The following is a 72,089-nucleotide window of genomic DNA, read 5'->3' as shown; positions in this document are numbered from 1 at the left end:
GGTAGCCCGACTGAAGAAAGAAAAGGAGAAAAGGCCAAAAGCGCAAGGGCAACCTTAAAAGTCCAAGGCAAAGGCAAAAGGGGAAAGGCGCATTTTAAAATAAAAAGGCACACCCTGAAATCTTGTAAAAGAGCACCGGGCTCTCACCCGTGCAATTTGTAAATGTAGACGGGCGGTGGAGAGGAAGCTAGGAAGATAGAAGGACAATGGGAAAAAGGGCCTAGGCTATGGCCGGCCATGTAAAAAGGGGAAAAGGGGATGACCGCCCAAAAGGGATTTAGGGTTTTGTATATAAAGTTGAAAAGTGAATGAGAAGCTCATTTCTTGTGTGTGGCCAAAAGTAGCTCTCCTCTTCTTCTTGTTCTTGCTTGCTTGAGCTTGTGCTTGAGAGAGGGAGTGTGAGAGTGTGAGGGAGTGAGTGTGTGAGGGTGAGGGACCGAGGAGGAGAAGCTCTCCATCTTCTCCTCTCTTCTTCTCTTCTCTTCTCGTCTCTTGTCTTGCTCGTGGCAATGGAGCTTGGAGAGTGGAGCTTGAGGATGGAGCTTGCTTGAAGCTTGCACTTGGATCGTGGAGCTACCGGAGTGCGCGGGAGAGGAGGTAACTCGAACGGCATCAAGGTAAGCTTACTACACCCGTAAGGTATGCATTGCGCGTCGGCTATGTGAGAGGTAGCCATTAGTGCTCGGCTTGGAACGCTTGAATCAATAAGCGGTCCGTGGGTCTTGGCGGTTGAGTGAAGGCTCCCACATTTTGTCACTCAACCGCCAAGACCCACGGACCGCTTATTGATTCAAGCGTTCCAAGCCGAGCACTAATGGCTACCTCTCACATAGCCGACGCGCAATGCATACCTTACGGGTGTAGTGAGCTTACCTTGATGCCGTTCGAGTTACCTCCTCTCCCGTACACTCCGGTAGCTCCACGATCCAAGTGCAAGCTTCAAGCAAGCTCCACACTCCAAGCTCCATTGCCACGAGCAAGACAAGAGAAGAGAAGAGAAGAGAAGAAGAAGAGAGGAGACGATGGAGAGCTTCTCCTCCTTGGTCCCTCACCCTCACACACTCACTCCCTCACACTCTCACACTCCCTCTCTCAAGCACAAGCTCAAGCAAGCAAGAACAAGAACAAGAAGAAGAAGAGGAGAGCTACTTTTGGCCACACACAAGAAATGAGCTTCTCATTCACTTTTCAACTTTATATACAAAACCCTAAATCCCTTTTGGGCGGTCATCCCCTTTTTACATGGCCAGCCATAGCCTAGGCCCTTTTTCCCATTGTCCTTCTATCTTCCTAGCTTCCTCTCCACCGCCCGTCTACATTTACAAATTGCACAGGTGAGAGCCCGACGCTCTTTTACAAGATTTCAGGGTGCGCCTTTTTATTTTAAAATGCGACTTTCCCCTTTTACCTTTGCCTTGGACTTTTAAGGTTGCCCTTGCGCTTTTGGCCTTTTCTCCTTTTCTTTCTTCAGTCAGGCTACCTTTTTTCCGCCTTTGCCCTGCGTCTTTTCCACTTCCTTTTGCTTTCTTCGTGTTGGGGTTAACAGTACATAAGAATGTTAGATAGATAGATAGATACATACATACATACATACATACATACATACATGTATGCTATCTTAGTGTTGCAAAAGTTGATTGACCACTTATAAATTGTAACTTGATATATCTCAAATTAGTGTGTCTTAAGCATACATACTAGAATCCTAAGATATTAGCAATAGATGTAGGTGTGAACTTAGTGTACATATGTATTTATGTTCCTCATTATATCATTGGATCTAAAAGGGCTCCCAAGCATGATTCAATAGTATCAATCACCCTCTCGTATGGTATTATTTCCATTATTATTTATGTAATATACTCTCTCTTTCTCTCTCTCTCATGTAGCTCAACATATGAAGCTCATTGGGTACCATTGCAAAAGTGCATAGGAAAACAATTTGATGTCGGCTCAAAAAGAATATCATGAGAATACATCAAACACAAAGTGTACATGCATGCCATATCTGATCATAAAATCCTAGCTTGCAAAATCCTAGCTTTAATGGTAATGTTTTTTATGTTTACCTAGCTTGCAAAATCCTTATAACTTCAAATCAAGGAAATGAGAGCCTTGAAGAACATGATACATCAAATAAAATTGGCATCTTATAGTAGTGACATGCTCAATCTTATTCAGCAACTCTCTCTTTTTCTTTGCTTGAAATATATAGAATGCAAATTCAAAGCATGACATTCTTTGCTCTTTTGATATAAATCTTTGAGGATAATATAGGATATGTGTTTAGAATGTAAATTTGTATCCATTTTAGGCATTATGCACTTAAAATTCTTAACCTCAAGCTTATGCCTTGCTTTTAAGCCTTCAATGAGTAGAGAAACTAAAAAATAGTAAGATAATGCATTAAGCTTTTGGTTCTCAAGCAGAATTCTTGGAAAGAAAGGAAAATAACATCTCTTTTTCTATGTGAGACTCTTCAAAACATTAGATTAAAATTTGTATGATTTGCATCTCATACATTCGATATGCGTGTCTATATGTGTGTGCATGTGCGAATGTGCATATATGCATATATGCATATATGGGTATATGCATATATCCAAATACTTGTGTGCACATATGTTTCTACAAGCATGTGATTGTATGTCAATAAATGTTGGCATGTTCTAACCATGCAAGGAGTGTGTTGTATGTAATTGGATAGAGCCAAATTGTGCGTAAGAGTTCGATGATCACATGCCCTTCTATCCTAATGATAAAACCCTAAAATCAACACATCCTTCTATCATCTTTACTACTTATTAACGATGGGTGAGCGTGGCGCTTGGTAGAGCTCCTCCCACACTAGGCATCCATGATGCCACACAACATGGAGTGTTTCTTTGCACGCAATTGTTATTTAAAAAATATTGCATGCATCCCCTCCATAAATGCCCTTTTCACAAAGAAAAAATTTTAATGCTATTTTTAAAGGAAAATTTTTTCTCTTTTTAGTACACAATTTTTTAAATAATTTTTTGCATGTTTATATATATATATATATATATATATATATATATATATATATATATATATATATATATATATATATACATACATACATACATATTATATTTATATATTTAAATATATATTCATTAAACTTATGATTATATATATATCATTTATTTATTTATTTATATTTACATTGTATAAACATTTTATACAATATCTATAAATATATATGTTTATAAATAAATATATTACCATTCTTCTTAGCAACCTCACAAGTGAGTATGCATAAAAGCACAACAATACATACATGTACTCCATATGCACCCTCCAACAAACAAATCAAGATAGGGTGTTTAATCTTGGACCTTTCCCATATACATATATATGTGTGTACACACACACACACACACATTCCACGTGGACATAGCAAAGAAATCCAAAAATATTTATTAATAACTTGGTTTGTGATGAATTCGTATGTGTATGTATGTGTGTTGTAGGTGGAGGAAGAAAAAATGCCATGAGTTATTTATTAAGCATGCTGCAACAAATAAATCATTTAAAGCTTAAATTAATGATATTAGAATGCCAACAAGTTCAATTTGAAAATGTGGTTGTGACTAAACAAAGATGTACTTAGAAGGGTAGTAAGGGGCTTGGTACAAGTGAGAAATAAGAGTAACCTAAACAAGTGCCCTAAAGTGTCTTCCACAACCTTATAGCATTGAAAATAACCATTTGTACTATGTATGAGTAAAGAGATTGTATTGTTCTAAAACCGAGTCTTATAGAACTAATACTTTATTATATAATGCATACAAAGGGTGACCAAAATGTTGTGCTTAGTTGCATACATGACAGATGAGGTGTCAAAACTAAAAGAAGGGACACTATGGAATCAACTAAACTTTGAATTAAGCCATGAGACAGATCAAGTTGCACCTACATTTTCACTATCTATTATGCAAAAGTTTGGGGTGGATTGCACATGGCATTAGCCGACATCCCCACCAAGATATTAGGGATTCCCAAATCCCTTTATTGAGGTAATAGATGCCGCTTACCCAATCCCCTATACTAACATGTGTTAGGATCATTCTCACCCTCACATGTTTGGGTTTGTAATGTAGGAATTATTTATCAATTAACAAATGTTGGCAAGGAAATCAAGCCCATTAATAGGCTAACAACACGTAAAACCTCTCTCTCTCTCTCTCTCTCTCTCTCTCTCTCTCTCTCTCTCCGTGTTTAGTTCTTAGGGGACCTAACTTAGTGAAGAATTAAAAAATAGATGGAATCAAAAATTTTAGATTTCTCATATAGTATTTCAAGGGGGGAACTAGAAGCATAGTAAGATTAGAATGTTTGATATATTAAGAAAGCTTTTGTGTTTTAACAAATCTTCAATAAGTAGTTTGTCTCATGGTTTTGGAGTCTCTCATGGTTTGTTTTGAAGGGACTCGGGCCATGAATCATATTGCTAAGTAAGACATGCATCAAGACGTGGAATGTGTAAACCAATAGTAGCACCAACCTTAAGCTAGTAAGGATGAAAACCTACATTCAAACCCCCCTCCCTCCCCCAAAAAAAGCATTTCCCTCTCTCTCCCTCTCATGTATACCAAACCATAAAATGTATGCATTGCTATTTCTTTAATCCTAACTTCAATGTCATTGTGGTCTCTCAATAAAAGCTATTAATCCATATGTATATAATTGACATTTTTGCTCTTCGTATTGTAGATCCCTCTATACCTATTCTTGTAAATATTGTGACACAATATGACTATAGATTCAATAAACTTGATACGTAATGTTTTCCCTAAATTTCTCAAAGCCTACATAGTATGTTTACACCTTTCCATTCAAAAGGTAAGAGATGACATGTTCCAAGGTACGAGATGACATGTTCTAAGTATTGTAAATAGTCATGGTCAAAAGTAATGCCAATATACATCATGTATTCGTGATAACAATGCACATACTTAATATGATTTGAAATAAGAGAATGGGATAATCAAAGCTCCATGGGAACACAATGGCATTTAAAGGACATGCATTTGGTGTACTCCAGCTCACTTGAGAATGTCAAAGAAGGAAAGAATCAACTCACTAAAGAGTGTGAAGGAGAGGCAAAGCCAGAGTGTGAAGGAGAGGCAAAGCCATGCATGTTGGCTCTTCCAATGTCATTTCCTCCACTAATGTGTTGGAAATAGGGCTTGATATAAAAACATGTTGGTAATAGGGCCTCATATGAAACACCACCCCATCACCCCATTGAGAGAGAGAGCCCATTCCAGCATATGGTGGTTCTTGGCCAAATCATTGTGGCCTTCCCTGGCTTAACTCGACTGTCCTTACTCTTCTATGTGAAGCTCTCTCATCATAAATGATGGCTTGTCCTCTCCCTCTTATCATTTACATCCTCCCTTAACTCTCTCTTTCAAGTCACATGTATTCCTCTAAGAATGCATGGACCCATCCATGGAACATTCCTTGAAATATTCCTAAATCAATCCAAAACCTTGAGTAACCCATACATTAAGACATTCCTTATATGAGAGAGGGAGAGAGAGAGGAGAGAACTACTTAGCATATCCTAGTCTTTGAGGGAGAAGAACTGAGCATAGCCGAGAGAGAGAGAGAGAGATAGGCAAGCCTATTAGGCAGTAGCCTCGAGTGCTCCTTAAGCATGCCTTCTCCTTCCATGGAGCCATGGATGCCCCCTCTAGTCTCCGCGTCGATCCCCCATGATTCGAGAAGGAGGACAACATCCTTGTCCAGCTTGAAGGCTACCTGTGTCCGATCTTGATAGCAGCTAGAGCGTGAGAGAGATAATGTCGATAGCTCGCACGCTTTGCTTTAGTCATTGTTGCCTTCGAGGAAGTCGGGGAAGTAAAGCGTGTGAGCTGAAGAGGGCATTTTTAATGGAGAGGAGCATCTGTGTGTGCGGGCTTGGACTAATATGGTGGCACAGAGAGTGTGCACGCTTTGTTAGTCTGTTTAGATGAGGGCAACCTTCTGATAGCAACATCAAGCTCCTTGACAAATTACATCATCCTCCAACAGATAATCGAGCAGATCTCTGAGTAGAGGAAGAATTATCCAAACGATGACATGTAGCTACCTTGATCCAGGCTGTGCAGTGCTGGAGCTGCATATCGTTAGGTGCCACTGCTGCTACATATTCCTTGCTTCCATCGACCATGGCGACGTCTTGTAGACATAAGGCAGCATCTGCACATAGGGACAATAGGACACGGGTCGTACAATAGGGTATTGTGTCTCTCATTGGGTTATGGAAGCTTTTCCTTTGATAGCTTGGCTTACTCATCCATATAATGGCTTGCTTGTCCGTGAGCTTCAACAGCCCATAGTCACCGAGCTTTACCTCAAAGCCTGCATCGAGGAGCATCTTCTGAATCTTGCCGAGTCGCCGACCTCCCCCTACACGGACATGAGCCCTTCAAGTCCACAATCCACTTAGAGAGAGAGAGAGAGAGAGAGAGAGAGAGAGACTCTGACTGATTGACTGACTCGGGAGTTTGGAGGGACTATTGAATCCTCGAGCCCCACCTAATAAGGCTGGTTACACACCGCCACTGCTTCCCCAATCTGCGCTTAGTTGATGGGCATAGGAAAAGTTGACTTGGGCGACCATTTGTCCCCGCTACTTACTTACACACTAGGCAATGGACACTTTTCATGGTCAATAAGTATCGGTTTATCTTTCGTCCACAATCGTTTACACACAGACCACTACTTATGTACTGGACACTTCTCGAATCACATGTGAATGAAGGGATGCTATGGATGTTGATCGTTATTGACATAATAATTATTATTTAAATACATGATTAAACACAATCATTGATGTTAGATTTTTTTAACAACTAATGAAATTTTAAAAAATGATTGATAAGACTAAAGCTATTACAAAAGTTTAAAAAAGTAACTAATAGAACTAAAAGTGTTACAAAACTTTTAAAAAAAAATAGCTAATAACACTAACACAAATTAGTAATGAAAAAGAGAGCAGGGGAGTTGAACCCCTTCACCATGCTATTGAGGCATGGCTCTACCTAGCTCTCTGTGTGGAAAGGTGGAAAGAGGGAAAAAAATTTAGCACACCACCCCCCTTTCCACCTGCACTGCAGATGCTACAGAAGTTTACTCACCATTGTCTTCGTCATCGATTTCCTCCGCAGAGTCAGAATCACCAAAGACTGTTCTCACATTTGCATTCTCCCTCTCTTGAAACATGGCTCGAGCAATGCTGTCTCTTCGAGATGCCCCCCAAAATGGCTTGCCTCCAGTGTTGGATTCGTTGCTTGAGCTCTTTGTATTGCTTGCGTGGTACTACATGTGTTAGCTAGTATAGCAACCTCTATTAATCCATTCCTCAAACTATTTTGCTAGTCCATGTCTCGACGAAGTGCACTACTTTCTCTCTCAAGTTCCGTTGTCGCTTCACGTATCCATTGTTAGAAGGCAGGCATAGGAACCCACTATAAGCAAGGGAGTATAAGGGTAGATGAGTGTGAATAGCCCTAGGGGCAGGGGAAACCCTAACCCTAGCTTGGCAAAGGCTATATAAACAGCCTATGGGTCACTATCAAGTGTGGGAGAGTGTCCCCAAGTTGTACTCTAAGCAACTTAGTAAGCAAGATTTTGTTCTTGTACTTTGAGCTCTCTTCTCCCTCTTGTGCACATATTCTAATGCTGCAACTCTGGTTTTCAACATGGTATCAGAGCCATCTTTGATCTCCTCAGCTTCCCTCAGCCTTAGCTATTACTAAGTGCACATGAGCCTTTACCTCCTTCATCTTATCCTTCTTTCCTCCATAGCTGCTTGCAACCTACCTCCATTGGAGGACTTGGGGAGGACAAAAGAGGCCATATCAGCCTATGTTTTCTTCTGGAGATCTCTTCCCTACATCAGGGCGCAGCTCCTCATCAGGTCTACCCCCGATATTGTCCATGTGTGAGGCCGGCATTGCATGATTCCTAGAAACAGGCGCAGTTTCTGACAGCGCGAAATTCGTACTGTTGTACACACAGCAGGCGACGCGATCCCAGCAGCTATCTTGGGGCTTTGATAGCCCCCCTAGTGGGCTATCCTCATCTACAAGGGTTCCTGGAAATTCCTCCCACAGAGAAAGATCTCTGCCAAACCCTAACTGTGTATTTTGAGACAACCATAGCCAACAAGCTCTAAGCTTGACATTTGGTCATTTTTTCACTCTGAGCTTCATTATTAACAGTGATTCTAATCACTGAAGCATAGTCTCTGAAGCCTATTCCAGATTCTAAAGCTCTTGGGCATGCTCAATAGACATCACTAAGCATTGGGAAGCCGACTTCCAACCGGGTTCCATTCAAGCACTTCACTAAGCTTGACAATAGTGTTTTCTAAACACTAATCATGAATCATCTAATCATTTGCTTGCTGGGTTTTCACTAAAATCCAGTGAGTTTTTTATTCCTCTTCGTATATTGTTGTAAGGTTATGTATACAATTAACACATACCATCATACACTAGAAGTGTATTGCATACCGTGAGTGACTTTGTTTCAAGTACACTAGTCAATGAAATCAAAAGCATGAGTGTCATTGTACTCTCCTCGGAATCATCAGCAACAAGCATTGAGATCATAGACCTACCTTGTCCAACACAAGCTTCATCTACTAAGCCATACCACAAGGAGGAGTCTAAATTTTAGTCTAGGTCTACTTCATTAAAACCTAAAAAGACTATTAAACCTTGGAAGAAGTTTGCACATAAGAAAGGACCATCGCAGTCATACTTTGAAATATTACATTTATATGATTTTCAACCTTTCTCTTCATTACAACTTTGATTTCAAATTGTCTAATTTGCTTCCACATTCAGTGGAAAGTTTGTAAGGGACTAATGGTAAGACCTTCCCAATGACCACAACATATGCTGATGTCTCTCCTCAAATTTGAAAGTTTGATGGCAAAGATTTCCACCCATGGCAGGTACTTATAAAATACAAAATGATGGAGAGAGGGTATTGGCCTCTCATTCAAGGCAGTAGAGCTGTAAACTCTGCAAATCTGGTTGATATAGAGGATGACTGATGTGCTCAAGCAATCATAATGTTACACTTAGATGAATCCCTGATTCATCATGTTGATCAATTAAACACTGCTAAAGAAAAATGGGATGAGCTTGAAAAGCTCTATGGAGCCACTGGCAAAAATACTAAAATCTTCCTTAAAATTGAATTCTTTAGCTTGGAATATCGATCAGGAGAAGATTTGGGAAAATTCATCTCTCATATGAAGGGACTTATGGCATAGCTTGCCTTTGTACAAGCTCCAATACATGAAGAAGATGCTATTGCTATTTTTCTAAAAGCTGTAAAACAGGTGTTTCCTACTCTTGTAGCCACTCTCACCAACATTCTAGATCCTACTTTGGCAAGTATCATTCAATCTTGTTTGGATGAAGAAAAGAGGAACCACAAAGAAAGCAGCAACAGTCAGGCAACTTCAAATTCCCGTGATCAAGTATTGGTTCATACAGCTCTCACTAGATGTTCTTTCTGTAAGAAAAAATTACATCTTGTAAACAACTGCTGGAAGAAGTATCCCGAGAAGATGAAATGTAACAAGTGCAAAAAGACATGGCATACCACTAGTAAATGCCCCAACGCTCCTGATATACCCAAAGAATTGGTGGCCAACTATGCCTCCAATCCATCTGAAGATTGACTGTTTTGACTATTTAAATCATCTACCTAAAACAACTTTGTAAGACTGATTTATAAAGGCATCCCAAGAAGGGGGGAGCCTCTTACATGCTTTGTAATCCAATGCCACCCTGGCATTGAGGGGGGGTGTTAGAAGGCAGGCATAGGAACCCACTATAAGCAAGGGAGTATAAGGGCAGATGAGTATGAATAGCCCTAGGGGCAGGGGAAACCCTAACCCTAGCTTGGCAAAGGCTATATAAACAGCCTATGGGTCACTATCAAGTGTGGGAGAGTGTACCCAAGTTGTACTCTAAGCAACTTAGTAAGCAAGATTTTGTTCTTGTACTTTGAGGTCTCTTCTCCCTCTTGTGCACACATTCCAATGCTGCAACTCTGATTTTCAACATCCATGCATCATCAAAACTATCTCCATGCACAATGCAAATATTATGTAGAACAAGGCATGCTGCCACCATCTTCGAGACATTCTATAAAAACATGTCACATCTCTTCAACAATATACGAAATCATGCTTTAAGGATGCCAAATGCCCTTTCAACTGGCATACAAGTACTTGATTGTATGTAATTCCAATAATAACATTCTGGAGATAGTTCATCTTACTACCCTTGAAAGGAGGAAGCATCCAAAAGCGTGCAAGATAAGCACAATCACCTAGTAGACAATATTGTCCTAGAGCTTTGTTTGTGCATCGTTTTTCTAGGTCTGAACATTGAAAAACATTCTAATTGTGTTACATAGAACCTGCCCAACCAACATCATAGTCCCAAACAACACAATTGGTTACCACACTTATCTGTAGAATAATTAAGTGGAAGCCCTTCCTATTAAAATAATCTTCGTGGTTCTCTGTTGGATCAATGATGGGTATATGACTACCATCTACTACACCAACAACATACGATATACCTCGAAGGGCCTGAAATGCATTTGCATATTTTTGCATTTGTTGTGATGTTGGTCACTTTGTGTACATACCATGCAATCCAAATGCAGCTATAGTACATCGCAAAAGTCCACAACAGCCAACTGTGTAAATGAAGTTGAGACTCTGTACAAATCAGCTATGAGTCCCAAATTTGAGCCGCTCGCCAAGCGATGCAAAGCTACACAGACCCGCTTCTCCACATGTATTGCTCTTCTATAGTTTGTGTTCTTGCATCACATTTTTGGTACTAACTTCACGATGAGATATTCAAATGTACTCCTGCTAACTCATAATCGACTTTTAAACATTCGGTTTGAATAATGCCCCAGAAGCCCCTGTTCCATAAAAGTTTGTGTTCTTGGATAGGCCTAACATGACCATTGATCATGCCTTCACTGACCTATCCTAGCTCAATGTGCAATGTAACCTCAAGACATGCACTCCATCAAAATATGCAATTGCATACTGTCATCGTCCCCATCATCCAAATCACTTAACAATAGTTGAAACATTGCCATGATAGTAACAACACCGATGACACACATTATCAAAAGACTTTCGTCATCCATTCACCTATCAAAAGATTTGACGAAACTTTATGAGAAAATTGAAGAGAGATGTATAGGTAGACTTAAAAACATTTTTTTAAAAGTTCCAAATTCATCTACAATTGAAACCATTGTTTATTTTTAAGACTTTTGATTACATCTAATAGACTAGATACAGAGGAGGCAAGTGTATCCATGATAACGAGCTTGCACTCGTCAAATGCTTTCTTTTCCTCTAGGTTTGATTTTTGGTTGGCTAACATTGATCGGGTGGTTCTAGCCATGTCACTAAGAGACTCCTCTATCTTTCTACCCTTCTTATTGTGTGCTCCTTGGGGCTGGTCGTTTGATCTTTCCCAATCTTCGAAGGCTCATTGGAGCCAATGTCTTCATGGGGTCACCTGGATCATTAGGGACTAATGTAGTGTTGTCTTCTGGGGAAGACAACCCACCAACAGACGAGGCATGTGCATCGTTGACAACATTGGCACGATTCCACATATATTTATCCACAAGATTATACAATTAACAAATGATCATGCGATCATTGCCTAATATGGCATTGTGGGCCTTATCCTTTCTATATGACTCATAAACCCCTCCCTAGTGTTTTCTGCATGCCTCACCATTTTTGTGGAACTCTGGAAATACTGATGCTAGCTATGTGGCTACCTTGGACCATATATCCACTCCTTGCTTCGATGGCTTTGAGAACTCTGCACTCATGGATCCTCGGATATGAATGAGTTATACTATTGTCCATGCATCCTTCCACTGTGCAAATGGTTTTTTTGTGGTTGTTGAATGATCGTGTGTCTCAGTCCCATCATCTTGATTCTTTCCTTTATGCGCCCTCTTTGGTTTAGGAGGTTTTGGCACATCAGACTCTCCAATGAAGTTCGCAATGGATGCTACTTGTTGGCATTCTCGAAAGATGGCACCATTGGTTCTTGAGTCTGAACTAGGTCAACCTCTTCACATGTGTCCTAGATTGCATCACATGAACTTATTCCTTGTGGTTCTTATTGTGGTGTTGTGGTGGTGCTGAGGGGCCATGTTAAGGATTATGTGCATTTGGACGAAGAATTACATTATTGTGTATTATTGTGGATTCCTCTATACCTAATTGTCTTGGTTGTTGGAATGGTGTGAATTGAGGAGGACGAGAATTGATCAAAGGAGGGTGGTTTGGAAACACATTTACAGGGTTACTACCAACCACACTATGGCTTGGAATGTGGCTTGGAACACCCACACTTTGGCTCGAAAAGTATGTAAAGTCATTATTGCATATTGCATCCTGGCTCATTTGAGACATGAATCGATGAAACTCCTCCATGGGAGTGCTCTCTTGAGAATCCATCGAGCTCCACCTTACGCATGAAAATTGATCCATCATTTACAATACATGAATGGATAAACAGGTTTGTTGTTCAATAACTTTATTCTATCCATAACTTTATTGTTCTTTACGTGGCTTTATGCGACAATTTGTGTATGCATAATTGTTGATTGCATAACTTTATGAGACAATATCTTTATATGCATAACAAGTGCATGCATAACTCTATGGGACAATCTATATACATAATCATTGTATAATTAGGACCATTACACACCCGAATGTGGCCGCCCAAGTCCACCAACACAAGCCATCTACTTCTATTGCTTATGTCAAACAATTGTACCTAACTACTAAACTATGAACTATAAAGTTAAAATAGCTTTAATGAAAACTAACTACAATATGGCCGCCCAAGTCCACCAACACGAGCCATCTACTTCTATTGCTTATGTCAAACAATTGTACCTAACTATTAAACTATGAACTATAAAGTTAAAATAACTTTAATGAAAACTAACTACAATATGGCTGCCCAAGTCCACCAACATGAGCCATCTACTTCTATTGCTTATGTCAATTGTGTACCTAACTACTAAACTATGAACTATAAAGTTAAAATAGCTTTAATGAAAACTAACTACAATATGTCAAGACTTGTCAAGCAACTAGAATCTACTTAGGTTTTTACAAAAACATAATTTACTTTGCAAATATGTAATTTAACCCATTGTTTCCACCAAGGTTGCACCTCATGTGTGCTCACACACAAACACATGCTCAAATCACTTGGGTGACAACAATTTTTGTATCTTCATAGCATCCTCTTCAAATGCAAGTTTTTGATTTCTATTATCACAAGTAAAGTCTAGAGAAATCTTTAATGCATGCATGTGCATGCAGTTAATGATTTAGATTTCGATTCCTAAGGGACACAATAGCACCTCTTTGCTTGACATATATGCCATGTTGTTCAATGCTTTCTAAAACATCTTTTATGTATAAAAGATAAGATTATTTATATTGATTGACCTCAATTTAGAGCACTTACATAATGGCTAATGTTTTGAAACTTCAATTTTTGCCTAGTTAAATTCAAAACAAGAGCCAATGTTGTCATTGGCCCCACCAAAAAAGACTTCATGAAATTTTTGCCTAGTTTAAATTCAAAACAAGAGCCAAAGCGTAATCCTACAAAAATATAATATTGTGATTGCCAATGTGTACCAACAAATTTAATTGTAAGTGATAATAAGTTCTATTGTGAGCTTCATGCACCAAATAATCATGCATGGCTTGCAAGTAGTGAAAAAGTTATTTTTTCTTCTAAGGGTGGGTACACACTACCTCGGACGGCTAGGGTAGCATGCAATCCGTCGTATATTACATTTACACACTAAATTGCAAGAAACTTTACATAAAAGGAGGGATGGCCCAATGGTATAAAGGCTTTGGCACACACCCATTGGCAGAGGTTCAATTGCTGTCAGGTGTGATATACTTTTTTAATGTATATAATTTGTCGTCTAGTTTGTTGGGCATGGACGATTTTTAGGACAGGGGAGATCCCCGGGCCAAAAATGTCCAACGTCCATGAATTTTGTGGCTTGTAAAAACGTGACATGTCCTTGGTGGTGTGTAACCAACCTAAGCTCTTATCGCTTCTTGATTGCTTGGCTCTTATCGCTTCTTGATTGCTTGGCTCTTATCCATCCTAAGCAGCTTAAAGATGCTCTTTAGAATAGAGACTTTTCGTCAAGTGCATGTCATCTTGTTAAGTCATTCTTGTGAGTCGTTGTTTTAATGAATCGTTCAATTTGTGAAGTGACTATGACTTCTTTTGTGATATTCCTTTTCTTTCATTTTTAATAGCTTGCATTGTTGCTAGCAGCTATTGAACCTCACTATGAGAAAACAACGAAGGAGATTCCTCTAATCTATCATCCTTATGTGTTTCTCAAACAGTAGCCACAAAGTTGTGAGGGTGTCTTTATATTCCTTGGCATGAGCAACCTCTATTGCTTATATTTCTTTTTTGGATTCTTCGAGTGCAACATGGAACTCTATTTTATAAGCCTCACTCCTAGTAGAAGTCTTCTTCTTGGTTCTTTTCTTCTATTCTTGGCATTTGGCCATGATTGTACTATCTCATCTCTTTGCCTTTTCTCACAATATGGAACTCTACTTTATAAGCAATCTTGGGTGATATATGCTTTTTCCCACTTTGGCTGAGATGTTTGTGGCTTTTCTATTCTTCTCATGCTTCTCCTCTTTTTTCTTGATTCTTAAGGCCTCTTCTACTAGTTTTGGTGAAAGTATGATGTCATAAGACATCCTTCCACTATCCATCTGAATTTGAACAAGACTAGTTTTTGAATTCAGCTAGTAGTTTCTAATGAACACTCGACAAGGGATGTCCACAAATATCTTATGTAATACATGTATGTGTGGCTTTAGACTATACTACTCCAATAGACTTTTTGTTAGGAAGAATCATTCTTAATCACTCTATCAAGGTTGTTTATGAGTTTGATTCTTAAATATCCAAATCATTAGAGTTGAGGGTTGAGCTTGAATTGTTTCTATTGTTGTATGGTAAGCACAATTTTATTTTCAAACTTAGTTTCTTTGCCAAGGTTCAAAGAATGATTCTTTCTTTCCCAACCACAAAAAGGAAAAAAGTTACCAGTTTTTTAGCGTATACAAGACAAAAATGAGCAAATTTTATACAAAATTTGAGTGTTAGTACAATTGCATGGTTTATCTCGAAAAAGTATTAGAAAATTAGTGCTTCAAAAACAACTAGATAAATGCAATTCCTCTTTATATAGAACCCTATTGAATAGCAGATGATGTTGAAGCTATGAGAAGAGTCTAAGTTTCATGCTAGAATAATTGACCTTAGAGCAGGGGTTTAGATTCCCAAGGTTCTACATTGGGCCTAGAAGGTGTAAATTTGTCCACGAGCTTTTTTTGTGGTTTCTTGAGAATAGGTTTTGAGTAGTTTATTAGGTTCTATTGGGTGCATTGAGGAACCCACAGCTGGCGATTTCCTTGGCAATAGTTGTGTACCTTAAGTAGGGCTTTGGGTACCCACCTTGGCATGCTGGTTTCTCTTTCACCTAATTGGATTCTACACTCGGTTTCAACAATTGCATGGGTCGCATATTGCTGGGGCTACCTTGGATCATTCTTATAGTTTTTGCTTGAGCCTTGAGAGGTGTCAATTGTACTCATTTGTCAACAAAGTTGACACTACACTTGGTTTGATACTTGAATGGATGACCAAAGAGAATCTCTCTTTGTAGCTTCACGATTCAAGAAAGAACATAGAAGAGTAAAGTAATGCTCTTAATTTCCACCATTACCATTAACCTACATTTCCCTAGCAAGGGTAAGGTTTGCCTTCAAAAGAAATGTGGTAAGGTATTGAAAAACCATAATCTATGAGAGTGTCAACATTGATGTCTCTTGTTGTAGTCAATCTAACTTAGAGGTATGCAAGAGGTGTAATTGGCTCATCCTAGGACTTCACACTAGCTAATTTGTGATGGCCCTAACATGGAAGCTTAAATTGTTGTTTTGGGGCTTATGACTTAGTTGGCTAGGATGAGCTTATCAAATGAGTTTGGTTTGTTGTCTAATTTGTTCAAACCAAATTATTTCTTCCACTATGATAGATCCAATGGGAATATCATGCTCATTCATAGGTAATTCGTGCTTGTAGTGTCCTTGGGGGGTAGTATATTTTAATCCTTAGCAAATGCTGTCACCCTCTAGAGTTTTGAGTTCTACGTTGCTAGTCCATTGCTCATATGTACACTCATAATGCCTAGCACCCCTAAACTTCATCTTTTTCTAATGGCATTTTGTTGAGTACTAGAGCACCAGATCCCCTTTTTTGAAGGTTCTCTCTTGCTCATGTTTGTTGAACCGGGCCTTTCTCCAACTATGTTAGGTGATTGGTCCCGATTTTAATATATTTCTATTGTTCTTCCACTAATACAAGTAAATTGGGAATGAGAAACTCCACTAGCATGATAGCATCAATGCTATCACTTAGCCTGAATGAACTATCTTATATGCAATCGTATAGGCCCATAAAGTCTCCATGAGCTTGTTATCACACTTTACCCTTAAGGTAGATATTGACATGGTCAATACGTTTGTGATCATCTTTTTTGTGGATTGTACTTGGTCGTTTGCTTAAGGCTAATATGGGGCTAGTTTCTTGTGAATGACTAGGAACGTTAAGAGCAAGCCCTCTATAACTTTATTCATAAACTAAGTCCCTTGGCAGCTCACAACTTCAATGGGATAGCCAAACCATGAGATGACTTGTTCCCACAAGAACTTGGCCGGCATCAATTTTGTCAGTGCTCAAGTCTCTACCCATCTTGTCATGTACTTTGTGGCAACAATGCTATATCACGCTTGGAAATAGTGTGCAGCATGGATTATGAGTCCCATTTAATCAACACAACATTTTTCAATGGGTTGATAGGCAATCATCAGGGTGAGTTTCATTTTATCAATTTTGACTTACACCTTAGTGCATTAATAGTCATAAAAGTGCTTAATGAAATATGCTATGTATTTAAACAAGGTGAACCATCAAAGCTATAATTGCAGTACTTTTTGAGCTGTGTTGTTGGCATTGAAATAACTGTCTACTATCATTCTATGTCCTTCTTGTAGCACATCCTCTAATTTTTTCTCACAAAGATATCTTTTTAGCAAACCATCTAGCCTTAACTCACTGATGATAGAGTTATCCTGCTATCTTTTGGTAGGATTAGGTCTTGCTTAGAAGATTGGTGAGTCATGCCTTTTCTATTGGGCATTCAAGTAGGCCTTTGTTTGGATATTTGTATAGTAAATATCCACGCCCAACACAGGGTGTTAGATCATAATTGAATATCTAAGCCTCTTATTTGATTTGGAATAAGTGGGAGTCATTGATTCCCATCACCTTCTCACCACTTGCCATTCAAGACATGTGATTGACTATGTAATGTTAGTTTCCCTTTTGTACAATCAAGTTAAATTCAAACTCAAATAGAAGTAGGAACCGTTGAGATAGGTGGCCTATGGCACATAGCTTGTTTACTAGGTATAACAATGTCTAATGGTCCAGAAAGAAGGTGAAAGGGATTGCGAGCAAATTAAGGTGAAACTTCTTGACTACATACACCATTCTCAATTCTTTTACCTTAGCTATTGAGCAACTCATCTTTGCATTATTAAGATGTCTACTACTAGAAAATCTCATAGAGAATTTCATTTTATGTTTGCTAGGTTAGCATAGCATGATATCAATCTTGGATGCATCAATGTGCACATTAGGGCTTGTAATATGGGTGCATTAGTTAGAGCCTTTTTAGGGTTGCATGCTTAGCATAATATTAATTGGTCCTACTTGAATAACAAGCAGCTTGTATAGAGGTCTTGTTATTGCAATGTAATTAGCATGAAGTATCTATAGTACACTCAATATGGCCTAGAAGCTTATATAGAGGTCTTGATATTGCATTGTAATTAGCATGAAGTATCTATAGTACACTCAGTATGGCCTAGAAGCTTATATAGAGGTCTTGATATTGCATTGTAATTAGCGTGAAGCCTCTATAAGTCGGTATGGCCTAAGAAGCATTCTATCCCCTTAGGAAAAGCAGTGGTAGGTCCATGATTATAAAAAAATGTCAATGTGTTCATTGCAATACCATTCTTGGCCATGACATGGCCCAAGATGATTCCATGCATGTACCAAAACTGGCATTCTAGGAAAATAAAATAGAGTTGATATTGTTTGCACCATTCAAATATGAATTTCATGTTAGCCATGAGAGCGACAATGGGAATGATGTACTCTTTGTCTCTTCATGTTTCAGTGCACATGCTTTGATAGCTGATACGGATGATGACATGCACACTTGGATTTTGGATTCATGTGCCTCTTTTCATGTCACCCCTCACCGTGAGTGGTTTACAGACTATACAAGAGGTCAACATGGTGTTGTCCATCTTGGGGACAATTATGCATGTGACATTGTAGGCATTGGTAGTGTGCAACTCTAGTTTCAACATGGATCTATCTTCACTCTTCACAATGTAAGGCATGTACCGCAACTCAAGAAGAGCTTGATTAGTACTGGTCAGCTAGATGATACTGTTTTTCATACCACCTTTGATTATGGGAAATGGAAGATCTGTAAGGGATCTAGGGTTATGGCCAGAGGCTATAAGACAGATACTTTGTATCCACTTCGTGTATCTAGTGTGCACGACCATGTTGTCACCATGACCGAGCAGCCAAGTGTTTTCTTGTGGCATGGCCAGTTGGGACACATGAATCAAACATAAATAAAAGTACTTTCTCATTTAGGTTACATATCTTGTCTTCGGTAGGCTGATTTTGAGCACTGTGATCATTCTTTCTATGGTAAGCATGCCCAAACTTCACATAAAAAGTCTCTTTCATTGAAATCTTCTCCTTTAGAGTTGGTAGATTCAGATGTATGTCAGATGCCAGGGTTATCTCTAGGAGGAAAGCATTACTTTGTCACATTTGCTGATGATGCTACATGGAAGGTATAGGTTTACCCTATTTGTAGCAAGGACGAAGTGCTTTACAGGTTTTAAAAATTCTTGGCATTGGTTGAGAACCAAACTGATAAGACACTTGTGTCTTCACTCTGACAATGGTGGGGAGTACGTGTCCAAAGCCTTTCAAGCATTTCGTGACAGTAAGGGGATAAGGAGGGAGCTCACTGCCCCTCATAATCCACCACAAAATGGAGTTGCAGAGCGTATGAATCGGACCATATAGGATAACATATGTATGATGCTATCTCATGCTGCATTACCCCGTGGCTTTTGGACAAAGGCTATTATGGCAGTCGTTCATCTGATTAATAGGTCACCGAAAAGGTCTTGGGGGGGGGGGGGGGGGGGGGGGAGAGTCCTTTAGGAAGAGTGGTCGGGCAAGCCACCTTCATATGCTCATTTGTGTGTTTAGCTACGAGGATTTTGTGCACATAAGGAAAGAAGAGCACAGCACACTAGAACCAAAGTCGTGTAAATGCATATTCCTAGGATACGGTGATGAGGGTGAGATGGGGTATAGACTATGGGATCCCGAAAAGAGAAAGATAGTACGCAACAATGACATCATCTTCTATGAAGATCACATGCATAAGCAGCCCGTAAAGACTAAGGAGGTCAAAAGGGTTATTTTTAGGGAGGATATACCTGTTGGACAACAATTTATGCCCAGTGGATAGCAGCGTATACATACTGTAAATACTCCTGAAAATGCAAAAAATGATGCTGGAAATCACAATTCTAGCCTAAAAACTTGCAATTAGGATATAGCCTGAACTATCAGGACAACATGCTGGAATTTCAGGACAGCAGCTTGTACATGCAGAATTGTAGGCCCATATTTCAAGATAGCAACATGTACATGCAGAATTACAAGCTCATATTTTAGGATTGCGACCTATAAACGTAGATTTGCAGGCCTAGCAGCAGCCAACAAATGTAGAACCTTTTTTGTGTAGGTCAACCTGACCTTCAAGGCAACCAAATAGGTTTATTTTTGTTGTGTAGTATGTTGCAGATTATGTCATGGTTACTGACTACAGTGAGCCATCATGCTTCAAGGAAGCAATGACTAGACCGGATCGCAAGAAGTGGTTCAAGGCCATGCTATCAGAAATGGAATCGCTTGATAAGAATGGTACTTGGGACTTGGTGCAGTTGCCTAAAGGGCAGAAAACTCTTCCATGAAAGTGGGTTTATAAGATGAAGGCCACTTTTGGTTCTTCACCAAAGTACAAAGCACGGTTGGTTACAAAGGGGTACAAGCAGGAACATGGAATTGACTTTGACGAGATATTCTCTCCCATAGTCAAGATGACTACTCTAAGAACCATTTTGGACTTGGCTATAGCTAAAGATATGGAGCTCATATAGATGGATGTAAAGACTGCATTCTTACATGGTGATTTGCATGAGGACATATATATCCAGCAACCTGAGTGTTTTGTTGCTAAGGGCAAATAGAAGATGGTCTATAAGCTCAAATGGAGTTTGTATGGGCTGAAACAAGCATCGAGGGAATGGTATCATAAGTTTAATACTTTCATGCAGTCTCACGACTTTTAGAGAAGTCAAGTTGATCACTGCTTGTACACCAAGAAGGCAGTAGATGGCAGCTTGATTATCTTGGTTTTGTATGTTGATGACATGTTGATTATTGGCAGGGATACTCATGCCTTGGATTCATTGAAGAAAAGCCTTTATGGTAGCTTTAACATGAAGGATCTTGGTGATGCCAATCACATTCTTGGGATGTGGATACTCAGAGATAGATTGAAGGGGTTACTCTATCCATCTCAACAGGAATATGTATCCAAGATTTTGTAGCGTTTCAATATGGAGGGGGAAAAGCAATTGGAGTTCCATTGCCTCCATATGTGAAACTCAATGTAGAGGACAACCCTACATTTGATGATGAGAAGGCTAAAATGGCCAAGATTCCATATGCTTCAGCTGTTGTTGGCAGTTTGATATATGCTATGGTTGCTACACATCATGACATTGCCTTTGCAGTGGGAGTGGTTAGCAAGTACATGACAAACCATGGCAAGAAGCATTGGGAAGCAATGAAAGGTATTATGAGATACCTTAAGAGCACAAAGGATTTGTGTATCTGCTTTGGTAAGTAGAAGACATCTGCTGTTGGCTTTACAGATGCAGACTATGCTGGACATGCGGACTACACGAAGTCCACTATATGGTGTGTGTTTAACTTCACAGGGGGATTTGTCTCTTGGATATCTAGGCTACAGAAGTGTGTTGCATAGTCGACTACAGAGGTAATGTGGCTGCCACTAAGTTTTGCAAAGAGGTCTTATGGCTGTCATGCTTGGTTGTTGAGCTTGGGATTACTGAGGTTCCTGACCTCCACCATGTTAGCACGGAACCCTGTCTTTCATGCAAAGACAAAACACATACAGGTGAAGTATCATTTCATCAGAGAGGTACTTGACCGCAAGAGCATTGAGTTGGTAAGGTGCACACTAATGATAACCCTACAAACCTTCTCATGAAAGGTCTTCCAACAGAGGCTTGCCCATTTCCGGCAAATGATGGGTATTGGATAGGTATAGTCTTTTTAGCTTTGTACATACTTAGACTTAACTGATTCTTTTTCTCTACCTTTGGGCACATTGCCTTTAGGGGGGAGGTTGTTGGGATAAAGGGCAGTGCTCGTGTTTGCCCATAAGGGGTAGGTTGTACATAGTACATATACCTATCTAAAATCATTATTGATGTACACTCTTTAGTACCACAAATCATGTGTCTCTATCTCTTCTCTCTCTCAACCTGCATCTCTACATAGAAGCTCCATTGCAACTAACTCAACACTCAAGAGCTATATTAGAGTCACCTACTTACCTTCATTGTGTTGTAGGCTAGCTCACCCTCTACGTTTATATGAATATCACATGCATTCAAAGGGTATTTAAAAAATAGCATTTACTTACATCTTATAAAGCAATAAGATGAACCCTTTCTCTTAAGAAACTCATGGGGTTTTTTCAAACTCTAATAACAAAGAATCTTTAGTAAACATAATCCTACAAATTTTGCTAAATATAAGATAACCCTTCTATTGATTGCACATGGTATATACCAGTACAATAGGTGGGCTATAGTGATGCCATTTTTTTGACATATAAATGACATCCAAATGCATTGCTATTTGCATCGCTTATGCAACACCAATAGTGACAAATGATGTTGCTTATGTGATGATGATGTCGCTTATGTGATGGCATCCATGGGATAAGCAACATATGTGAGTTAAGCATCGTTTTTATTTAAGAAAAACTTCTTTACTCTCTCTCTCTCTCTCTCTATCTCTCTCTCTCTCCCTCCCCACATACACTACTTGAGGGATATCACAAGAGAGTCACATCATGCATGTAAGTAGTTAGAGAGTGCAAGCATGACGTGTTAGTGACAATCAATATACTTTTCTATTACTTTGGTACATTGCAAAACTAATGATCATAGAATACATACTTGTGTTAATTGTGACTATATGAAAACCTTTCTATTATTTTAGTTTATACTGTAAAAATAATTATCATATAATCTATAATTGCATCAAAAACATCAATCAAAGGATCTCACCTCAATGTCATGTTTTTGAAAAGTTTACAGAGAGTCTACCCAAACTCCTTCAATTGTATATTCCAAGCATTCAAAGGAGTGGTGCTTGGAATATAGTGTCAAATACTAAGATAAAGATTGAAAAATAAAATATTATGGTAATTGAGAAGCTTAAGACTTCTAATGTATAGCAAATTTAAGGAGATTTCTAACGGAAGGTTTGAAAAAGCTAGGATCTGGGTTGTAGAAAGATTCATGCTTAAGTGATTATGAATTCAAGAGTAGCCTAAAAAGATTCATGGACATGATGAATTCATTTAATCGCCATCATTCTTATGTTATATTGAAGACACTCCCAAAGTTACATGATTTTACAATAATGTTAAATGTTCTAGTTTTGATTAAGAGTAGAACATAGAAAAGTTGGAAAAAGTATGTAATGCAAGCTATGTGGAGAAATAACTAATTGACACTTCTGTAAGGATCCATCCATAGATGATTTTAGTGGCTATATGTTGCCAAATGGCTATACTTTTATTTTTTCGAAAAAAACAATTCGAAACTCGAGTAGGTTGAGTTATAACTCCAACTTTTTTTATTCCCCAACATTTCTAAGGTATATCGAGATTTTGAAGGCTCTTTCACCATTCATGCAAAACAAATATTAAAAGAAATATATTAAATTTGCCATAGTATTTATAAGTTATGGTATACAAAATTCTTAGAACCAAAAGGTTTGAGGTACTCAGGGTCGAATAACTTGAGCTAGTCAGATCTTTGAAGCATGCATCTTGAAAGTTGCAATGCAAGACAGATATCTACCTTAAAAACCCATAAATGCTAAGGGACTTCCCCTCTTCATAAACTTGATCACAAATAATACCTCCCCTTCAATGAATGGTTTATCCAAGAGCAAGCTAATTTCAGCAAGGTGCCAAGGATTCTCTCCATTTCCACATCCAAGATTTTAGCAACACACTAGGACCAATCAACAACACTCTTGGGCTCAACTTTAGCTAGCATTGAGAGATGCTTGTGGAAAACATTAGCATACCCTAGTCATCAGTAAAGGTGCATCTATTTTTTTAAGGGTGTTGTTCGTTGTTGCAAACAAGGTGATTTAATCGTGGAACTGGCTCAAGTGAGCAGACATGGTCACATTCTCCTTTGCTTCAGCCAATACATCTAACTTGCTGGACTTTTCTTGTCATAGAGATTCTTGATTTTATCCCACAACTACCATGCACTTTGTTCTTCCTCAAATACATTGTAATGAACCTGTTCTGTGAGAGATAATACAATAGTGGACTTGCATAACTCATCAAGCTCAAACCATTCCTCATCTGGCATAATTGCAGGCGGCTGCTGAAGAGAATTCGTTGGTGAAGTGGATTAGGGTATCATACAACTTTTCTAATGTGAAGACGAGGGCATCTTCATATGTAGTACAATTTGGATTATAAATTATTGGGAAATCGTAGCAGCCGTGGACATTGGAGTCAAAATATACACCCACCCTTCAAGGGTAGGGCATAAAGGTTGGGTCATTCCGCTTGAAGGGTTGAGTGTTGCAAAAGGCCATCCAAGTGTCCATGTTGGTGTCACAGATCCTTCTTCTCCCTCCATGTAGGTTGGCATTCATAGCCAGGCATAGACCTTGGCACTTCAAAAACTTTATTCTGCCAAAATTTGGCATCTTCAATGGCCCATAATGTGGGGTTCTGCTCTCTCTCCTCTAGCCATTCCTGTCCGATCTGGCCTCCTATGTTAATCACTTCCTCCACCATCTTGATGGGCAAAACCCTACGCAAGGTGGTGGGGAATTGGAAGTTAAAGTCAAAGGGGATCATGGACATTTCTTGCCTTTCCCTATTTACAAGGTCGGTGTGGAAGCTTGATGGGGCATCATTCTCACATCGTGGGATAGGTGCCTGGGGTGCCCTCACTCCCTTGGCATTCCATTTTCTTCTTGTCTCCTCTACCATTTATTTTCTTCTTTCCCTTAGTGCCACCTTTCTTTCTACGGAGATGCCTGTGTGTTGCTACTCCTCAGGCCGCGAGGAAGGAGATAGTGGGACAAGCTCTTTCTCATGTGGTCCCATTTCAAAGTTCATATCTACCTCCCTCTCCTACCTTGGCTCATGCTGCTCTTCTTCAATGAATCCAAGTGTGTCCACTTCCTGTGGGGTTAGGCCTGCCAATAGGAGATAGTGGCATTGCTCTTCCAAGCTTGGGCCAACTCCCCTAGGTTATGGCGACATCTGCAGGCCTACTCTCAGGGCTCTATGAGCCATTCCTAGTTTCTTCTTCATGGCCTCTATGGACTCTCCCTCCTCTGTCTGGGTGACGTCCAGTAGGGTATTCAGGAAGGCGCATTGCTACGTTTGGAAGCTCACCTGGGCAGCCTCTGATGCTCTGCTTTTTGCAAGTGTTTTATCTTTCTCTACTTAAGCCACGTGACGCGCCAAGGTTCTCACCCTCCCTTCCTTGTGGGTTGCCTACTCTTCAGCTCTCTTCATTATCTCCTCGGAGCTCTCCCCCTACCTACATGTTAGGGATGTTATGATCGACCCTTGTTCTTTCCCGTTATAGGTGAGCTCCTCCTTCTCTTTTTCCAAGTGTCCAATCTCTGTCTCCAGCCTCTCTTGCTCATCTATTTCCAAGAATACTCTAATTATGGGGTCTTTGACCTCTCAGTGATGCTCCTCCTATTCTTGTTTCCTTTTTGCTTCTCTTTCAGCTAGCTCTTCCATGCCTGATTGGATGCTTTGCAATTGAGCTTCCAGGTCCTAGTGCTACAATATCAAGGTTTTATATTCGTGTTGTAGCACCATCAGCTCCTGGTTTTCATCTTTGAGTTGTTGCCTCCAGGATTTCTCCTTTTCCTCCTTGGCTCTCAGGTTGGCCTTTAGCTCACTAATCTCTTTTTGGTACGTGTGACCTGCCGAGGTTTTTCCAGTTGGAAGGCCACCACCACCGACTCTTTCTTGGCTTCTAACTCAACCACTACTATTCTTTTTTCCTCCTTGGCCTTCTCCAGTTGGAAAAGGAGCTCCGCAACATAGTCATTGTAGTTAGTAGGTGGTGTCATAGTTGTGGGAATGGGAGTCATGGAGGCCCCCAGCTTTTGCCGCTTAGGGTCCTACCTTGAGTTAGCATCTGCTATTGTTGTCTGTCTCTTTTACCCTACAATCTGAGCTTCCATACTCTTTGCCTAAGCTAGCTCTTTGTTAACAAAATATTGTACCCATGCCATCACATTAGTGGCGTCAGCTAGGGTGCTCTGTGTGGGTGTTGTCGTTGTGGGGGTAGGCACCATGAGGGGTGGGATGGAATTGACGAGGGCTTCGCCCTTGCCCTCCTGCACCATGGTCAGTGTGCCTTCAGGTACCTGAATGCTTGATATTGGGCCCTCCTCTCTCCCTGGGCTCAAGGTGTCCATCTCGCCCTGTCACCTTGCTACTACATTGATCTTTGTTTGACTAGCTCTATGTCTTCCTCTTCCTTCTTCCTCAACTCCTTTTCTTGTTCTACAGCTTTTCTCCTCCTCTCTTACTTAGCTCTTCTTGACTCATTCTTGGCTTTTTGTAGGTCCGATTCCTCCTTTTTCTTCCTCTCTTCCTCCTGTTTTTCCTGCGTCTTCTTCTTCTTAGGTGTCCTTGCCCTCCTCTTGCTAGATTGAGCTTCTTGCTCTCCCTCCTCCTCGCTAACCATCCTCTCGCTTGATTGTTCTTTGTCCTATTGAGAGGAGGTGACCTATCATGTGTTTCGTCTGCTCCCTCTTCTTTGTCTTGTGCCTCTTTTATTGCCTCTTGGATAAGGGTGGTTAAGACAACTCCATACCCTATAAATGAGGCTTTGGATGAGGCCTTCTTCCTATCGGTTCCTTTCAATGCTAGGGATTCTCCACCTGTCGGTCTGCTTCCAAGGGCTAGTGCTCTGGCTGATTAGTCTATGGTCTTCATGACGTAGCTGTTCCAATCTGCCTCATGCAGTGAATGAGTCGCCACGCTCTCCAGCAGGGGCACGCTGATCCTATGCATGAGTGAATTGTATCTTTGGTTGGAGAAGAGGGAGTGGATCACCTTGACCTGCAACCTAACCTCTGCATTGGGAATGTCATGGATGCTTATGCCATCATTCATCAAGACTCTCTCCTTCCTCATCCCCAGCATGGTATACACATCTCTTTTCTACCTCTTCTCCACCTTTGGTTCCAATCCCAATACATTTTCCGTCAATGCCTTGTTGAGTGGGACTTGCACTTGCTTGATTCCTTCTATGCTTGCCAAGGATAGTGTCCCACACTCCTTGTCAGGGTCATATGTCCTCAGGAATTCCATGCACTTAGTGTGGTCACATGCTCTTGTCCGAACTTTTTGATGCACTTGGCGAGGTTGCACTCATCTACAATCCTCCTGACGGCCTCCTTACTAGTCACCCACTACCTCTTCGATGTTGTGAATGCTCCTGAATCTAAGTTGGATGTATGCTTAGCTCTCAAGGGAGAGGCCGTACTTTGCTCTTTCCTCTTCTGTCAAGGGGAGGCGATGGGCTCAATCTTGCTGCAACATCTTCAGCTTATGTCATAAGCCATGGTTTGTCATTAGTACTTTTCAGAATAGTTACTTGCTGGAAGAAAGAAAAATTTCATGCTTGCTGAACTAAAATGTGTTTAGTATAGAATTAGGCTTTCCTTCCAAGCTAAGTTTGTGACATTTTCCTTGATCGCTATCCAATGTTTTCCTTCCTTTTCTATTCTTAGGTGTGGGCTAAGGTTTTTAAGATGTTTTTTTTTCTTGTTTTCTTAGGTGTTTGATTTTATTTTGATTCACCTCACCTCACTTGCCCCATCCCCCCCAAGATGAGAAGAATCCTTCCTAGGATTAAAGAATTAGAGGGTGAAGGGCTTTCAACACATAGTCTTAGTGTCTTACCTATGCATGAGCCAAGCATAGAAATTCAGGTTATATTCTAAATTAGAATAGATGTCCATGTCCAAAGGGTGTATGCCCACATGCATAATATAAGTGAGGTCATCAAGCAAGAAGTCATCAGAGTCCACTCGGCTAGCAATGTGCAGCTCTTCCTCCACGAGGATGCGATCTAAATAAGGATGTCCCTTAATGTGTTCTTCTAGGGGTACAGATGGTAGTCAACACCCTATAGGAAGTTGGAGCTACGTATGTTGGGTCGTATTCTAATGACTTGATTGCGCGTCGCTGCTCAACATTGGTCATGATTTGGCATCGTTCTAGTTCCCATTGCAATCAAAGAGTGTACCATTTTTGCAAGGAGGATTTGTTGTCGACAAGATGTTGCAACCCCACGATTTCTTGGTCTGTGGCCATGACTGTGGTTCTATTATACGACATAATGAGACATTGTGTGGTTGCCTATTCTTTGGATATCTCAGTTGCAATTAACTCCTCAATTGCTTTAGAAGCCTTTACAAATACAAATTTTGACTCTTCCCAGGAGCAAGGGAGCATGCATACTTCCATTGCTATAGGCTCTACCAAGAGACCTAGGTCTACTCGATCGTAGCTTTTAGCCAGTGTCATGAAGGTAGCATCCAAGTGCCTTAGGAAAGCAACCAAGTCGTCTCCCATATTTTCCGCTAGGATAATGGTCAAGGTTAGAATTGATCTCCGCTTATAAGAGGGTTTAAGACTAGTAGGTAGTTGAGGTTTGACGATAATAGAGAGTTCAACAGCTACTGATTGTTGTTTGGTTTTCTCCTGAGGATGTAGCTTGGCCTCATGTTCGATGGGTTTGGGTGTAGCTACAATTGTCATGCTACTAGATGTTTTTGAGATCTGAGGGACACCATCGGTGCTAGATTTGAGTGGGTTGTTAGTAGCAGGCTGTGGTTTTGGGTGATATATTGGTTTGGGCCTCGTTGATCTAGGTTTTGGAGGTTCTATGGATGTAGTGGCTTGATTCTCTTGTGGCTCGAGTGTCTCTAACTTAATGTTTCATGTGGTCAAGTTTGAGGGTGGCATTTGAGTAGGGCCTTTGGTTGTGTTGGCTTCAGATAGCCAAATCCAAGTGTTACCCTCATAGTACCCTTGCGCTTGCAATAAGGTCTTACGGACCCACGATGGCGGTCCTTGATGTTTAGGTACCCATTTGAGCTGGGGTTCATAGGGTTCTGCGTTGGGTTCAACGGTTTGCTGGCATTGAGGCTTGGCAGATTGTGATGAGTCACGACTCCCCGCCTTAGACTTGACAGTGGGTTTCTCTATCAATGGCTTCACACACTTGAAAGTCATGCCACCCTTGCTGGAAGCTATAACGATGCTGACATTGCCCATGGCTAGGTGGATACATTGTGATTCATAGTTGACATGGCAATGAGCTCGCTTCTTAAAGGTTCGGTCCTAACAGTGATTCTATGCCTGCATCTTTAGCATTGGGCAACACATAGAAGATGATCGGCATGCTTTCAAGCTTGATAGAAATTGCAATCTTGCACTATCCCAAAAGTGTGTATGATCGGCCTCCATATGGGGTGAGCTTAGAGTTAGTGGGTTGTAATTGCGGCTTGCCAATTTGGGTCCAATGGTCATGAGTTAAGATATTAATGTCAATTCCCTCTTCAATCCATGCATTGATGGTGCATGTGAGCTTGGCAGTGACCATTATGCTTAGCTAAGCTGGTTCTACAACTTCCTCATCCTCATCATCCATCTCAATGATAGTGGCTACTCATACTTAGACAAGGGATGCTAACATTGGAGGCTCATGCAACAGGTGCATGGGAGGGAAATACTTATTTATGCGGCTTCCATTGAAGAAGCCTATGCCCTCACCTTCTAGGGATTCGAGTTCTACATTGCCAGTTCTTATGGTTCGGCTAATGGTCAAACCACCCTAAAAGGACCTAGCTCCCGAAACTTCATTTTTTGCTTACATCCTTTCACTGAGTACAACAGTACTAAGTCACCCTGTTCAAAGTTACATTGCTTGACATGCTTGTCAAACCAGCATTTGCATCTTGCCTTCTTGCATATTAGTGCATGGGTGGCTATTTAGGGTTGCCCTGCTTGACATGCTTGTCAAACCAGCGTTTGTGTCTTGCATTCTTGCATATTAGCGCATGGGTGGCTAGAAATCGGGTTTTTGATAAGTGTTCGAGCTCAATTAGGCATTACATCCATGCCTCCTTCCCATCCCATCTCTCTTGAAGGGTTATCCTAAGGCTAGGCAATGAAGGACTCTAAGGGTAGAATTGCCTCCATACCATAGATCAACCTAAAGGGACTCTTGTAAGCCGTGCGGTAGGCCTACAAGGCCGCCATCAACTTGTTACCTCAATCACTGCGTGAAGCAGAGATGACCTTGGTCATGACATTTACCAAGATTTTATTTATGGATTCAGCTTGGCGGTTTTCTTGAGGGTAATAAGGCAAAGATTTTCGATGGATGATTAGGAAGGAGGATAGGAGGTGAGCTATCACTTCGTTGATGAAGTGTGTGCCTTGGTCATTGACTAGTTTGATGGGGTAGTCGAATCATGAGATCACTTGCTCCTATGGGAGCTTTCGCTCAACTGCCAAGACCCTCGGACCGCTTATTGTTTCAAGCATTCCAAGCTGAGCACTAATGGCTACCTCTCACATAGCCGACACGCCATCCATATCTATGGCTGTAGTGAGCTTACCTCCATGCCGATCGAGTTACCTCCTCTCCTGCGCACTCCGGTAGCTCCACGATCCAAGTGCAAGCTTCAAGCATGCTCCATCCTCAAGCTCCACGCTCCAAGCTCCATTGCCGCAAGTAAGACAAGAGAAGAGAAGAGAAGAGAAGAGAAGAAGAGAGGAGAAGATGGAGAGCTTCTCCTCCCTGGTCCCTCAACCTCACACATTCACTCCCTCACACTCTCACACTCCCTCTCTCAAGCACAAGCTCAAGCAAGAAAGAACAAGAAGAAGAAGAAGAAGAGGAGAGCCACTTTTGGCTACGCACAAGAATGAGCTTCTCATTCACTTTTCAACTTTATATACAAACCCTAAATCCCTTTTTGGGCGGTCATCCCCTTATCGCTGTGGCCTAGGCCCTTTTTCCCATTGTCCTTCTATCTTCCTAGCTTCCTTTCCACCGCCGGTCTACATTTACAACTTGCTCGGGTGAGAGCCCGGCGCTCCTTGAATTAAACCATGATGCGCTTGCGCTCTTTTACTAAAGTATTGACTTGTGCTTTTCCTTGCTCGCCTTTCTCCTTTATTTAGGACTTTTCTCCTTGTGCGTCTTTGTCTTCCGTTTCTCTTTGTCTTGGCCTTTGTTTTTATCTTCTGCTTTAGCTTTTTTGGATTTTCCACCTTCATTCATTTGAGGGTTAACGTTACCTCCCTCCTAGACGAGTGCCAGTCCCATGGCACTCACAGTCATAGGTAGCAGGCTTTAGCATGCATCGACGATGTGGGTGGCAAGGACATCTGTGGTTGCCATGGAGGAGTGTTGGTAGTGGTGGGGAGGAAGGTTGTTGGGGACACGTTGGTGGTTTAGGTGGCTAGTGGTAGGGCTATTCTTTGTGGGGATTGCACTGATGGAGTACAAATGGCGGTTTGTTGGGGATTCTGCACATGACGATTCTTGGCGGGCTTGCAGGATGATAAAGGATAGGAATTCAGAGCTGAGTGTCGATGAAGAGCAAACAACACCTTCGTTGGAGTCTTCAATACCTGCAATTGAAAACCTCTCATAGGTGGTCTCTCCTTAGTGGTAGTGCTAGTCTTCTCTATCGTGCATAAGACATAGTTTAATTAGTTTGGGAGATAGGTCGCTGAGAGTATTGTCTTGCACTTGAGGATCCAAATTGTGTATATATTTTGGTGCAGATATTATGTGAGTGCTCGTGCATACTTAGATATTACATAGTTAGAAGATCCCGGGCTGGTTTCTCATAACAAGGTGTGGATGAAGTAAAGTTATCCATGTTGAGAAGAAGTACACATGAATGTGTCGGCAACATCCTTTGCAATGTGACTGCACAACATAACATCATTGAACATAGGGACACTGCACGATTGGTAGCTGGTAGCTATTGGACCTGCGTGATAAGGACAATGTACCTCTCATGGCCATTCGTGCGGTGCTTACCACAATTGATTGCAATGGTATTAAGGCAAAGTGTAAGAGGGAATCGTGTGAATGGGTTAGGGTGATAGGTCTAACCATAGGCAAGACAAGCTCCCTAGGTATGTCCTGCCCTTGATGTGCCCTGAGCTATTGTGGGTGATGCTAGAGGGCTAGGGAACTAGGGACGGAGCCAGCCGACCAAGGTCACTGGAGGCACCTAATTTGAGGACCCCTAGGTGCTATGTTGTGATCGTGGGTGCTTCTTATCGTTTCCTTCTTTTCTTTTCTTTTCTTTTTTTTCTTTTTCTTATGCCTTTTTTCTTTCTTTCTTTTTTCTCTCTTTTTTTTTTTGACTTGCCTGAGTACAACCATTGCAATATGTTGAGGCTATCAGCCTTTCAATGGGTTGGGAAATGTCAAGTTTCAAAGGCTCAGGAAATGGATATTATAGTGATGATTGTGCCCTAGCCTCGTTGTTAGAGAAGCAGTTGTTGAGATAGGGAGATGTACTTGAGATACTGCAAACCTCTTTGCGACATGCGATGTTGGTACAATTGAGGTAACAACCGTCATGAGCCCACTATAGAGTTTGACCCAGGAAGAGAGTGCATCCCATGACTATGCTTTGGTTTGTGCGATGTGGGCACTCGCAAGGGTGATTTTTCACGTTCGGCAGCGTGGCTTTGTCACGGTTCTTTGTGAGGTTGGTGGTCTTGTGGTGACTTGGGCATTGAACACATTTGCACGAAGACCTGTGTCATCCTACATCCACTTGTCACTTCATGAGAGTATATGCAAGTTGCATGCATCAAGTACAACGAACAAATACAATCATGTCAAGATATAACTTTTTCAAAATCCTATGATGCTAATTGTGATGCCTATTCCAGTACTTGTTAAAGACGTGGCATATATTAGCGATAGGTAAGGGAAGCGTGTACAAGTGGGGAGCCTGCCCCTTTAACCATCAAAAGACAAAAAGTTATGGTAGGATGGCTTGTTAAGTTGCTTGTATATCATAGGGGCTACTCGATTTGCACGAGGCGGGGTGAGTCCGGGTGGTCAAGTGACTGAGGCTCTGCTGGTGAGGGGCTCATGTGAGGTTGGGCAGAGAAGATGTCGGCCAGGACCTGAATGGTATAGTCTCTGGCCGCAACCGTTTCCAAGATGCTTTTGAACAATGCATCGAAATCTTCCTTGTCTCGAGCTACCCTTTCTGCCTTTGAGCACCTGGTGCCTGAGCATCTGTTGGGGGCTTGCACAATCGGTGTTGCCACACCTTGTGTGCTTCTTTGAGCTTCTACTCCCCTGGTATGGGGATTCTTTGGCCTACGTCCGGGGCGGTGTCGCTTGGGACCTTGTTTCTTTGCATACCTTTTGAGGGTAGGCATGTAGCGCACCGGTGGAGAAGCTTGTGCTGCATGTTCCCTTTGACAGCGGAGAGCGTCTTTGCAAGCCAATTGCCCTAGGTGCTTCATGTCTTCCATGTAGGGGGACCTGCAAAATGCGAACCAAGGATTAGGCCTTGATACAAGATAAAACCATTCGCATGGGGGGGTTTATAGTGTGGGTCATCAAGCACATATGACGAGGAGGGGAGAGATGAGGCATGCAATGTTTGTTGTAGAGGGATGGCCCCCCATGATGATGTTCATTTTGCCTCCAGCCATTAGCAGATCTTGGCTTATGCTAAGTTGCGTGGAGTGGTTGTCATGGAGTGGGGCAGGGCTTGTCCTCAGAAGGATAGACCGGAAAGGGAGAAAGGTATACAGAAAGGGACAGTACCCTATCTACACCCTTAGAGATGTTGGTCACAGCATCCTATGGTGGTAATGAGGGTTGCATGCCCTCCACCTGGAGGCGGGAACAGTCACCCAAATTGTAAATGTGTGGTGAGAGGAGGACCTGAGGAGCTTAGCCTGCCGAACCCAACTCTTCTCCCTGTGCTTGACTATCATTGCTTGTGTGTGTTGATATTGTCTATACAGGGTCACAAAAGTCATTGTTTATTTATATACATATCCATGGATCCATGTCACTTCATGAGGATAAAAGCCAATTGTAGAACTCCGGATTGTACTGGAGCGTGGCATACGCATCTAGTACTCGTGTGGTAGCTTACTCAATACCGATAGATATTTTGCAACATTGAGTAGCATGGAACCTTGTCCAAGTCTACTGGCAACATGTAACTCCTCCTCAGTGAGAACCTTATCAGAGTTCTCTTGGCTAGGTTCAGCTAAGTCCATATGCCAAATGGAAGTCAGCACTCGAAGGGAAGTTGGTGCCACATAGGTTGGGTCTCTTTGAGACCGCCATTTGGCCAATCGCTCCTCTGAGACTGTCATGATCTGGGCTCCTAGTTTGACCATTGTAATGGGGTTTTCACACCAACGTTGTTCAAATTGACTTCGGCCCTCTGATAGTCGCTTTAGTTGCTCTATCTCTAAGAGATTTGGTTGGTAGAGCACATCATTGAATGTGACAGTTAGGCGTAGTTCATTGGCTTCCTCGTTAGAGATGAGTCGCATGCGTTCATATAGGAGCCTGTTATAGTGCTCGTCAAGATATTCTTGCTCTTCCCATGATAAGGGAAATGGCAAGTATTCTTCAAGCTGCTCTTTAGGGAATGCGCCCATGTCTGCTAGGACATAGACATGTGCAAACACTTTGAGCTTAGCATCCAACTCGGTTAAGCATTCTGTGACACTTCTATGTTCAATGAGGGCTTGCTTGGTCGTTATCTCATGCAAGGTTCTAGAAGTTTGCCTGGGCTTTAGCATAGTTGGGGGCTTAGGCATAGACGAGCAGGTTTGGCCAATGCTAGGATTTCTTATTCTCTCAGAGTTTCCATGTTTCTCCTGAGGCTTCATTATTGTGTCATGGTTCTCCTTGGATGTGACTGGTATAGATTTGTCACCCTGTTGTGATAGCATCGTATCCACTCTTAATTGGTCAATGCAAGTTCCATTGTCGATGGATTGAGTGTTGCAAGCAGTCATTGGTGGTAATGACTGGTTTGATTTTTCAGAGCACATGGATGTGTCTAAGGTTTCACCGCTATTAGGAGAGGCATCAATGGGATCATTGGTGGATGGACTCGATGCTTTATTCCTGAGCTCTCTAGTGCTCTTGGTGTCAATGTTCTCGGGATCTCCAACCACCTGTGTGACTGATGTTGTCTTCGTTGTTTTCTCCTCTTTTTCTTGGTCAGTGAAGGTGCATCTCTCAACGACTCAGGACCCTGGACTAGGTCAACTATCAATGTGCTTGGTTGGGCCTCAGCGTTCTCTCTCTCTAGTGTATCCTCACGGGACATAGCCATGGCCTGCTGAATAGGGTTGTGAGGGTACAATTGCCTCCCTTTTTGGAGAGTCTAGCTCTTCAGCCAATTCCCTTGTATTTAATTCCTCCAGTCTAGGCTTTAGGCACTTTGGAAGTGCTAGAGTTGTCAAGGAAGTTGGTTGCAATGCCTCCACAGGTAGACTACTAAGGACAGGTTCCGCAAGGGGCATTGTCACGGCCAAGAGTTGTGACTGCTGTGATCCCTGATTGGAAGTAGTAGTGGCTAGTCCAGTGGGCTGGCTACTCTTAGTGGATTGCAGTGTGAGGTCCCAAGGGTGATCGGAAGTGGTCGTGTCTTTTGTTGCCCTTTGAGCATTCACCTGTGTAGATTGCAAGCATGAGTTGAGCTAGTCACAATAGGTTGCATAGGCATATCCTTGGGTCAAGAGCTACGGCTAGTGTTATGTCCCACCTCTTGGACATTTGGAAGCTTAGATGGAGATAGAGATTGGGAGTGAGTAGCCACCCTTGACGACCGCTACTGTGCTTCGTGTGTCCATTTGGAAAAAGAGGGTGTAGGAGATCTAGGACTCTTAGGTGGATTGGGCACTGGCTGAATGATTTGCTCGAGGCAATTAGGCGATTGTGCCATTTGCTTTGTGGAGCAATTAGCCTTGCCATGAGCAATGTTCTGCCCACGATGCATGTTATCTTCTTGGGAAATCAAAGGCTTTTTGGGCACTAATGGCTTTTGCGCATGCTCGATGGTTACATATGACATCTGCTTATTAAGCATGCTAGGTTGAGGCTCTCTCTTTCGAACACTCATGTTTGGTTTCTTGCCTCGAAACCTGGAGTTTCTCTTAGATTTCCTCCTGTGCTTTATTGATTTTGATGCAATCTAGCCTTCAGTTGATAGAGGTGGTTTAGCAGGGGATTTTGGTACCCAAATCCATCGGTTACCTGCGCAACCCTTGAGCACGTAGCAATGCTTTGGATATCCATCACGGCGTTGTGCTGACCCTCCATCGATGCCTTTGTCTATAAGGCTTGGGTTTCTTTTGGGGTCTTCTATGATATTTGTAAGTCCAAAGCCCGTCCTTGGCATTGTCTCTTAACCTTCTTGTTTCAGGCATGGCCTCACTCACTGGTTCTCGTTGTTCGACCTGTGCTTGCATCAACTCTTCCAACAAGTCCTTGCTCTCATTGGTAGGCTTGACTATTACGTCAACAGCTTCCTTGCCTTTCCCTCGAGGTTCGATGAGGTCACCCTTGCTAAAGGTTGTGACTATCCTCACATCCAGTAGTGTCAAGTGTATCCTCTGTGCTACATAGTCAGCCTCACACTTGGTCGCCCTTTTGAAGGGTCTTCCTAGAAGGGTTTCCTTCCCGTAATTAGCACTATTTGGAGGAACATGAAATAGGATAGGCAAGCTTTCAGTTTCAATTTTCGCAAGGATTTTGCACTTCCCTATGAGTGCTTGTGGGTGTCCCCCGTAAGGGCTAAGAGTTGCATTAGTCGGTGTGAGCTCTAGTTGGCCTAGTAAGGTCCATGATTCATAGGTCAAGATATTAAAATCTGCTCCTTCATCAATCAGAGCATCGATAGTATGCTCTCTTTTCGCGGTGAGTTTGACCCTAAGATAAGCAGGTGGTACTATGCCTTCGTCTTCCGGGTCTTGGCTTGTAAATTTAAGCCTTCTAACAAATGCCCTTGATTCCTCAACTGCACGACCAGATGTGGATTCTCCACTAATGTCTTGGATCGTCAGTGCAGTGCTATTCAAGGAGCATCTATCGTCAGGACTGTCATATCTAGTCATTCTTGCTATTGTAGCTTGATGTTGTTGCTTTCCGCTTTGACTAGATGCAGTCCTAATGCAACACGTGTGTGTTTTTACAGTGTGGCCTTTTTGCACTTGTTGGTTAGATTGGCCCGTTGATGTTCTAGGGTCTCTGTTTCTCTCTGTTCGGGTATGGGCTTTTGGTTGCTCTTTTGCAAGTGAGAATCCATGCTCATGTAGAGCCATTACTACACTAGGGTTTAATTTGGAGGACCTATCATGGTGCGCATTTTCTCTCCACCTACTTGGGGGAGGAGCGGAGGGGGTAGAGCCCCCTCTGCGGGGGTCCGGGGGGGCAGTCCCCCTGGCCCACAGGGCTATTACGGTAAATGCCATGCACAATTTGGAGGACCATTTATAGCCAAATTTTGAACTACTTGCTCTAAATTTCAGCCTAGTGATGGATCTGTGATGTGCCTTTAGCTCTACGTAGCCTTTGGAGTTAATCTCGGGGTTTAGATGCGTCAAAATTTGTGTTCTAGATGTCTGTCCGATTTTGACGCCAACTCTCAGATGTCCGATTTTCAGGAGTCCGATGATCAAAATCGGACGTCCAATTTTGGGTTGGTCCGATCGGCCCAGTGGTCCGATTTTGGTCACGTCCGATTTTTGGTATCGAACGTCCGATTTTGAGAGGTGTCCGATTCTAAGTGGTTCGATTCCTTGTGTCTGATTTCCAGGGTCCGAGTGTCCGATTTTCAAAATCGAATGGGCGAGTGTCCAATCAGTCGGCCAAGGGTGGTCCGAGATTTTGGGACTGATCCGATTTTGGACTAGTCCGATTCTAGACTGGTCTGATTCTGGACTGGTCTGATTCTGGACTGGTCCGATTCTGGGAATCGGATCGAAAGGGTGGTCCGATTCTAGGATTGGTGTTATTCTGGACTGGTCCAGTTCTGGGAAATCGGATCAGAAGGGTGGTCTGATTTTCGAAGTTGGCCGGTTTTTGAAGAGGTCCGATTTTCAAAGTCGGACGATCTAACTCCAGAGATAGGGTAATTCTATTCTAGGACTCGGACAAACTGGTCCGACTGCACGGTCGACGGCCCGCAAGTTGTATGCGACGCCTCTAGGCTAATGTCTACTTTACCAAATCGTGCCGTGCCGTCTAATAAGATGCAAAGCAACAGAGGGAAACACTTGGCTTGCCTGAAAATGGTGTGGCGCTCGAATCGATCAGCACGTCGATGATCTCCCCGCAGCTGTCTCTCTCTCTCTCTCTCCCTAGCTAAAAATGGTGTGGCACTCGAATCGATCAGCACGTCGATGATCTCCCCGCAACTATCTCTCTCTCTCTCTCTCTCTCTCTCCCTGGCTCTCAAGCTCACTCTCTTCTCAGAGGGCAGGATGTTAAATGTGGCCTTTCCTGGTTCCCTGGGCCTCTTATTGCCCCATCCCAGGCTGCTATGACCTCAGAGGTTAGTCCCTCATACTCTTCTAGCCAGAAATCTGAATCTGTGCCCCTATTTCCCTATTTCAGCCTGTTATACAACAACAGAAAACCTTGCTGTTTTCCTTCTTTTTTCCTATCCTAACCTTAACCTAATGCAACAAAAATCAAAACCAGAGATGGAGATGAATGGTCCTACTCTAATATTCAACAACAAATCATAGACCTACTTGTTAAGGAGATCGAATACCTCTTCAAACTCCCTCGCTTCCTACCTATCTACCTCAAGTATCGGTTCGGGAAAAACCCTACTCCAATGCTCGATTCAAAGCGCGCAAGCGCTCAAGGCTTGAATCCGTTGGTCCCGGTAATAGAACCAAAATGTGGGAGCTTTTGCTCAACCGCCAAGACCCTTGGACCGCTTATTGTTTCAAGAGTTCCAAGTTGAGCACTAATGGCTACCTCTCACATAGCCGACACGCCATCCATATCTATGGGTGTAGTGAGCTTACCTCCATGCCAATCGAGTTACCTCCTCTCCTGCGCACTCCGGTACCTCCACGATCCAAGTGCAAGCTTCAATCACGCTCCATCCTCAAGCTCCACGCTCCAAGCTCCATTGCCGCGAGCAAGACAAGAGAAGAGAATAGAAGAGAAGAAGAGAGGAGAAGATGGAGAGCTTCTCCTTCCCGGTCCCTCACCCTCACACATTCACTCCCTTACGCTCTCACACTCCCTCTCTCAAGCACAAGCTCAAGCAAGCAAGAAGAAGAAGAAGAAGAAGAAGAAGAGGAGAGCCACTTTGGCTACACACAAGAATGAACTTCTCATTCACTTTTTAACTTTATATACAAAACCCTAAATCCCTTTTTGGGTGATCATCCCCTTATCCCCTTTTTTACATGGCCGACCATAGCCTAGGCCCTTTTTCCCATTGTCTTTCTATCTTCCTAGCTTCCTTTCCACCGCCCGTCTACATTTACAACTTGCACGGGTGATAGCTTGGCGCTCCTTGAATTAAACCATGATGTGCTTGCGCTCTTTTACTAAAGTATTGACTTGCGCTTTTGCTTGCGCGCCTTTCTCCCTTATTTAGGACTTTTATCCTTGTGTGTCTTTGTCTTCCATTTCTCTTTGCCTTGGCCTTTGTCTTTATCTTCTGCTTTAGCTTTTCCTGATTTTCCACCTTTGTTCATTTGAGGGTTAACAGCTCCCATAGGAACTTGGCAGTGGCCCTAGAATTGTTTTTTCTTGTAGCTCGTGCGTCTACCCATTTCGTTAGATAGTCGGTGGCAACAATGATGTATTTGGCTTGTAAATACTTTGCCATGGGACAAATGGGTCCGATGAAGTCAATCCCCCATTTCTCAAAGGGTTGTCATGCAATAATTGGGGTTAGCTCCATGTGATCCTTACAAATAGGTACCTTAGTTTGTTGGCACTCATCACAATGCTTCACAAATCATGCTACATCTCAGAATAGAGTAGGCCACCACAAGTGGGATTGCAGCACCTTGCAGGTTGTCATGTCTCCGCTGAAGTGTCCTCCTGCAATTCCACCGTGTGCCTCTGTGAGTATGTCATGCATCTCATGCTCACACATACATCTACGTAGTAACATGTCTTGCCCCAACCTATAGAATTAGCTTGCTATTAATTGATAGGGTTGGATCTTTAGGATGAGCTGCCTAAGTTGGGCCTTTTCCATTGGTTGTTCTAGTAGTCCATGCTCAAGCACTTGAACTATGTCATCTGCCCAATATAGCGTCATGTTGGCTCTAAACAAATTTTTTGTTGGACAAGCTGAATAGATATGTGTCTTGCAGTTCATCTACAATGCCTTGCCCAACGGATTCTCCTATGGGGATGCAAGATATATGGTTAGCCCTATAATGCTGCTTCCCTTTATGCACCACTACGCAGAAGTCAAACTCCAAAAATAGAAGTAGCCATCTAGCGATGCATCCTGTAGTGCAAGGTTTGTTAACCAGATACAATAAGGCTTGATGGTCAACAAAGAAGGTAAAAAGCATAGCCAAAAGATAATGCTGAAATTTCTTTACATCAAACACCATGGTCAAGCCCTCTCTCCATTGTTGAGTAATTTATTTTAGTTTCAGTGAGTTGCTAGCTTGCAAAGCTCACTGGGAAATTTTAGGTTGTGTTCACTAGGTTGGCACAACACCACTCCTACGGCAAATTTTGAAGCATCAATGTGCACATGGAACATGAGTGCCCAATCTGGGGCTCATAGAATTGGTGTCATGGTCATAGCCTTTTTAGTTCCTCATACGCGCATTGGCATTCCTTTTTCCATTTGAATATGATCAACAGCTTGTATAGAGGTCTAGCAAACAATGCATAGTTCAACACAAACCGTTGATAATACCTTGTATTGCCTAAGAAGCACTGAACGGCCTTGTAATCAGTTGGGGGTGGGAGGTCGACAATGACCCTAATCTTTGAGAAATCTATGGCAATGCCATTCTTCAACACCACTATCCTAGGATGCATCCATGCTTCACCCAAACTGGCACTTCAAGGGGTCCAATGAGAGACGATACAATCAACATTGTTCAAAGACCGTTCAGAGTCTGTCTAAGTGTTCCCTCCAAGTAGAGTGAACACACAAGTCATCCACAAAGACCTCTAGCTCCTTCCTGAGCATGTCTTTGAATATAGTGCACATCAATGGTTGAAAGGTAGTTGGCGTGTTAGTCAACCCAAGAGGCATGACTATGTAGGCAAAGATGCCCCATCCAATGGCAAATGGAATCTTATGCCTATCATTAGGATACACTTGCACCTGATTGTATCCAAAGAAGCCGTCCAGAAAACTATAGGCCTCTTTGCCAGCTACTCTCTCAATCATGTGCTCGATGTACGGCAATGGATAGTTATCTCTCTTTGTAGCCGCATTTACCTTCTTGTAATTGACACACACTCTAATTTTTCCATTCTTCTTTAATACAATGAGTATGGGCGAAACCCAGTCTATGTGCTCAATTTCGTAGATAAATCCTACTCTCATTATCTTGTCAATTTCTTCCTTCATGGCATGGGCATGCTTTGGATTCATGGGATACAGTCACTGCTTGACCGGCGTCGCATTTGGTGTCATGGGTATGTTGTGAGTCACCACACTCGGGTCTACCCCTTTGAGCTCCTCTAGTGACCAAGCAAGTACTTCTATATACTCTCATAAGAGAGCAGTGAGACTTGCTTCCTCTCCCTTAGTCAAGTCATTGGCTATAAAGAGGGGTCAAGGAGTCTCCCATTCTCTAGCTAAATTGATCTCCTTGACCTTGGTGGGTCCTTTGATTGGTTCACTTGCTTGCCCCTATCGTTTGGCTCCCAGCAAGATCACTACCCTATCTCCTTTTTTGAATTTTGTGAATTGCTTTGGTAGGTCTTGCAGTTTTCGCTGCCCTTCTTTCTGTGTTTCCTTAGGTAGCTTCTGTCATTCCTCCCTTAACCGTCGATGTCTTAGGTGGACGGGTAGGTCCCCCTTGGTGCGTCTAGTCTTGGGAGGTCGAGATATCTCAATATCACTCTTTGAACTACATTTTGACTCAGAATCAAACTCCCCATCTTCGCTAGAAAACAAAGTCTCTCCTAGTGGTTGTAGCTCAGAAGGTAAATCCGTTCTTAGCAACGGCATGTCGCTTGGTTGGGTTAGGCCTGTATGCTCATAATCAATTGTGCCTATGTGCTCCAACCAAGTTCGGTCACAGTCCATGCGCATGACTCCTCTCTCTTTCCCAAAGGCATTCTGCTTGTGTGGTTTGGAGTCAACTCGTATTTGTTTGATTACCCGTCCCCCAGTGTTGTATCCTATAGTATCTATTTTCCTTTCTCTCTCATCACTGAAGGAGTAGCAGTCTTCATATTCATCATCAGAGTTGTCTTTGTCCAACTGCTCTCCATTTTCCAAGTCTTGATACGTCTCTTCTGGTTGGTTGGGGACTAAAGCCCAATTGTACCTCAAGTTTAACTCGTGCACCTTGGATCATTGCCATTCAGACTCATCCAAGAGATCTTGGAGTGGTTTGAAATTCATTGTTGGATTGCCAGCCAACTTGTCAGCTAGATATCCTAAGATCTCCAAGAGCTCTTGTTTATTGTTTGGGACTCGGAATGCGACAGGGTTGGGCTTTCCGCGTAAGCTTCTAGCTACCATGCAAACTGGTGCCAAGGGTGTGTCCTTGGGCTTGCCAATTGCCTTGGTGGCTTCTTCATACTCCTCAATGTCTGAGAATGGTAGGTCAATGGTAGTAAGAACATGCATCGAATCTCACTCGTCCTCAGGGCATGGGATATACTTGGTTAAGGCCCCATAGGATCTCCTAATCTGTCCATTACCCTTCAGCATGGTGGAGATGGCATCTAGGTCGATTAGCGTAGTCGTCCAAGTGTCCATCTCTACTCTCACATCCGCTGTTCGATTGCTTAAGAAGATAAGACTGTTGCCCCAATCTTCTACGACTCCTGCATTGCACATCCAGTGTCACAGCCTAGCAGGATGTTGTAGTCCACTCCCTTCATGACTATAAAGTCAACAGAGAATTGGATTCTTGCAATCCTCACTGGTGAAATTTTCAACACTTCGAATGGTTTCACCTTAATTCCATTAGCCAGTGTGACGTTGAACCCAGTAGTCTCGACTGGTGGGTTACCCCAAGTTTGGAGTACTTCATGGCTTAGCACACTCACTCCTTCCCCTGTGTCTACAATCCCCTTTCTTGTGACATCCCCTAGAGCTAAGACTGGCAAGACTGCATGCATTTCATGCCTTCCTAAAAGGCATTGATGTGTAAGGATTTAGGCATGGAGTGCAGCATCAGACTCTGTATTTGTGTTTCTGCATCATGCTCAGGCAGGTCTGTGGTGTTTGGCTCATTTGATTCTTCGATCCACTATTACAACTCTTGCCATAGTGTTGGATGCTACCTAAGCAGATCGCCTAAGCTTAGAGTCACGTGGGTGGTCACTAATGTATTAAGGAGGTTGCTAACCGCTTGTCTATCTCCTTACTCTATGGTTTTTGGCCAATGGCCCTGACTGGTTTGTTGGCCCATAGCACTTGGACTTCGTCTAGGCAGCACTACTTGTGGTGCTAGTGCATCCCTTGATCTTGGTCGTGGGGGAGAGACTGGCATGCTTATGCTCGAGAGATCATCGATCATGTCTTTTAGTATGGGCTCAGCGTCTTTTAGGTGCTCTTAGGCCTCCTTCACCCATTCCTTCACTTTCTCAAATGCTTACGCTCGAGAGATCATCGATCTTGTCTTTTAGTATGGGCTCAACGTCTTTTAGGTGCTCTTGGGCCTCCTTCACCCATTCCTTCACTTTCTCAATGGCTTTCAGTTGGCACTTCGGGTTGGGGTACTCCTCGACCTTATCACTCCCCTTCTCAATCGTCCATGGATTATTCGACATCTCTGCCTCTAAGTCAATGCCCTTCTTTCCAACAGGTAGTGTTGTGGCACTTTGGATTTTGAGAGTGACCTTAGCGTTTGGTCTTTTCCTCCTCCGTCTCCGACTCTTCTTTCCAACAGAGGTTGCATCAAGGTTGCTAGTCCCTCGCAATGATATGCCAACCTGCTTTGTTTACATGTGGGCCATGACATGCAATGGGATAGACGTGGCCTCCTCATTGAGTGTCTTGACATCGAACAACCCAAATGGAACCGATGGCTCATTTGACAAACTAGAGGATGGTTTCTGTCTAGGGCAATCAACAAAGAGATGAGTGATCCCACACTTAGCGCATCTTAGGTTAGTCTTATCTCTATTTGCTCGCTCCCTCTAATTGCAAGTCCTTGGCTCTTGGGTCTGCTCTCCTAGGCCTATGTCTCTCCTTCTACCTAACTCCATCATCGGTACTGGTCGGTAGTCCATAAGGACTGCGTTGCCTTCTTCATCGTATGATACATAAGGGTTTTTTTATATGAGGTTCATTGCCGTTCGGCTCCTCCACATAGTGGATTGGAGTATCGCTCAGTGGATGGGTTACATAGGGTCCTGATGGTCTAGGGATGCATGTAGGGTTTATCTCCATCCTGTGGATAGTCGGCTTAGCATCATTAGGTGCTAGGAGGGTCAATGGGGCTCCCCTTCCCAAGAAGGTTGGTGGCCTATTCACAAGGTAGAGTTGACCATTGGGCTACAGGTATGGGAGTCTATGAGGTAGTCGACGATGTATGGCATCATGGCCGAACCTACCGCAATTGGCATAAGGTTGTGACCTAGGGTCTTGACACTCGGCTGGTAGGTGGTTCCCGCCTCAATGCATGCATTGGACAGGTGGGTGAGTTGGTCGTTGTTAACTGTCAGACGAACAAGGTGGAACCGTCAGATGAACAAGGTGGAAAATCTGGAAAATCTAAAGCAGAAGACAAAGGCCAAGGCAAAAGTTAATGGAAGATGAAGGTGCGACATGAAAAATATGGAAACACAAGAAGTGCAGAAAAGTCCTAAATAAAGGAAAAAGCGCAAGTCAATACTTTTGTAAAAGAGCGCAAGTGCATCGTGATTTAATTTAAAGAGCATCGGGCTCTCACTCGTGCAATTTGTAAAGGTAGATGGGCGGTAGGAAGGAAGCTAGGAAGATAGGAGGGGACAATGGGAAAAAGAGCCTAGACCACGGTCGGCCATGTAAAAAAGGGGATAAGGGGATGACCACCCAAAAGAGATTTAGGGTTTTGTATATAAAGTTGAAAAGTGAATGAGAAGCTCATTCTTGTGTGTGGCCAAAAGTGGTTCTCTTCTTCTTCTTCTTCTTCTTCTTCTTCTTCTCCTTCTTCTTGCTTGCTTGAGCTTGTGCTTGAGAGAGGAAGCGTGAGAGTGTGAGGGAGTGAGTGTGTGAGGGTGACGGACCGGGGAGGAGAAGCTCTCCATCTTCTCCTCTCTTCTTCTCTTCTCTTCTCTTCTCTTGTCTTGCTCGCGTGTATGGAGCTTAGAGCTTGGAGCTTGAGGATGGAGCATGCTTGAGCTATCATCTAGGATCGTGGAGCTACCGGTGTGTGAGAGAGAGGAGGCAACTCATTTCGGCATCAAGGTAGGCTCACTACACTCGTATGATCGACGGCGCGTTGGTTAGGTGAGAGATAGCTATTAGAACTCACTTGAAACGCTTGAAACAATAAGCGGTCCATGGGTCTTGGTGGTTGAGCATCATCTCCCTCTACATTTTGATTCCTTTGTACCGGGCCCAACAGATTCAAGCTTGAGCACTTGCGTGCCTCATATTGAGCATCAAAGTAAGGGATTCATCCCCGAACCGGAGCTTGAGATAGGTAGGAGGTTGGGTTTTTTAATCTTCGAAGCAAGTAAGTATTTTGGGTTATTTTGTTTGTTTAATGATTGGAAAACATGGAGAAATCATTTCAATTTTTTGCTTTTGATTCTTGTTGCATTTAGCGTAGATTAGGATTAGGAAATCGAATCAGAAAAGGATAGGGTTTACCGTTGCAAAACAAGGCAAAACATGGCACAAATCATGCAAAAAATGGCAAAAAGATTGCTTGGGATCCTTAATGTCGGTAAGTGAGTGATTGGGAGTATCTAAACCTTACCCGGGAAGGGGTTTAAGAGCCAAGAGGCCAAGGGAGAGCTCATTTGCAACCCTTGCACAAAGAGAGAGAGAGAGAGAGAGAGAGAGAGAGAGAGAGAGAGATCCCGTGGAGAATCGATTCGATCTTGTTGCCGGAGAGCCTACTGATTGCTTCAAGTATATCAATCACTTCCCCTTGCGCCCTAGTTGTGATCTGGAAGGTTGTGTGTGAAATGATTAGCTAAATTGTGAGTTTTGATCAAAATCACCTCGACGCTGCCTCGTCGCGCGCAACTCAGCCCAGAGCGGTTGGTTTCTGGGCCGAGTCCCAGAATTGGCCCTCGGCCCTTTGTCTTTCGGTCGACTCGGCCCGTCGGAGTAACATCACTCGGCCCCACTTACAAACTCGGCCCTCGGTCAACCATCTTGCTCGGCCCTTGAACAAACCTGATTCGGTCCTCGGCCCATGTGCCTCGGCCCGTCCGCATAGACTCCCTCGGCCCGTCCGAGTGACCCCGTTCAAGTGGACCTTTTCGGCCCGCCCGAGTCCACCCTATCCAAGTCGTCCATTCGGCCCTTGGCCTGTGCGCTTCGGCCCATCCGAGTCACCCACTCGGCCCTTGCAATTTCGAAAAAGTTGGGTTGAGTGTGGACTTTTCCAAATTTTCCTGAAATTTGACCAAATCTAGCTAGAGCTCAACTGCACAACCTATCGCGAGTCCTCCTGATGCTCATAACTCAATTCTGGCGCAAGGAATGGGCAAAATCATAAGGTCAGTGGCTTAGCAGTTTGTGTAGGCTATCGCGAGACCTAGAGTCCTAGAGACAATCCGCTAAGCCATAAACCCCCCGGATCCCCGCAGAGGGGGCTCTGCCCCCTCCACACCTCCCCCGAGTAGGTTGGAGAGAAAACACGCGCTGTGACAGGTCCTCCAAATTAGACCCTAGTGTAGTAAGGGCTCTACACGAGCATGGATTCTCACTTGCAAAAGAGCAAGCAAAAGCTCATACCCAAACAGAGACAAACAGAGACCTTAGAACCTCAATGGGCCAATCTAGTCAGCAAGGGCAAAAAGGCCACACTGCAAAAACACGTACGTGTTGCGTTCGGACTGCATCTAGTCAAAACAGAAAGCAACAACATCAAGCTACAACGGTGAGAATGACTCGATATGACAGTCTTGACGATAGATGCTCCTTGAATAGCACTGCACAGACGATCCAAGACATCAGTGGAGAATCCACATCTGGTCGTGCAGTTGGGGACTCAAGGGCATTTGTCAGAAGGCTTAAATTTACAAGCCAAGACCTGGAAGACAAAGACATAGTACCACTTGCTTATCTTAGGGTCAAACTCACCATGAAAAGAGAGACACTGTCGACGCTCTGATTGATGAAGGAGTAAATTTTAATATCTTAACCTATGAAGCATGGACCCTACTAGGCTAACCAGAGCTCACACCGACTAATGCAACTCTTAGCCCTTACAAGAGGGGACACCCACAAGCACTCATAGGGAAGTGCAAAATCCTTACGACAATTGAAACTGAAAGCTTTCCTATCCTATTTCATGTCCCTCCAAATAGTGCTAATTGCAGGAAGGAAACCCTCCTAGGAAGACCCTTCAAAAGGGCGACCAAGTGTGAGGCCGATTATGTAGCACAGAGGATACACTTGACACTACTAGGTGTGAGGATTGTCACGACCTTTAGCAAGGGTGACCTCATCGAACCTCGAGGGAAAGGCAAGGAAGGTGCTGACATAACAGTCAAGCCTGCTAACGAGAGCAAGGACTTGTTGGAAGAGTTGATACAAGCACATGTCGAACAACAAGAACCAGTGAGTGAGGCCATGCTTGAAACAAGGAGATTGGGAACCAATGCCAAGGACAGGCTTTGGACTTATAAATATCGTGGAAGAACCCAAAAGAAGCCTAAGCCTTATAGATGAAGGCATCGATGGAGAGCCAATACAATGCTGAGATGGATATCCAAAGCGTTGCTACGTGCTCAAGGGTATTATGCAGGTAACCAATGGATTTGCATACCAAAACCCCCTGCTAAACCACCTCTATCAGCTAAAGGCCAGATTGCATCAAAAGTAACGAAGCAAAGGAGGAAATCTAAGAGAAACGCTAGGTCTCGGGGCAAGAAACCAAACATGAGTGTTTGAAAGAAAGAGCCTCAGCCTAGCATGCTTAATAAGCAGATGTCAGATGTAACCATTGAGTGTGCACAAAGACCACTAGTGCTCAAGGAGATTTTGACTTCCCAAGAGGATAATGAGCACCAGAGGCACAATGCTGCTCATAAGAAGGTTGATTGCTCAACAAAGCAAATGGCACAATCGTTTAACAGCCTCGAGCAAATTGTTCAGCTAGTGCCAAGTCCACCTAAGAGTCCCAGATCTCCTACACCCTCTTTTCCCAAATGGACATAGGAAGCGTAACAGCAGTGGTCAAGGGAAGCTGCTCAATCCCAATCTCTATCTCCATCTAAGCTTCCAAATGTCCAAGAGGTGGGAAATGGCACCACCCATAGCTCTCGGCCCAAGGGTATGCATGCGCAATCTATTGTGACTAGAACAATTGAGGCTCGATCTGCACAAGTGAATGCTCAAAGGGCAACAAAAGACACAACCATTTTTAATCGGTCTAAGGACTTGACACCGCAATCCACCAATAGTAGCCAGTCCACTTAACTAGCTACTACTACTTCCAATCAGGGATCACAGCAGCCACGTCCCTTGTCCGCGACAATGGCCCTTGCAGAACATATCCTTAGTAGTTCACCTATGACTGAGGTGTCGCAACCAACTTCCTTGACAACTCTAGCACTTCCAAAGTGCCTAAAGCCTAGGCTGGAGGAGTTAAACAGAAGGGAATTGGTTGAAGAGCTAGACTCTCCAAAAAGAGAGGCAGTTGTACCCTCACAACCTAGCAAGGCTATTCAACAGGCCACGGCTATGTCCCATAAAGACACACTAGAGAAAGAGAATGTTGAGGCCCAGCCAAGCACATCGATGATTGACCTAGTTCAAGGTCCCAAGTCTTCAAGGGATACACCTTGATTTCCTAAGAAAAAGATGAGAAAAGAACGAAAACAACAACGATAGTTGCAAGTGGCTGTAGACCCCAAGAAGATTGAAACCAAGAGTGTCGAAGAGCTAAGGAATAAAGCATCGAGTCCATCCACCAATGAACCCATTGATGTCTCTTCTAATAGCGGTGAAACCTTAGACAGATCCGCGTGTTTTGAAAAATCAAAGCAGTCGTTACAATCAACGGTTGCTTGCAACACTCAATCCACCGAGAACAGAACTCGCATTGACCAATCAAGAGTGGATACAATGATGTCACAGCAGGGTGACAAATTTATACCAGTCACATCCAAGGAGAACCATGACGCCATAACAAAGCCTCAGGAGAAACATGGAAACCCCGAGAGCATAAGAAATCCTAGCGTTAACCAATCTTGCTCATCTAGGCCTAAGTCCCCCGGCTATGCTAAAGCCTAGGTAAACTCCTAGAACCTTGCATGAGATAGCAACCGAGCAAGCCCTCGTTGAACATATAAGTGTTGCAAAATGCTTAAACGAGTTGGATGCTAAACTAAAGGTATTCGCACGTGTCTACGTCCTTGCAAACATGGGTGCATTCCCTAGGGAGCAGCTTGAAGAATACTTGCCATTTCCCCTATCCTGGGAAGAGCAAGAACATCTTGACAAGCACTATGACAGGCTCCTACATAAACGCATGCAAGTCACCTGTGACGAGGAAGCCGATGAACTATGCTTAACTATAACGTTCAATGATGTGCTCTGCCAACCAAATCTCTTAGAGATAGAGAAACTAAAGCGACAATCAGAAGGTCCAAGTCAATTTGAAAAACGTTGGTTTGAAAACCATGTTGCAATGGCCAAACTAGGAGCCCAAATTATGACAATCTCAGAGGAACGATTGGCCAAATGGCGATCTCAAAGAGACCCAACCTATGTGGCACCAACTTCCTTTCGAGTATTGACTGCCATTTGGGGTACAGACTTAGCTGGAACTAGCCAAGAGAACTCTCTGGCTGATAAGGTTCTCATTGAGGAGTTACATGTTGCTAGTAGACTCGGACAAGGTGCCATGCTACTCGATGTTGAAAAATATCTATCGTTATTGAGTAAGCTGCCACGAGTACTAGATGCGTGTGCCACACTCCAGAGTTCTACAATTGGTTTTTATCCTCGTGAAGTGACATGGATTCGTAAACATGTACATATATACACAATGAATTTTGTGACCCTGTATAGATAATATCAACACACACAAGCAATGATAGTCAAGCGCAGGGAGAAGAGTTGGGTTTGACATGTACATTGTATTTATCACCCATAGTTGTATTTGTTGCACCCATAACTATTGCATGGGTTGTGCACATGTATGCACATGCATTTGTGATTAGATTAGCATAAGCTTGGTCCGATTAGACTAAGGTTCAAGTATACAATGAAGATTGACCGGTCTAGATCCCACAAAGTGGGTAGGATGCCCAAAAGAGAGTGCAAACCCTAATTCACAATAGTGAAAACCCTAAAATGCAAAGTGGGTTGCAAACCCTAACCCTAAAATGGTGCGCCGTCCTAGAGAGGTGACCTAATCTTAACCCTAATTTGTGTCTATATAAGGGTGGGAGGTCTCAATTTTATTTACCCTTTTGGTGGACCCATGATGTGGAAGCTCTATTAGTGCAACTATTGGAGCTTTCTATTCTCTTCTTCTATTCTATAATCTTGCCCTCATTATTGGGAGTAAATGAGAGAGAGTGAGTGAGAGGTGTGTTGAGTGAGGGACATGAAAGATGAAGCTCTTCGTTTTCTTCTTACTTTTTTCTTCTTCTCTACTAGCTTATCGACTTGTTGGTGTGCTTGGTAGTGGATGCGAAGGAGTAATGACATTGCATTGTGTTGATTGTGGCACCATATGTAGGATCATGCATTGAAGTCCAAAGTGCCTTTCTTTGCTCAACAATTTTCATTAGATGACAATACCATTTTTGTCTTAACTCACTTTGTCCTTTTGCTTTCTTGGCCAATGCTGCAACATCTTCCCAACTTGTTTTGTGCTTCCCAATGCAAAACACAAGAATTAAGCGATGCTTTTGCTACTCTACCTTGGTCATTTGCTTTATAACTTCTCCCATGATAGCTGGGTAAATCCAAGAAATTTTTGATTGCTCTGACCATGTCAAAGGATTTTCTAAGAGTTTTTTATGCTTAACAGACTAAATTCCAAGGTTAGCATGAACATATGCACAAGTAAGTGAAGTTAAGAGTGTTTCATCTAATTCTTGAGAACTCGTAGCTTTTCTAATTGATCTGTGTGTTGTCCCCTCTTTTCTAACATCTCCATGATCGATCGTTTACCTGGTTTCAAGTGTATTGGAGCCTTTGGTCGAGAAGAACATGACTTGTGAATCAATGGACTCATTATGCTCTCTACACTAGATTCTATATCCTTGTGTGATACTGAAGTACTAGAGACTTGTTCTTTAGCTGAAGTGATAGTCTTAGTCACAACCAAGGGCTGTGATTGTATGGGTTCCATCTCAGAATTGGAAGTAGTAACTTTCGATTTAGTGAAGTGATCCATCATGACATTCATAGATGAATGTGCACTTGGATGCTCGGACTGAGTGGAAGTATTCATGGTCTTGGTATTTCCAAATTTGTTTGTGACAACACTCGTAGAGGGAGGTTGTCACTATTTTGATGTTTTCAGAGCTGTCCCTTGTGGATCCTTTTCCTTAGATTGAGCAGCTATAGTAGGCTACTATTGCTAGATTTTTTGTTTTGGTTTGGGTGACAAAGATTTTTGGTTTCGAGGAGACTTTGGTGGTTTTGAAGAACTAGCAACAACCTGGGGTTGTTGCTTATCAACACTTGAGGGATTTATCTCATCTATCCTTGGACTTTCCATTTCAGCTTGAGGAGCCTCACATGGAAGTGATTGCTTTGGCTCTAGCTTTTCCCCCTTGCTCGATGACTTTTTAGACACTACCAGTTCCTCTTGTGGAGTAGCAGCAACTTCAAGTGGTTTCTCTTTTGGAATTGTGGACTCAAGTGTCATAGGAACTAGCTCGTCAGTCACTAACTTATTTGGTGTTGTCTCCTCAACTATCTTGGTCCATGACCTAGATCTGTGCATGGGTCTCTTTCACTTTCTCTAAGATTTGGATGGGACTTGGTCTGTGGTCACAGGAGGTGGCTTTGCAGGTGGTTTTGGTAACCAAATCCAACAATTTTCTACATAAAACCCTTGAGCACAGAGCAACGCTTTGGGCACCTATTGTGGCCTTGCCGAATAGCTTGAGAAGTTGTGGTAGTGTTTCTAGTAGCTGTGGTCTTTCCTTTGGTTCCAAGAGGCTTCCTACTGAGCGGTTCTCTCTTGTTCTTGAGTGCCTTGAGTAGTTCATTAAGAACTCTTTGGCTATCCTCTCTAGGCATTTGATCTGACTCTAAGACAAGCTTCTTGCCCTTCCTTAGAGAAGAGACAAGGTCCCCTTTGCTCAAAGCACTGACAATATCCATGTCTCATAAGCTTAGGTGTATACAATGTGCTTCATAGTCCACAATGCATGTGGTTGTACGCTTCAAAGGTCTTCCAAGCAAGAATTCCTTTCCCATATTTTCTCGATTTGGAAGCACATAAAACACTATGGGCATGCTTTTAGTCTCAACAATCAAGAGAATTTTGTATCGTCCTAAGAGGGAATAGGTTGATCCTCCATATGGCTTGATAGCTGCATTTGTTGGGATGAGTTTAGGTTGTCTGATCTTAGTCCATACCTCATAGGTCAAGATGTTGTAATTTGAATGTTCATCTATGAGAGTGTCAATGATGAGCTCTCACTTGCCAGTTAGTTTGACCCTAAGATATGCAAGAGAGACTAGCTCTTCATCTTTTGGGCCAGTACTTATGGCTTGGACCTTTCGTATATTAAGCATGGTAGACCTAGTTAGGGTACTACATGAAACCTTGCATGTTGGAAAGTCATGATACATGTGAGTAATGCTACACTCAATGCATCTAAGGTTAGCCTTTGGAAATTTATCTAGCACCATCCGATGTGCTAGCTTTAGCCTAGGCTCTTGTGTTGCTAGCTCTAGCAACATGTGAATGGATAGATGGATGGGAATATTCACTCAGATGTGTTGACTCATTAGGTTTTAGGACTTCGATACCTGAGGTCGAGTCCACTATGAGGCATGTCAATAGAGTGTAAGGCTCTTAATAGCTAGATGACAAAATCTTCAACTCTTCTTGCAATGGTCTTGTATTGCAAGGCCTAGGTGCTAAGTGCCATGTGTGCCAGCTCCTTGCAATATGACGAGGTGGTTACTTAGTTTAGCAAGCTCCTTGTTGAGTTCTTAAGTCATTAAGATATTTATTTCAAATTCTTGACTTCAAAACCTACAAGTTATCAGGGCACTTTGCAACACTTTGATTCAAAAACTTGCAAGAGCGAGGTGTGTAAAATTAGCCTTCTTCTCCTTCTTCTTCTTTTCTTCTCTTCTCCTCTCTTTCTCCATCTACTCCTTAATCCATTCTACTTCTTCATTGCCTTCATCTTATCCTTCTTTTGACCATCCTTTGACAGCTAGAAGCTTAACAACCAATAAGAGTACAATGCAAGCTATACATTGGGTTAGGTTGTGATCTGAATGCATACAACCAATGACAAAGCCACACAAGATGAACCTTTCCCACCCTATATTACCATAAAAGATATCCAACAAGAAGAGCTTGAATTTGTGTTTTGTGTTTTGCGTTTGAGTTTTGAGTTTTGTGTTTTGTTTTGTGTTTTTGAGTTTGTATTTCTATGTTTTTCTTCTACTCTACCCTATTCCAATCTCAATCCAATGAACCGATTCCTTCCAATTTGGCCTTCCTAACCTAGCCGCATGGGTTTCAAAATGCTAGCCACAAACGCAGACGATCGATATTCCATCGATCCCATCCATGCCCATTCACAAACCTCCTATTCCACTACATGGTGGGAGTGTGAGAACCTCGACAGTCGCAATGTCCTAGGTCCCGGCAATGCAACCAAAATGTTGAGTCAAACGCACTAACAGTCAGGACTTTGGATGACTTCTATTGTTTCAGAAGTTGCAACTCACTTCGACGATAATCTCTCACCATGTCTCTCACACTCTGCTCTTACTAACCAAGCATCCTCCTCTCGAGCCCAAGAAAGCAAGAACACAAGGCTAGCTCAAGTTGTAGCCAACTCACCTAACTTACCTTCTTGCATTCTCTCACAATCTCTCATAGAAAGATACATTGTTTAGTATAGAATTGGTTATCTCTGACTCTCTCTGTCTCTCCCAATCAATAGTACATCATCTCCTCACTATAATACTCAATAATCACTCATCATAATCCCTCTTTGTTTGTGGATGCCCCTTCCAAAAGGTGTGTCTGATATGAAAGGTCACCAGAGCCACTACAATGACTCTTCATAGCTCATCACTGTCACTTCACTCTAGTGCCGGGGGGGTCCACTAGGGTTTACCGTATGGTACCATGTGAGTGTAAGGGAGCGGGGTTATTTAATGGAAGGAAGGTACATTTTATAAGGTAAAGTCCCATAAATAGGGGGTAGATAAGGGGTATTTTCACATATTTCTTTCACGTAGGTGACATCTCCTTATTACTACTAGTGAATCCCCCGTGACTCCAGTCTTCTCTTGAGTCTTCAGCAGTTGCTCCTTCCACTTGCTTGAGATATTTTAAACTTATATTCACCTCTTTCCAAGGCTAGAAAACTTCCCCAAAGTCACACATACATTCTACATAACACTTACAGAGGCATACCAAACAGAATAGAACATAAATAGAGCAGGAACAGAGGCTCTACAGAAGCTCAACAAAAGGCATCAGAACCACATAACTCATACTAAAATCATTATAAACGATCAAAAACCATTCAATAAGCTTTCAAATATTCTCAACTTCCATCAATCATTAATCCATACTTCATACAGAAGAAAAACATAACAAAACAGAACCAATCAGAATCTCAACAGAACTTATCAAAACATCACAGAGCCTCATATCTCTACTAAAAATCATTATGAGCTTCCAAAACATAATCAACCTCATCCAAAAAACTCTCAAACACTTCCAAAAAAACTAATCATCATTCATAATCCATCAAAAATCAACCATTCAGGCCTTAGAAACAAGAAAAATCAGCCAAAAAACCTAGTCAATTCAGCACTCAACATATCCCCACACTTAATAAGGGAGCATCCTCGCGACCTAAGAAAAAGCGAATACAAGTTCATTAAGGAGCTCAACTAGATCTTCTTTAGCATTCTTCAATAATCCACCCAACCACAACCCCAACTTATCACTTGTATCATCTACAAAAGGATACAACGAAAGGAAAACACCTTTATCCATTAACATATCTTATAAATAGCAGCAAATCATGACAAATTTGTAAAGGATATAAGAGGTTTTGCAGCTTTGCATCTTAATCTTTTCATCCACCATCACCATCACTACCAATAGTCGAAAAGAGAGTTCTTGAACAAATCCAATATTCAACCACCACGAACTCATCATATAGAAATTAACGTAGCACAAACACAAAACAACCATGTGAATGGCACCTCCAAAAGAGAGATATATCATTAAGTAGCATAAAAGATACATCCGAAGGTTTCAGTGAAGATAATCCCTCTTGAAGGCTTGATGATTACGAAAACAATCCATGGATAAGGATTCATCTACAAAAGTTTTTGGAGGATTCTCGAAGAATTGAAGGTAGCACATCCTTTCTAGCAAAACAAGGTATCTATCAGGCAGACAAAGGGCATGAAAATATAGGACATCTAGTTGTTGAGAATCAATGTTCACACTGACATTCATACATAACTTTGAAATGACCTTTTGATCATTATGTGAATGCCTATGCATATATGCTAGGTACCAAGAAAAGTGGGTTGTCAATCTAACTGAAGGATCTGGAGATTGTGAATATTGTTGGGCAAAATGGAGATAAATTTGATACTTTTGACTAGCATTTTTCCACTCCCATAGAATTAATGGCCAATTAATATGTATTCTAGTAAGAGAATCAGCAGATCTGCATCCTCTTCTTCTTAGAATCGTCTTATCAAAGCCTTCATACCCACTAACCAATTGAGGGGACTAAGAAATTGAAGTGGTAGGAGATGGAAGAGGAACATGTAAAAGAGGATGAAGAAATGGATAGGAAAAATCATAAAATGAAGAATAGGCTAAATAAGGATTAGCTAAGAATTTAGGCGAATCGATTAAGAAAGGTGTTAATTTATAAGCAAAAAAAGTAGAAGGAATATGTATAGATGAGGAAGGACAAGACGGAGAAGGGGAAAATACTTGATCTTCAATGAAAGAACAATAGGTAGAGATTGGAATTTGAGGAGCACCTTGAGGTTGGAAAATGAGAGGAAAAATGATTGCTGAGTTGGATTGTTAAAGCAAAAAATAAGCATCATATCAATGGGCCATTTGTTAATAATAAGATAAGTAAGGAACGGAGATCGTCGATGGTAAGCATCAAAGAAGGATGAATCAAATGGATGGTACTTGGAAAGATAAGCTTAAAAGATCCACCCTCAGCTCACCCTCAGTTGGTTAGTGTTCTGCACATGATTAGAGGCTTTATTCTATCTTTGATTCAAGACTACAGAATCAATCATTGTATGCTATAAAGTATCAGAGCAAGCAATCACTTTGGAAGAATAGCACTGGAACATTTCATCGATCCTCAACTCCAAATGTTTGACGTACAAAGAAGCATGTAAGACCACATCCTCTACATACCAAGCTAGATCTTCATCATCTGGAGTCAACAAATCACCTATTAAATACATGTAAGACATTAGCATTGTATCCGAAGTCACAGATTCTTCAAAGACCATACGGACTACTTCTATTAGCAAATCAAAAGACCATGCTCCACTCTAACCATCCTCTTGTTGGAAGAGGTACATCCATCATAGAGAGCTTAATATAGAAGGCCAACTTCTACAATTGATAGTGGACAAAAAAGGAATGATCAGGAGAAACATGCTCCTGAAATTACTCAAATGAAGACCATAATAAGTCCATCCAGGACTGAAGCCTTTCCAATTTGGCCTGGAACAAAGGGCATAATGTGGCTTGTCATTGGAGAACTGCCAAGTCTGGAGGGGACAAAGAAGGAATTGGATGTACAATAGGACTCTGTGAAGAAGAATGTGATTGAACCAGTTGATTGTTAAGTTGCTGAATTTGGATTCTGCTCTGTTCTAGGGTGGTATTTGCTATCTTAAGCTCCTCTACCTAGGCGGCTAGCAAAGCCTAAAGCTCTTGAGATTCCTTCAATAAGCTATCTTTTTCCTCAGTCACGTTAACCACTTGGGTTTTAGTGTCAACCAACTGATTGTGCAAACTAGAAATTTCCATTTTCTGAGCGTCAATGATCTTAGTATGTTGCTCCATTTGGGTACAAAGATGAGAAAAGCATTCATGAGCAGAAGCTAGCTCCTCATTTGCTTTTATTAGCTCTTCTTTGGTCTGTTGGACTTCGTCATAGCAAGAGGAATAGAGCTAATGGATACAGGCAGTCACTCAAAGCTCAATAGAACGCTAAATGTCTTGGCATGGGAAGGAAATTGCATCTCCAGCCACCAAGTGTTGTACTGAAGGGATTGAAATCTCTAGAATACCATCATGATGTGCTCTAAAACGATTCGATGTTGTGAGGAAAGCTGGTAGGTGACTACTAGATTGAACAGAAACAGAGACTCGAGGAGAAACTGGGGCTGATTCAGCCACTCGTTTTAAGTACTTCCTTTGAACTACCACAAGAGGGATAGGATGGCTAATTCTGGTGGATCAACTATCAAGGTGGCGCAGGGAATCTCAGAATGGGGAGGCTAATTAGCTGATTCAAGAGCTAATTATGACCACGAATTGGAACGCCGTGGGGGGTTTTTTTTCGACAGGCGAAGTTTTTTTTTGGACAACGAGGAGGGAACATGTTGAGGATCGACAGGTCATCACCCATGGAGGCGGCTTCCCTGGCTCTCGGGAGCTTCATCGTGGCACCTTCCATGCCTTTGGCCTTCGTAAATCTTATCGCACTGTCATCTGCGACAACACTTCCACCATCCATGGAATGATCAATCAGGTTAACAAAAAAACAATTGAAGGTGGAAACAGAGCAATTGTACAGGGATCGATTGCAACAGGCAACTCAACATAAAGCCTTCGAGACACACAATTCCCTCGCTTCCAACGAAGGGACTTCACTTTCTTCTTCACAATATCAAGGTAGAAACTTCTTTCGAAGGGGCAGCATATGTCAAAAAGACAAAAAGGTAGGAACCAAATGTAACATTAGTTACATTACCCCTCGTGGCTCGAACAAAGTATTGATCCATCTTTGACAGGAGGTAGCTACTCCAATCAATAGTAATACCTTTCAAAACCATACGAGAAGCTGTGAATAACTCCTTGGAGAGGTAACGAGATGGGTTTTTGGCAAGCATAAACCTGTCCTGAAGGAATTGGCATGTCTCCTTCTCCAGATGGGACTGGCAATCATGGAGACACTAACCCCTGACGTGGTAATAACCTTCTTCGGATCTAGAACATCCTGAGTCTTCGTCTACAACAATTTCAAAATATCCTCATTGGAAAACAACTAATGGACAGCAGGGACATACTCCCCACGAATATGGCAGATAAAGAGCCTTGCCCAGACTTTTAGGCGTCAGAAGAATAGTAGTACCATGGATAGAACCAGGCCTCTTACTATAAGAGGCTAGAAAGTGATCATAGAGGGCAAGAGCATCTAGAACTAGTGGTAAGGAAAGACCATAAACTTGAATAAGCCAGTTTTATTGACAAGGTCCGAATCTAGTAATAAGGAGTAATCATGAGATACCAGAGGGACATACTAGATCGGGGGAGGGGTACGAGGCACCATTCAGATGGTTTTACATACACATAGACAATCACAGTGAATGATTGCAAAACAACAAGATAACCATAAACAAGAGATTGACCAGAATAGACACTCACAGACGTGACTGACCAATTGACCACCCCAAGCATCTCACATCCTTAAAAAATTTAGCACGACCTCTATACATATGCAACCGAAAGCTTCATGCGATGCAAGACAAACAAACACCCTGAATCCCCAAATCAGGTAGAAAAGAAAACTACAGACTGTACCCATAATCATGTCATAGCAACCAACCCATAATACAACAACCCACTTAGGACATGATCAGAACTTCTATAATCAATTTGGACAATAGAAACAACTCGAAAGAATGCACATGCCCATCCTACGAAGCGCATTTATTGAAAAGGAAAAAAAAGTACAATGAGAAAAATTAATTTAATGAATGGTTCATTTTAAGAAATTATTTAAAAATGGATGAAATTTTATTAGGTATTAAACATTAAAAAGAAAGCAGTGATTCCCTCTTAAAATGTTAATTACAATTTATTAGGGTGAAACATTGTGTTCAATGAAATCCGATCTCTGATACACCCAGACTGAGGTCTCTAAATATAGATTTATTCATTAGAAATTAATGGTGTGTGGAGCGCTTTCTTTCCAACATGTGCTTTTTGTGACGGCCGATTCATTTTTAATTAAAATTACATGTGGGTTTATTCAAATTTATTAGAAAAATGTGTGTTTAGCATGAGCACGAGTGGAAAAGTGGGTGATTAAAGTTTATTTTAACAATTAACCATGATTGTGGGATAACCAAAATAAATAAAGCAAAAAATATAAAAAGAAATACTTGGTAGGGGTGTGTATACAATAAAGTGAATGCGCATGTATTAGTCCCAAGATGCAATGAGTTCAAAAAGACAAAAGCCACTAATTAGAAAAAAATGCAACACCTCATTTAAAAAAAGAGAGGAAATATCAAGGCGAGGTTAGTGTGGTCCGATTTCGTTTGTTTGGTTGTTATTAGTGTTTGTGTGTTGTTTTTTTTCTAAATCTGGTTTTTTTTTTGTCAAATTGTAATTGGGGAAGCTTCAAAGATGGAAAATATTAAAAAAGAAGCTTACTGATAGATTTTTGGAATTTACAAGCCATTTTTTAAAAATTTCAGTAAATTTTCAAGCACTTTGGTATTTGAAAATGATTTTCAATGAACAAAAAAATCATTAAGTGATGAATTAAGGAATTGAATATTCATTTATCATTCATTAGCATGAGAAAAGGGTCTGACTTGTTCCAATATTTTTTTGGGATTAATTTTTTGCTTTTATGGATTTTTAATGAATTTTGTTCATTTTTAAATATATGAGAAAGGAATTTCTGAGTTTTTGAATTTTCAAAAATTAGTTGCCAGCATTTCATTTTGGATTTTTTTTTTTAATACCAATTTGACAGAGAATTTTTTTTATTTTTATGTAATTTTTATGAATTTTTAGGGATTTTAAATGTTTTTAATGTATTTTTAAGGGTTTTGGATAGTTTTGTCGTAAAAATGGGGGTACCCGATTGCATGTGAACAACTGTGTATGAACGGACGAGGATGCACCACCATACGGTAAACGCCGGACGTGTGTCCTCGTGCGTGAACACTCGCGACCAGCTTTCGGACAGAGCACAACGACGCCCGCTAGCGTGTATGAGTACCTGCAATCACGTGTAAGCCCGGTATTGAGAGATGTATGTGGTTGGGGGGAAAAGGGGGGAATTGGGGGGGGATGGGGGGCTTAGGTAGGAGTGGGTGGTTTAGTGGGAATAGGGGGGAATGGGGGCTTAGGTAGGGGTGGGGGTTTAGTGGGAATGGGGGGTTAGGAGGGGGTGGGTTAAGGGAGGGGTGGGGTTGGGGGGTTTATGGGGTGGTATGGTTAATGGGGGTCGTGGATGGTGTAAGAGGTGGCAGGTTCGCGCCTCCCCTCTCACCGATCGCTATCGCGCTGCCCACCATTGGCCACCCCTCCCGTCGCCGCTGTGGAGCTTTCCGTCGCCCGCCCACCTATGCACCCCCCCAATGAAGTGCGAGAAAAAGAAAAAAATGTCCTGTTAGATGAGCCGGATGGGACTATCACGTCAAAACATAGTTTCAATGCGAAAAAGGGGTGTTCACATAGAAAAAAATACGCAATCATTAATAACAAACAAACCATACATTGGAATGATGGGCAGTAAGAAGAAAAAATGTCAAGTGGAACATATAGGGCAAGATTAGCACATCACATTGCCGGTCCAAAGTGAAAAAGATGTGTTCACATGGGAAAACATAAAGATGACGTAAAATTCTTCAAAAATTAATAACTTTTAAACCATTGATTGGAAGAGGGGGCTGTAAAAAGAAAAAGTGTACCATTCAAAGGGACAAACAAGGCTATCAGGTTGAATGTGTGTTTTGGTGAACATAAGGTACATTCACATGGAAACACGTCAAATCAAGGTATAAAGGGAAATGGGAAAGGAGCATTCACAAGAGTGGGGTGAGAGAGGACGAGTGGGTGGGGAAGCAACCCCATCAGGGTAAAATCACATCATGTCACAGCAACATGATCAAAATCGGGATGTGCATGAGTATATGCCTCGTAGATGCACAGGGACACATTCCCACACTTAAGACTTTAACAGGAAGGGTAAACTGGGTAACAAGGACCTAGGACCCTGCATTAGACTCCAACCACTGACATCCCCACACTTAAAACATGACTGTCACTAATAAACAAGAAGCGTAGGGTTAGAAAAACTTGACCCATATGCCAAAAAGTGAAGGTGATTGTCAATGTCACGTCAAGTGTCATTGTTGACTGTAGGAGGTACCAAGGTGTCTTCACAGCACACATCCAATGTGGCAAGGACCACGCAGAAGCACCTAGGGAGGCAACTTTGTTGACGGAAGCACGGAAAATCGTCGATGGTGAATGATATTACACTCAGCTCACAGTCACTCAAATGGAATGAAATAACAATAACTCACCCCATTACGGGCATCTCTTGATTTGAATAATGAGAGAAACCCAGTCTCACACCGAGTTTAGAAATCACAATGGAGATGGTTCAAGGGGAGTATGCCAGTGTGCACAATTGGTGGTGCATCAGTGCATCCAATCCCATCTGGCATAGGTGCAAGCAGGAAGGCTAGGGAGCCTTGTTGTGCAGTGTATAGAGTAGGGTGACGTGTCCTGTGGTGATGGCAGAAATCCATCCCATATGTACAAGGGAAATGGGAAGGTAGCTGACTCCAAGTGTCGTAACATCCCTCAATCCTCACCTCTCGATAATTGATTGAGGAAACACCAATCATGCTCAGTCCCCCTCTATCTCACGCTTTGTTGATAGATACAGGAGGGCAACCCATTCCTAAAACCTATTAATGTAATCTTCACGGTCACTTGTGCAGAGGGTGTATGCCTTATGTGCAATTGATGGTGCAATGTGCATCCTGCTATGTGTCGGCATATGGTGCAAGAAGGAAGGCCAGGGAGCCTTATAGCTCCATGCACAGAAACAAGTTTGTGCTTTGTGTATTTAGAGGCCCATCCCGTGCATGCAACGCTCCATTCACACATCTCAACTCTCTATTGAATATCAAGGGCAAGGATTGGTCACTTACCCCACCCTCTGTCTCACGCTTTGTTGATAGATATAGAGGGCAGCCCATACTCACATCCCCATCCGGTTAGGATGAAAGCTCACAATGCTCTAAGTTTGTCGTTGAAGATTAGCTTCATCTGTTGAAGGTGTCAACGTGGATTGGTTGATGAAGAGGCCGACCCAAGGAGGTAGCCAACAAGTTCAATGATGGGATTACATGTTGGAACCTTTGTTTGTTATTATAGGAACTAGAAGCACTAGAATGGTTGTAGGATGTAGCACACCAAGGGAGGTGGCTTGAAAACTTTGTCTGCAAGAGTTTAGCTAGAGATTCGATAATCTTGGGCTGTGGGGTGTTACCACATTTTCCACATCTAACTTCCTGTCCAAGGGTGTGTGCCACCTTGTCTTGGAACGAGGCCTGTTATGACAGGGAATTGCTTCCTTTTCTCCCATAATAGTTTTATTTTATATTTTTTCTTTTCTTCTTTTCTTTTCTTTTTACCCTACTCTCGAGTGTGTTTCCACCTTTTCTCAAAGAATAGGTCGGCATGACAAGGACCGAAGTCCTTTTCTCCCATGATCGATATATTTTTATTCTTTTTTTTCTCTTATTGTATTTGAAGTGTTGAATGGCAGGAATGCCACGTATCAAAACCATCCTCACCACCTCTGTTGCATCAATCCAAAAGGAAACAAGGGGGGAGGGGAAGGTGGCTGCGAGGGGTTATCAGGATGAAACCATATCCTTAGAATCAGCAAGAGGGTTATCAGGAACATTAGGTAAAGCCATCTCTACCATTGTGTAAAGAATAGGGAAGCTATTAACACTAATTGTCACGATCCCTAGGGGGGTAATACTTCTTGAGGCGATAGCCATTAATAAGGAAGGGATCATCAAAAGCATCGATTGATTGGACTTGGACTTGAGCCATTCGGATTGATGGCAAGTACCTTATAAAGGCCCATCCAGCGTTGTTGGAGCTTCCTTGGAAACTTGCCAAATTGGGAATCATAAGCAAGGACTAAGTCACCTTCCTTGAACTCCTTGTGCTTGGTGAAGCTATCATGATAGAACTTTCTATGAGCTTGCATGGATTCCATGCACTATAGGGCCATCCTGCGGATCTCATCAAGACACTCCAAGTGCAAGAGATGGTGTTGCAAGGACTCAACATCTCCCAAGCGTTCGTGGATGGCCACATGTAGAGAGGGTAGCTCGAGTTCAACAGGAAAGACAGCTTTTGTTCCATACACCAACTGGAAAGGAGTTTGCCATGTCACTATCTTCTGGGAGGTTCTGTATGCCCAGAGGGCCTCTATAAGTCGATCATCCCAATCACGACAATGTGAGGCTATCGTTCGAGTTAGAATTGAGCAGAGGATATGATTGGTAACTTCGACTTGGCCATTGGTTATGGGAGGGAAAAATTGAAGAAAGAGAGGGCTCAGAGGTCTCAGAGTCGCATGGAGGTGATTGAGAAGGCTAAGGTGCTGGCCAACAAAGGTTTAAGATTCTGAGTGACTAGGGAAAACCTCATTTACAGTTCTAGCTTTAAGAGAGAGAGAAAGAGTGAGTGAGTGAGTGAGTGAGTGAGTGAGTGAGCGAGTGAGTGAGTGAGTGAGTAGGAATACGTCAGATCGATCGGAGCATATTGGGGCTTTCTACGAGACCCTTTTGAATGTAGCAAGAGCATTGGTTAACCAAAGGACATTACTGTGAACTCAAAATGACCATATCTGGTGTTGAAAGCTGTCTTTGGAATATCCTCATCCTTGATGTGGATTTGGTAATACCCCAGCCTTAAGTCAATTTTTGAGAAGATTTTTGCCCCTTGTGGGCAATCAAGTAACTCATCTATCCTTGGGATAGGATATTTATTCTTGATGGTTACTTGATTCAGCCTTTTGTAGTTGGAGCATTCCATCCTTCTTCTTCTTAAATAACACAGGAGCTCCCCATGGCGAACTACTAGGCCGAATGAACCCCTGATCTAAAAGTTGTTTGAGCTACTCCTTTAATTTAATAGCTTCGGGAATAGACATTTTGTAAGGTCTTTTTGCAACAAGTCAGGTAATCATAAAATTCTCATTTATTCAAAAGAGGTATAAGTGTTAGGAGATAGAGATGCACGAATGCCAAGAGAACAATTCTCTCAAATCATAAAATTTTGAAGATACATCAACATTAGGAGAACAATTCCTTATTGGATTCTTTTACATGGACAGAGTAGTAATATGGTTTTGGGGAATGGATTCTCAGGAAGCGATCTCATGGGAAGTTCAGGAAATCTCGGCTTCTCTTAGCCACGATGTTCGCATTGCCCCATTATTTTAATTTTATTTGCCGACAATACTTTGACCATCTCTTCATAGATATAGTGATAATAGGGTGCGGACTTATGATGACGGATCTTGTATAGTTCAATCAACTCTTCCATAGTTTTGTTAAGGTAGTGGGTACTTCGGTCACTGAGAAGCTCTAGGGGACTGCCAAAACGGGTGATGATGTTCTCGTACAGGAACAAGGCTACACTATTACCATCGTCCTACTTCAGAGCTTTAGCTTCACACCACTTTGTTACATAGTCTGTATAGACCAAGATATATCTATTTTTCTTCCCTCTAGTTGGCGGATCAATGGGGCCCACAAAATCAATCCCCCACCTCTCGAATGGCTTTAGGGAAATAATGGGTTGCAAGGCATGGCACTAGATTTAGTAGGCTTTCCCATTCGTTGATAGGCATTACACCGCTTGTAGTAATCATAGGAATCCTTATAGAGGGTCGGCCACCAATATCCTACAATTGGCCATTTTGGCTATCGCTTCTCTTGCAAAGTGTCCACCACAGGGCTCGTCATGGCATGCTTTCAATACTATATCGATTTCTTCTCCTACAACACATCTTCACAAGACTTCGTCCTTGCCTTTCTTGTATAGAGAGCACCTCATAACAGGGTGTAGGGGCCTGATTCTAACATAAGCTTATTCTTCTCACAGATCGAGATGCCATGGGGATACTGTTGGGTTGCCAAGAGGTTGGCTATGTTTGTGCACCATGGGGTAACTATTTCAACTAGAAATAAGGAAGCATTAGGAAGGTCTGGATCATCTTGCTCTTCTTCTTCATCGCTTTGAGGGATTCGTGAAAGGTGTTCAACTAGGACATGAGAGCGGCTGAGTTCGGTAACCACTTCAAAGTCGAACTCTTGAAACAAAAGGAGCCATCTTGTCGATGCAATGGAACTACTGTTCTCTTTTAATGAAGGCTTAGCTCGCTCTTTGGGGGATTGAAAGGGTATCATGGAAGTTTCGGATTTGGGTTGGGGATGAATTACTTCTTGCCTCAAGGATTCGTCTTCTAAAGATGCATCCCAAAATGTCACATAACAGAAACTTTCTATGTTCAATTTGAGCTGCAGAGCTGGGGGTTGTTGGCAAGGTGCATCATCATCATCTTCTTTAAGGAAGGGTAACTTTGGAATGACAAGAGCCACCACTGAAGAAAGGCCTATTCTTCTTAATCCATTTCTTATAAAGGCTTTGCTCATAACATGATTCATTGATCAGTCTCCAAAGGGTGCCATAATCATTCTGTCAATCACAAAGGGATCTTCTGCTTCTGAGGCTTCAGAAACTTCAAGAACTTCTTCCTCATCTCTTCCTTCTACTAGTATAATAGATCCTTCTATCTTGCTTCAATAATCTTCTTCTGCATTATCACCTTCGTCCGCTTTAGATTCTACTTCTACCTCTGTGGAGGCTTTGTAGGAGAAGAACAAGCTCTCTATTATGCCTTTTGTTTATGCTTCTGTCTCTGCTTCTGTCTCTATCTCTGGCTCTCTATCTTTGCGACTACCTTGTAACAAGGAGAACAGTACATCCATGCTCCTATTTTGCTATCAGAGGTAATTTGAGAAGTCAATTTGGGTTCAGGCAGGAGGTATTCTCCCATGACCAAAGACTTTGCTTCCTTCGATAGTTGGCTTATAGTGCCCATTGTTAGGGATTGTGCCTCTGTTTTCTTGGAAAAGGCATGTTTGACAACCTCTTCATCTCCTGATGTACCATCTGTTAATTCATTGGAGGATTCTATTACAACTTTTATTGACGTGGATCCATTGCTTTTTTGTGATCCATACAACTTCAACACCACCTTGTTGGGCCCTCTGCCGAGGGTTAGGGTTCCTTTGAACTAATCCATCCTTGCTCTTGCTTCAAAAAGCCAAGGTCTTCCCAACAACAAAGTGTATGAGTTCCCATAGGAATTTGGTTTGACCACCAGATATGTCAGCCAATAGTCTCTTCCTACATGGGTTCTTTTTATGTATGCGAGGATGACCAACATTTTGATTATGCTTTGGTCTACCAATTTGATAAGCCACTGTGTAGGTTGCATTCCTTGCAAGCCTAGATCCTTCATTGTCACATCTATCATTATGTTTATTGATGAGCCTCCATCAATCAATGCATCTAAAATAAAGCACCCTTCAATCTATACTCCAATCTTTGGGGTTTTGGGATCCAGGAAGGCATTAGCCACATCTACTTTCTTTACAGGTTCTGAGGCTCTGTTGGACTTGGTCACCACGGAGAGAACAATTCTTAGGCCTCTTCGTCTAGTCAGTATGCTTTTGAATTTCTTTCGATAGCTAGGAGACAACATACTCTTTGATAAGATCCACAGGCTTTTCCAATTGGCTGGAAAATGGGGCCACACCCACTTTCATCTTTTGTTTTTCTTATAGGAGCGACAACATTTGCGCTTCTTCTTCATGAGGAGGTACTTCCGCATCCTCTATTTCCTCGACCTCTGGTCTTGTCTTTGAAACTGTCTCTATGGCTCTATAGTGCTCTCTAATTTCTTGTTCTGGACTACATCATTTTGCTTTTCCTGAGGAAGGTTGAACTTCACAGTCTTGGCAGAAGGAACATTCAATTTTGGAACTATGAGTTATCATTTCTTTGCCCGCGTTATTATGGCCACTTCCAATTCTACCAAATTGGAAGCGAAACCTTGGGTCTTCTATTGGGTATCAGAAGTAGATTTCATAGGGGGTGGACTTAGACAATCTTTTGTAGTGTGGCCTTCTCCTTTGCAACAATTGCATAAAGGCTTGTAATCCACAAACCTTCTAGGGTTTGGACAATTTGGGGAAATATGACCCTTTTCTCCACATCTATAACACTCCACCTCTAATCTCTGACCACCGCCAGATTGTCATCCTCTATAACTCTGAGAGGAAAATCTCCTTGGACCGAAATTAGGACCAAACTCCCTAGGCTTTGGTCCAATGTCTTGCGTTGTCATTTTGGATTCCAGCAAGTTGAATCATGCATCTTCATCTTTCTTTCTTCGTTTGTTCATCTCTTTCAGAGAGCAGATATCCTCTCTATGGTTCTTCCTTAAACAGTATGAACAAAAGGCTCTAGGAATGGTTGGTTTTCGAGTACATTCAATGGCTAAATGTCCCACTTGATGGCACTTTCCGCACCATGTATTAGAATGTATCACATCTCTCCCACCTCCCGCAGCAGTGGATATATTGGTAGTATTCATCTCAACACCTACAGTTGTTTTGTAATCACATCCATAAGCTCTTTCTTGATACTTTCCATTGAATTGGACAGGTAGTCCTTCAGATTTTCACCTCCTAGAGTACTTGTAGTAGGGTTTTGGGAAGCTTCTGTGATTACTACATACATTGGTTGGGTTGATCTAGAGGGTTCTCTATTCTAGTTTTGATTCAAAGCTCCTGTTGAGACTTGGGGTTGTTAATTCTAGTGGGTAGGATTCCAATGTTGTTGAGTCACCATTGGAGGAACTGTTTGAGACCACTGTTGTTGTGGTTGAACCATCATTTGAGGCATTGTCATTTGTGGCCACTGTGGATTAGGTGCACTATACTGTGGCATTGTTTGCATCGGGAGGTAGCGGTAGGGAACTGTCCCTGGGATTGCATTTGGTGGGTATATCATTCCTGGCATAGGAGAAGGTAAAACTCCTCTTCTTGAGGTCATTGACAACCTTGCTTCAACTTCGTCATGAAATCTTGCACCTTCCACTCCAGCTTGCAAATTGACTAGTCTTCTCAATTCCATGAACTTGCGAACTTCTAGTTGTAGGCCTCTAGGGAACACTCCTTTCTAGATGTCTTTATTCAAATGATGATTGGTCCATCTCTTCAGGATGGATTCCATTCACGAGACATAAGCTTCTACTCTTTCTCTAGACGAGTGCTGACTTAGGTTCATGAACTCCTCTCACATCCGCTCTTCAAAACCTTCATGCCTGAATTTAGTGAGGAAGCCCAGGACGTCCCATGTGCCAAAAGCTCATGCTGCTTGTCTCTCATACCTCTGAAACACTGCGCCCTTGAAAGTGGCGAGAAATTATTGCTAACCAATGCTTGGGGGTTCTAGCATTGTTAACCACACATGCTACATAAACTATGCTACATGAAGATCAGGATCTTCATTGTACTCTCCCTTAAAAATGGGCAATGGGACTATATTTGCTGGCTTGTCATCAATATTTCGAGGATGGATTTGACTAGGAAGGGGACCTTGAGTCGCCATGGGGACTTCTATAAGTAGTGCTTTTAGGGTGTCAAAGGAGGCTTTTGCTGCAAGCTCATTCTCGGCCTTGATTTTTGCCTTCTCTCTTCTCACGTACCTCTGGACTTGTTCTAGTGCTTGCCTCTTGATTGCGTCATTCATCAGGGGGTTGTCTCCAACCAGTTGGTCTGTACTCAACAGAACAGAATCAGAGGGAGCTTTAGTCTCTATAGGACTCTCTGGCTAACATTTCTTCTACTTTCTTCTTCTCTACGTCTCTAAATTCAGCCTTCAAACCACTACTACAGAAGGGGAGATATTCCAAAACTCATTCTTCTGAGGATTGTTGTTGTGCCATCATCATAGTAATGCCAGCTTCTAATGGTTTCAATAGTGTATGTTGTGAAGAACACTTTGTCTACCAACATCCAGTGGGTTTCTAATTGGACAAATAGGAGATTATCAGTGCACCATGCATCCCACGTGTCCTATTGTTGAGCATCCACGAACAAATGCTAACTCTTTTCTTTCTTGTTTTCATGAACCTCCACTAACCACAACTCCTGCAGCTTCTTCACAATCTCCCACTTAATGATGTCTGGAAACTTCTCAATGAATTCCAAATCTTCCATGGATGGTCATTCACTCTGTTTTTGTACTTCAGTTTGTTCCCAGCAATTTACCACCAAGCTGCACGTTTCTGTTGCTTCAATAGGAAGAGGAAATAGTCTACCACACATAGAGCCTGCATCATGATGGTAACATGTTTTTGCCATTGTGGGATGAACTTCTTGTGGAAAGTGGCTTTGGTAATGAGAATCTCCAACTTTTTAGTGGAAGAAGGAACTTTGCAAACATCCATTGAATTCTTCTCTTCTTGGCAATGCCATTTCTCTCATTTTCGGCCTCTTATAATGCTTGTTGATGGCAAGCTTCCCTGCTACGCACAAAAAACATGGAGCCCCAAGAGAGACACCAAGGAAAAGGGGTTTTTAATGCAAAAAAATCTATCTTGTAACATCAACAAGCTCTTATTTCATTCTTTAGAGAACCAAAACAAGGAAAAGAACACCACGAGCAAGAAATCTTCACCCAACTTTATAGAAACAATTCTCCACGGCTTCAACTTCAACAAAATTCATCATTCTCTTCATATTCTTCATAGAATTATTTGACCAAAAAAGAAAACACAAAAGAAACACCACTTTGAATGGAAAAATATCACATAGTATTCATCTTCATTGTCTTCATAGGTTTCTCTCACAATCTCTCATAGAAAGATACATTGTTTGGCATAAAATTGGTTATCTCTAACTCTCTCTTTCTCTCCCAATCAATAGTACATCATCTCCTCACTACAATACTCAATAATCACTCATCATAATCCCTCTTTGGTCGTGGATGCCCCTTCCAAAAGGTGTGTCTAATATGAAAGGTCACTAGAGCCACTACAGTGACTCTTCATAGCTCATCACTGTCACTTTACTCCAGACTTCTCTTGAGTCTTTAGCAGTTGCTTCTTCCACTTCCTTGAGCTCATTTGAACTTACATTCACCTCTTTCCAAGGCTAGAAAACTTTTCCAAAGTCACACATACATTCTACAAAACACTTACAGAGGCATGCAGAACAAAAACAGAATAAGAACAGAGGCTCTATAGAAGCTCAACAAAAGGCATCATAACAACATAACTCATACTAAAATCATCCCAAACTATCAAAAACCATTCAATAAGATTTAAAATATTCTCAAATTCCATCAATCATTAATCCATGCTTCATACAGAAGAAAATCAAAACAAAACAAAAGCTCAACAGAACTAATTAGAACCTCAATAGACCCTATTAGAACATCACAGAGCCTCATATCTCTACTGAAAATCATCATGAGCTTCCAAAATATAATCAACCTCATCCAAAAAACTCTCAAACACTTCCCAAATAACTAATCATCATTCAAAATCCATCAAAAATCAACCATTCAGGCCTCAGAAACAACAAAATTTAGCCAAAAAACCTAGTCAATTCAGCATTCAACACAAAGAGAGAGTGAAACAAATAATGATTGTCCACAAATGGAGCAAGCAGCCATCATTTTATATATATATATATATATATATATATATATAGAATCACAAGTAGAGAGTTGCAAGGCCATGCAAGCCACTCACAACATCAAGCAAAAGAGAGGATGAGAGGTAGATCATGACCTTTAAAGGCTATTGCCCTTCATAATGACTTTTTTTTTTTGCTCCTTTTTCTTGATTGTAGCACCTTGATATGACTTTTTGAAAACTAGGATTCTTAAGTCACCTCAAATTTTAAAAAACTCAGAAAACTGTTAACTTGACCTAAGAAATATTTCAAAAGTCTTTGTAACTCACACCACTTTTGTGTATATTTGTCTCATAACTCTTATTATTTTTGCACTTTAGCTCTGTCAAACTCATTTTTGCATTACCTCTACTCTATTTTAACCTCATTTCATTTCAACTCTATTGCAACCTCATTTCTTGTCAATACTCGAGACTCTTCTTCCATAGCTTCTTCTCGGCAACCATCTAACTCTATACACGTGTGTAATTCCATAATGCAATAGAGAACAATATCTAGAATACCTAAGAATGTGCAAGCTCCACAATTAGATAACAAAACTTTTCTTGTGTAAAGGTATTCTCAAGTTTAAATAGAAAAGAGAAAACGTGAGATTTCAATGCAAAGGATCAATTTTGGGATTCCAGTTCATTGAATTAAGAATGATATGCAAACATCCAACATATGTAATCTACGAAGAATCTTCACATGGCATATTCTTCTATGCAGTAATATTGTTATTGCAATGTAATAAAATTTTTCATTTTAAGAAAGGTTAATGTATAATATGTATCTTTTTATTTTAGTTCTTCTTGTTCCACTAAGCTTGTAAGCTAACTTTGAGAATGTTCCAATACCTCAAACTTCTTTCATGGTTTTTTATAGGAAACCATATAGCTCTAT

This window comes from Lygodium microphyllum, chromosome 1 (genome assembly GCF_053477565.2).
Source record: "Lygodium microphyllum isolate KBCC chromosome 1, Lygodium_microphyllum_v1.1.10, whole genome shotgun sequence".
Taxonomy (NCBI): domain Eukaryota; kingdom Viridiplantae; phylum Streptophyta; class Polypodiopsida; order Schizaeales; family Lygodiaceae; genus Lygodium; species Lygodium microphyllum.
Note: the sequence above shows the minus strand (reverse complement) of the source record.